Raw genomic sequence first — 66,854 nt, forward strand, 5'->3', positions numbered from 1 at the left:
AATGTGATTGACAAGCCATTGACATTATTGGCTTGTTAGGTGTATGAGGCAGCTGCTGAAAGAAGAACAGTTTGTCTCTGCTTTAAACCCTCTGCACATGTGCTGTCTGTCTGACGGGCAGTCTGTGATCTCAGCCCCAGATGAGTCTGTGCAACTGTCATGCTACAAAACTTTTATTTGCTCTTTGCTGCGTTTCTTCCTCTTCCAGACTAACCCTGTCTTTTTGTTGTCTTTTAAACGCAGGCCTTTTGGAGTAAATCCTCTTGACTTAAAGGTCAAGTGTGGGTAGCGATAAAGTTAAATGACTGCAGACCGTTTGCATGTAAACAAGAAATAAACGTTGAGTCATGCCACATAAGATATTCGATTCAAAATAATAGACCAGTTGTAATTAAAGGTCTTATATTATGCGAAATGGACTTTAACCCATGAACTTTAACCCATGCTATAATGTTGTTACCTCATCAAAGACGTATCTGGAGTTCTGTTTTGTTTCATTCACACATGTTTGAGTATTCCTGTATTCTTAGTCTGTCTACATCTCCAAAGCTCAAAATGCTCCATTCCACCTTGTGATGTCAACCTGCAGTTTTCAAGTTAACAGCTACCTTTTACCTTTAGTTCAGTAGAGAATCATCCAAATGATGTATGGAATTTAAAAACAGTGGAGCACTTCCTGCATAACCACATGACATCACAAAGTGGAACAGAGTGTTTTCTGTTAAAGAGAAGAACTCGGCTTAAATATGCAGGGTTAGTGGTTTAAACATGTGCGAATGAAACAAAACACAACTCCAAGTATGTTTGTCATGAGGAAACAATGTTAAAACTAACAATAATATGGGCCCTTTAAACAACTGTATACACACTGAAAACACACTGAAATACTCCTAAATGTTACTAATAGGACCCATCTCAAAGCAGCTATAATTCATACAGACACTGTGTTGTCAGGCCTCTCTTTTTCCGAGTCTAGCCCTCTCAATTTGTCTTGTCTACTCTTCAACATTAGTCCTCTGCCCCATTTGCCCTCCTTCTCCGCATCCATCCATCTTGTCCAACCACCCGGGTAGCCATTTTAAACCTCTTTGTGTCATTTTCTCTCTTCTTACCCTGCATGTCCCCTGTTTTCTTTCCGCTACAATCGAACCCTTTCACGCTTCCCTCCAATTCCCTGGGCCACCCCCGCGCTCCTCTTTTTCCATCTGTCTATCTCTGTCTCCCTCCCTTCTCCGTTCTGCTCACCTGCAGCACATAAAAATTCCTCTTTTCTTTCTCCAGAGGATTGTTCGGTCGCTCTGGGATTTACTGCATTCCTCCATGTGCTCCTCTTGTACTCTGTATCTGTCTGCCCCGTTTTAGCATCTTGGCAGTTCAACACAGCATTTGATTTAGGCCATCTTCCCCTCCTTTTGTCCTTTTAACACATTTGTATCCCTCCTTAACCCTTCTCTATTTTCTTTCCTCATCCCTCCCTGTCGTTTAAAAATAACAATCCCTAATCCCAAGTCAGTTTTTTTCCATGACCAAACCCTCATTACTGTTTTCCCTTTGCTGCTGCTATACTTGCCCCACCTGGCCTCTCCCTGCTGGGTTTCTGCCACAATATGGGATGTCCCGGCTCCGTTCACGTCGCTGCAAGGTGCAGGGTTGGGCCGCATCATCGGGGGGCGCTCCAACCCCCGAGGCCTGGGATGAGATTGATTTATGGGCTAATCAATGACTGGTCCGTGTGAGTAAAACCGCAGAGGAGTGTGAGCTCTTTCATGTCAGCTTTTCTCCAGGCTGTTGACTTTTGTCCCTGAAGAAAAACACCGTCAGCTGTCAACTCCTGTTGTTCAGCTTCTCAACAGGTTTTCTAAAGCAATTAGTGAAATAGAAACAAAATAGTGTTAGCTGATCTCATTTCAAGTCATTAGCTCGATCTTGTAGTTGTGTAATTCAACTTGTGAAATAAAGCCAAGCTTAGAAGAATGATTTCCTAAAAAAGTAAGTAAAGAAAAGCGTGTCAGATTGCATCATACCTGGAATAACACATCCCGATTGGACAGGATTTAATCTGTAAATGCAAATCTTTGAGTAGTAAATGGTACAGTGAATTAAATCTAAAACATATATTGTGTTAAACATCAAAATGATACACTTTGCAAAATGCTTCAAAATAAAAATCCTTTATATATATATATACATATATATACATACATACATATATATATATATATATACACATATATATACATACATATATATATATATATATATATATATATATATATATATATATATATATATATATATATATATATATATGTGTATATGTTTTATATTCTATAAAACATAGAAATATATATGAATGGGGGAAAAATAGCAGACAGTCTGTCAAGTATTTGTAGTATTTGGTGTCTGGAGTCCTAATGCATTGAACAGAAGTGAACAGTAGACTGTTTAGTTTTTATGTATTATATATTTGTCTCCCTGTTTCTTATTTTGTGTCTTGGTTGTGTGTTGTGAACAGTTTGGTGGACATAGAAAACAGGTGGTGTTGGCTACTTTAAAAAAGGAAAAGCAGAGCCAGATGACGGGCAGATGATAGAGGGATGTTTGACGGCATCTAATATATTGAATAAGTGACAGATATTGGCACGAGCACAAACAGATGAAAAACACAAGAGGGCTGTGTTACGCAGAACAGCAGGCAAGTGTATTCAAACGTAAGGTGATTCGCTGTACCTTTGTTCTCTGAGCCAAATCTTTCTAACACGGATCCAGCATCTAAGTATCTTCCAATATGCATTTACTGCTTATGACAGGCATGCTCCTGTGTTGCTTGTAAAATCACATATTTGATTAATAGGTGCACTGGAGTATAATTTTTTCTTTTATTTTCCCCGGGGCCTTGGGTGAGATTCAATGAGGCGTTTTACATGTTGCCGTGTCGCGCTCTACTCTACGTGTTTGACAAGTCATGGTTGGTTAAGAAACTTAAATAACTGTTTTGGAGCAGCTGTCCGGCCAAAACCTGGATGTCTTGCAGCGCTTGCTCCTTCACAGCAAACTCCGAATGGGAGAATGGTGTGAAACGTAAATAGAAAGCTTTTAAACTGTCTGGGAGCCAAGAGACAAAGATTATGGAGGAACTGAACGTCACAGATGAGTCTTAACACATCTCTCTGTGTCAATTAGAAGCAAATGTGAACATATGTGTATATTCCCACTTTAATCTTAATCTAAACAGCCTCTGGCTTCTGTCTCCTAAGTCTCTATATAATCTAGTGAGCATCAAGTCTTTTCAGGAAGACAATGTTTGCTTTGGCGGCAGTGGCTCAGTTGGTAGAGCACTCATACACCCATCCCGATTAACGGCTGCTGGAACCTCACCCGAACTAGTTGTGTCCTTAGGCAAGGCACTTCACTCAACTGTATATGAATGTGGTGAGTGAGTAAATAATGAAGGTCGGAGAGGCTGATGGCATGGATTGGCTGGCTTGCTTGAATGAGTGTTCCAGGGCATCTGTGGCTACAGTCGTACCTTACTATGAAGTGAATGAATAACGCACATAATGGTTGAAGGACCCATATTACTCGATTTTCTGATCTATCTTATAATGTTGTTTCCTCATTACAAACAGACCTGGAGTTGTGTTTTGTTTCAATCACATATTTTTAGCACAAAACCCATAAAAAACCCATGCATATTTAGGCTGTGCTCTTTCCTGTAACAAAAAACACACCACCTTGTGATAGAGGAAGTTCTCCACTGTGTTTTTAAACTTTATACACCTTTACTAGAATCATTTGGAACACATCAGTCCTGGAATTTCCAATTTCTATGAAGCAAAAGGTAAAAAGTAGCTGTTAACTTGAAAACTACGCTTCATGAGATCACACGGTGGAAAAGAGCATTTTGAGCTCTGGACATATGGACTGACTAACCATAAAGGGTTACTCAAATGTGTGAGAAATGAAACAAAAAAACAACTCCTGGTATGTATTTGAGGAGGTCACAACATATTAGCTCACAAGAGTCAATTTTGCGTAATATAGGAACTTTAAACGTCTTTGAGTGTCTGTATAAGTGCTAATACTAATGCATACATTTTTATATATATTTTTTAAAAACAACAACATGAGCAAACAGAAAGGTTAATGGACATTAAATATTCATACTGATAGCAAATTTCGAATTTAAGTAGGACTGCTTTTTACTAAAACAGTTTTGCTGTGTTGTCTTTGTCTAATCATCTAGTGTCCCCCATCCCACACTGCACTATACAGTAACAAACATGTTCTTTTGTGGTTTGGACCTGAAATCTGCATTGAGCGCACAGGGCATATCTACATACAGTTCTCCTATGAACCGTAAAGTAATGTGATCTCCTTTCTTCATACCGTCACGCTGTCTGATTTGTCTTTTTGGTTTGAGCACAATCAGACAAGACTGGACCGAAAAACAGACATGCTCGCATTTGTCTGGGTGGACACAAATGGTTGATCAACGAGAAAGAATGCTTAATGCAAGACAAGGACATCGGGTTTTTCTGTTTTCGGGCCAGACTCATGGATGGATCTGCATGAGCTGGAATCACATCCCATTTGTGGCAAAGAGTTTGATGCATGACAGATTTGAACTCTTAACTTTTAAACTGACTGAACAAGGGCCAAACATGCAAACATTTTAACTTGTTAGACTGGGAAAGTGTGGTTTTAAATGGGAGAGTTTTGTAAAGACATTATTCTCACCTCATAATCAATATCCTATGTGAAATTGCCTGTTAGCGTTGGCCATTCAAAAAGACTTAAAATCATGAATGTAAAACAGAGATGTATAGACGCAGCTGCCATGCAAACCCTGCCATGCAAGAATGTTCTGCTGGAAGCAAAAGAATATCAAAGCCAACCCGAACAAGTTGTTTTGAATAAGTTAGTGCTTTCATGTGCAGTTTGCCTCTGTAGACAGAACAAAGATCAGATGCGCTGGTCAGTTTCAGCCAGACTGCACCGCTCCGACAGTCAAAGCTAATCCCCCGGTACAAAAGGCTCAGTGGGAACTGAAATAACGAGTGACTAGAATTTGATTTTCTTCAACGTGCCACAACTTGATTGACATGTTGTACAATCAAATCAAAGTGCTGACAGCTGGGACTGATTTCTCACAAGTGTTGTGGTTTAGGGACGCAGAGTGAATGAATGGGAAAGCAAAATAAAGAGGAGCGCAGCAAAACAGAGTGGAGTCTTAAATTAGGCCAAAGAGCTATTTTCTCTTGACGTCACAGTAGAGTATTTCTTGGAGATTTGTTTTCCATTAGACTGACTATTGTCGTTTGTGTCTGTGGGCTGATCTAAGGAAATTGAAGGACCACAAAGATGCTGAGAAACACTTGTTACAGTGGCTTTTGTCTGGAGACTCATTGGTGTCTGTTTCCTCATATTGTTTTACATGTCACCTTCTGAATGTAAAGTCTCTTTTATCAGGCCATTCTAGAAGCTACTATTACTCTGTAGATTCTTAACACATGATAAAACTGATACTTTTAAAGCTGGGGATAGTTAACCTTGACCCCTTCAGTTTTAAACTATAAAGGTATTACTCTAGAGGCTTGAATAAATGTGAGAAGTACAGAAACGTATTGCTCGGCTCACTGACAATATTTTCCTAACCGGTGTGAGACCTGTGTGAGCCTCTGTAAAGCTCATGGTGGACTTTCATTAAAGTATGCTTTTAAGTTAATGCATGATCTTATCGTGCTCTGCTCTGAGCCTCTCTGGTCCTGCAGACTGTGTACATCCCTGTCTTAGTCGTTATCGCTGCTGATCTTTGTCCCACTGCCTCAGTCTATGGACTGGACGTGCACAACTCTCCTCAGAGTTACTCTCAGCTGTAGACTCTCATTATCTCCTTCAACCCATTGTGGGCTGTGGCCTTAAAAGGAAGAAATAGAAGAATGCACTAGAACAACTGCACTGAGGCCTTAGACCCTCTTCTCATCTTTTGTTTTGTCCTGACCTGAGGTTGGTGTTACAGCAGCTGCCAGTCTCTTACTCCTGTTGCCTTGTTCATGCTTTCTCTTCTCTCTACTCATCCATCATGTGCTGTCGCCTGCGGTCACAACACTGTCATGTAATTATTCCATATTCATGTAAATATGCTGGTTCTATACCAGCCAGAATGGGTTTTATGCACACTCAGGCTTCCTTTGACTCTGGCTTTAGAGCTTCATGTCATAATTCAAGCCAGAGGTAGACGTCTGATTGGCCCACAGGCCCAACGGCACAACAGGATCCCTTTGATTTTACACTGTTCTCAGCGGTGGCTGTCAGTTCTCAGACAGCAGGAGGCCCATGGAAGAAAAATGTTAAATGTGCTAATTACTTTTAGGCACCTACTTGGCTCAAAGGCCACAAATGCACCATTAACAATTTGAAGGATTCTTTCTATTATTGGCGTTGCTGTGTAGAGCGAACATCCAGTTCCAATTTGAGGAACCACAGTGGGAGTCTAACCCCTAACCACAGCACAGCTGGTGCCATGGCCTGCTTGTGGAGCTACAAAGCAGGAGTGTGCTCATAAACAGCATGAAGGCTAGTGGCGGCCAGTGCTTTCTGCCCTGAAGAAGATCCATGTGCCCCTCGAAAGCAGGTCAAGCTGAACCTGAACTTCTGTAGGAACAGCTTTCCTCACTTATGATGAACAGGCTGACTGATATGATTATAATATATCTTTGTACATCCGTCTGTTATACAGCTGTATGACTCAAAGGCAAGTAAAACACTGACACATTTATTAACTTCTATGCAAATTGCAAAAGACCAAACTGGTGTTAAGTGGTGCCAATCACTAGTTCTCCATATCATCCATCAGATCCTCCACATCAGAGTTATTTTTAAATTCAGTGTCTTCTAGGAGCTCACAGAGGGTCCTATCATGCACTGATCACAGTATAGGGCAAATACAAGTTCATATGGTCTGGAAAGCCTTGCAGTAAACTACTGTCTAGATAAAGTCTGCCCGTATTTGTGTCTGAGGGTCCCACAGGCTGCTCGTACCTTGACTGCTTTAGATCTCCATACATCATGTCCAGTCTGTGTTCTGAACACATTCCTGGAGTGCTTTTGGGTTTGATTTCCAGAGTCTATTAGCCTTAGAGTCTTGTCCAAAAATACCGCACCCACAAAAGTGAGATGTATGACGCAGTGAGGAACCGAGTTTAAGGGCAGAATTGGTGTAATTAAGACAAATGGTGAAAAAGTAGGACTGGGCAAAGATCTATCTTTAGGACCTGAGGAGGAAATGTTTTCATGTTAACTGCAGAGAGGATAAGGTTGGATCCAAGGAGATGTGTCAAAAAGACATATTCCTGCTTTGTTTTAGAGCTTGAGGAGAAAGCTGGATTAGATTAGGGGGAAAAGCGCCTGCTCTGAATCTTACGACGCTGGAAACAGTTTTGTTTTTACTCACAGTACAGTTTCCTAAATGATTGGCTAGTAATTAAAGAGGTTAAATGGAGCTTCCTTGTAAAGGAGCACCTTGCTGGGTTTATGGGCCTCTGTTGCCCCCCTGTGGTCAGCAATGAGAGCTACTATTATCCCGTCATGAGCTGTGAGCTAAGCTTCACCACCTGTGTGTCGTTTGGGAGCTGAGAAGAATGATGTGTTATGGCCTTGTGCTAATCAAATCATGGGATTAGATATGTTTTAAGTTTCAGGTGCCGTGAGACGCACCCGCTCCCCTGCCAACCAACCAATTGTTCTCACACAGTAATGAATATTAAAACCATATTGTTTCTGTGTGTTTGTGCTGTGCTGTCTGGACTTGATTTAAGTATTGAAGAATGATAATTAGGTCTAATCAATGTGTCCTTCACTATGTCAAAATGGTAGCAGTGTTAACTGTCACTCTATGGGCTTATTTGGCCTAATTACAGAAGTGTACTACTGTCCTAGATGCATGTCCAGAAGGATTAAATAATAACCATTCTCCATGAAAATATAACATCATATCTAAGTATTTACTGTATTTAAACTAGCAAAGCGCACAGCACCTTCACCATTTATTTAAGTTAATAAGATCTTTGTATAGAAAGTACACTGGCTTAAATAACATTAACACATTCAATGCACAGTGTTATTGTTTTGACATTTCAAATCTCAAAACTTGGCCATTGGTGGGAGAAAGATAAAAATTCAAATCTGGATTATATTCAATTCCCCAGCATCTCTCCTGTAAGATGATGTTGACGCCTGTCAGTCTGCAAATGTTTCCAAAGCTGTTCCAAAAACTCCAGGGATCTACTGTAATACTTGCCAAATATATGCAGTACAAAGTAGAAATAGATGGGAATGACAGCCAAACTTCCAAGGAGTGATGGGCCTGCCAAAATACATTCATGAACAAAACTCTCATACACGAAGTCAAAAAGTTAGAGGTCCTTTGGTCAGTATTGTTGAATCTCAAATGATTTGTGGCACTGTACCAAGAAGCAAATATTATCCTGTTGTGCCAAAGTCACCATGATAAGAATTTAAACTTAAACCATACTTGCATCTCATACATTTATTTTCAAAAAGATCAACAGACTTGATAATGTCACGTTTTAAACTTAGGGAGAACCCAAAATGCACTTGAAACATTCTTTAGTGAAAAACTTAACAAAGACCAGAAGTAAAACCAAACACAAAAACTCACAGGACATGACACTGACAACAGACCAACAAAGAGCAGAGGAGAACACAGGGTTTATATGCACACACAGAGGAACGAGACACAGGTGAGCGACATAAGGGTGGGGCAAACAATCAATACAACAGGAGGTAAAACTCAGAAACACCCAAAGCTACAGAAATTACAAAATAAAATTAGGTACTGAATGATGAAGTAACACAAGGAAAATCATGACCATGACAGACAATGCCAAAAATCAACGCATCTGATTTAATAGTGAACAAAAGGAGACTACTGTGGCTTCACAAACATGAACTGGAGTCATTATGTTTTATTGGATCTTTGTGTTGTCTTTATTGGAGTTTCGTGTTGTTCATGTGATCCCTGTGGTGAAGGTGTAATTGTTCATTCCTTGTCCTTTAGTGTGAAAGTAAGATAATAGTTTAGAAAGTCTACTGTGTGGCTGATTCAGGACTAGCATCCAACATAATTAGCCAAGTAAGTTATTTTGAAGTTATTTCATGAGAGGAGCCCAAGAAAGGCCTAATAAAATATATGTATAATACAGAAGCAAATGGAAATTCACTTCTGTCACTAGGCAAACGTTTAAGAGTGAAGATATTTGGCCGCTCATCCAAGCTGCTTCTTCAGCTTTGGTCAGATTACTGGTGGACACTGTTAGATCTGTCTGAAGGGAGGAGCTAACAACAATGAAACTGTTTGCCGTTTCTATTTGTTGGCTATAGGTTTGTTGAACTACACTAAGTGTGACCTGTGCCTGACTCATATTTTGTATAATCTTTCAGGCCCCTAATGGGTGCTCTCACACATTGGCTGTGACTATTGTTTTCCTTGTTTTGATTTGTGAAAGTCTGAAGATGGAGTTATATATAGGAGATAAATTATATCTATGCCCCCCATAACTGTTCAAAGATGGAATGTCTTTCTTTAAAAAAAAAAAAAGCCTTTTTAACTCCCCTCTCAAACAATTTCTTTTCTTTGGCTAAGATCTGAACTTCACTATCTTCAAAGGAATGGTTAGTGGTTTAGAGATGGAAATGGAGCTTTGGACTCTACCTGGACGGCTGAGGGATTACATAGACATATTACGGATGCTTCATTTACATGAAATTATAATGTTAGATGTTCAACTTTATTTTATCATTAGAACCAAATCCACATAAGAAAAGTGTGATATGGACAAAATTAATAACTATTTTTTTAATTCACCAAATAACAATAATCAGATTATATTTTTGTCAGAAATGTGCTAAATTTGAAAATATTATTAGCTGAAAGAATGACCATAACGCCCTGATACAAGTTCACCTTTGAGAAGAATTAATTCTTCAATGAGCCCAACAACCGAGAGAGCCTGTACTCCCCACACCAACAGAGGGCACTCTAGAGCCAGTGCTTGAAGAGGGGCTGCAAGAGGTGTTTGCTGCAGCTCCCCCGAAAACAGAGCCTTGTGGTCCAAGAGCTCTAAACGCAGTTGGAGAGAGTGAAAGGTCAACACAATGACCAAGCCCAGGTAACATGCCTTAAGAGCTCATGTTAAAGCGTTGAGTATCAAACTGACACTCAAAAAAGGAAGATAATTATAGAAGGATGTCAGGGCAATTAAGACCTTTTTTCTACCAATATAACACAGCTGGTGATGGAAAGAATACTTTGAAAATGTATTTAGGTACAGAATACCGAAAACCTGCATTAAATGTATTTTGTAACATATTCTGAAACATTGGTCCAGTCAGAGGACTACATTCTGAATACTTGAAATACTTTCACATTGAGTTGCATTATATTAAAGTGTCAAAACATGGCATAGGATTAAAAAAAACAAAGTTATGCTTGTTGAACTGTTTGTTCCGCATTTATTGATTAGAGAAAGAAAAATCGCACATGCACTTATCAAATGAGCTTTTTCTTTACTAAACTGTGCAATTTGAAGCCAAAATTGTGTGATCAAGTACCACAATGTTTTCCTTTAACGTTAAAAAAGTAACTGTATTCTGGATGAAAAAGTAACTGTACCAGAATACAGTTACTCAAAATATGTGAATATAATAATATATTTTCAGTACATGTATTCAGTTACTTCTCAACACTGAACACAGCCATAATAAACAGGGTCAACTTGAAACAGGAACTTGCCTCTTCCAATAGGTCAGGGTAATTTCATAATAAGGGTCAAGAGCCAACAGAGCTACAAAAAAGAGTCAAGTCTCCAAGATCTGTGCCACCAAATTAGAAGAGGTAGAGAAATGGGGCTCACCTCCAGCATGGGCACTGGAAAAGAATCCATTGATACAGTTTTAAAGGTAACAACCAAAGACAAAACAGAGTTGCCTGATCATATAAACAGAAGGTCTGGAGAGCGCTTTGAAGAGCGAGGAGCAGAGGGCACCAGTTTACATAGAGTTAAACCACCTCCAAAAAATAAACATTAGGCCCACATACAACAATGAGTAATGAGATGTTCTAAGGTCAGTGTTTTCAAGTACAATTACATTTTTTCTGTAATACTGAGAAAAATAAAAACTGTTTACTGTTTTGATAATGTGTACTAGTAATGGAGCAATTTAGGTTTTATCATTTTACATGTTTACAGTTCGGTAGCTCACTGTGAGTACTGAGAGGGAGTACACAAGCACTTTGGTCAGTCAGTGGTTATTGTGGAGGGCTGTGGTGAAGCTGGGGCAGAGGAGCATGCTGTAATATTTTTAAACATTGGTTAAGACTCAAGAGATGGCTGAGGAAAGACTAAAACAGTAGAGTAAAACAATGATCTGCAGTTAAAATCTAAATCTAAGCTTTACTTGCATAAAACTACATTAAATGCCAAGTACATATTTCAATAAGCGGCCCTAGATAAAAAAGTTAGGACATCCATGATTCAGAATACTACCAATTGAAAACAAGTTATTTAAATTGTACCTTTATTGTCCAGAAGATGGAGCTCTTTATCACGTCTGAAGGTGGGACCTCAAAACCTGTCACCATCATAGACCTGACCAGACAATAAAAGGCAGTTTTGTAAATAACATGAAATACACAATTACAATTTATTTATTTATTTGTTTATTTGATTGGGACAGTGCATGTTAATGAACATACATGACAAAAGCACAAATATAAACACGCCACATTGTAGCCATATGCCTAATTTCCATCCGTAGTCCCATGGGTCAGGGTCACAAGGATCAAAAATACAACAAGAATAAAATTTACATTAAACAATGATCAGGCCTTAAATAAAATTTTCCAACCATACAATCTTACAATCTTAGTCACTTTGCACAAAACTCTATTAACATTCACTCAGCTCATTATCCAGACTCACATGCAGCATACAATACTAAAACGGTCCATAAAGGATACACAATATATAATAAAGAGCCTGGCACCTAGTGTGTGCAAGTTTGGTTTGCCCAGAGCCAGTTTTTCAGTTGAGCCTTAAATAAATTATATGTTGGGCACTCCCTCAGAGTTAAAGGGAGGCTATTCCACAGGTTCCCACCTCGGACAGACAGGACCATCTGACCAAAGGTGGTACGTCTGTGGGGTATGACCATATCTCCTCTGGCGGAGGCTCGTGTGGTTCTTTGTGTGTTTTCTTTACTCTTGATAAATTCTTTTATTGGTGGAGGAGCGAGAGAGTGCAGAACTTTATAGATCAAACATTCTGATTTTAGATTGATCATGTTTTGAAAATGCAGTAATTTATATTTGTATAGAATATGGCAGTGGTGATGTGACAATGTTTTTTTGTCCAGTGTTTTTAAAGCTTTTTTGGAGAGGCCCTCTATGATTTTCAGAGATGTGGGGCATGCGAGCGACCATGTAGTGAGACAGTAATCAATATGTGAGATGATCATGGAGTAGAAATACATTTTAGCTGCTTGCGGTGTTAAGTTATTTAGAATATGGTGGAAATTTGGGAGATTAAATTTGACTACCTGTGCTACTTTTTTTATATGACTTTTAAAAGAAAATGTTGGATCCAGAACTACTCCAAGGTATTTAAACTCTGAAACAAGGTTGAGCTCCTCTCCATTCAGAAAAACATTTGACCTGGTTGATTCTATGCAACGTTTTGAGAAATACATACAAACTGTTTTTTTTTTTTGTGTTCAGCATAAGACACAAGTCCCTGAGCCAGTCCTGCACTGAGGATAGCGCAGCTGTGAGGTCTGTGGCAGCTTGTTGTATGTTTTTTCCGTGAGTGTAGATGACTGCATCATCAGCATAAGCAACATATTTGGAGAATGTTGGACAACATAATGAATTCAATTCTGTTTTACAGTCAAACATCAGCGTGCATGAAAAATGAACTAACTGCATATTTGAGCAATTGGTAACACAGTGTTGCCTTTCGATGGGTCCTTTCTGTGTTATATCCTTCTCTCACATTCAGTCAAGCGAATTAGTCACGGTCACTACATTAACATGCACCTGGAGGAAACTAAATTCCTGCCCCACTCTTAGGGGTTTAGGGTTGACACAGTGTACAGTAAATGGTCTTGACTTAGGGTAGCAGAGGTCAAAGGTGAAGTTTAGATGTCCACAGCTGGGGAGAAATTCCAACAGGATTATTCTGTTGAAAGAACTCAGGACCAGAGGTGTCGTCTGTACACTTTCTGTGGAACAAGATGTTCATGAGTGGCTATTGGAGATAGACCGATCTATATTGAAACTGATATTCGCACTTTTTGGCATATCAGCCATCAGCCTTCAATTTCAATCATGGGCTAATTCTTTGTTTGGGCTCACTACCTTAGTAAACGAAAGACATGAAGCCTTATTTGATCACTTTAATGGAAAAAAGCACTGTTCAAAATTTGACTACTCTGTTTTCTTACAGGCTTAAAGTGAAACAGGGCACTATTATAAGACTATTAGATAGAACAGTAGTAATTTCGAATCACATATTTTGGGGAAAATAATCAAAATTAGCTGTACATATCAGTCCAAAATAATCAGCAGAGCGTATCAGCCATTGGCTGCTCTGAATTCTCTGTATCGGCCATGAAAAAACCCCATATCAATAGATCTCCGGTGGCTATGAGGCATTTTGGGTCAAGGATGACCTGGCAAATTGAAAAGGAAAACTCATGTCGTTCTCCCTGTAGTGCCTGGTGGGGTGCGGATTTTCCTTTGTGGAGCAAACACAGGGGGTTATGCCTAAGTAAGATTAATCGGATCGGGATTAATTTGAGCTGAGCTGTCAGTTCTACACCACCTTTGAAAATAGGAGTCAAAGGTCTTTGGACCCATCTAATACCACACTGTATTTACTGTAAATGAAAATAGTGTGTTACAAGCCGTTGCTATATATGTTATTTGTTATGGAGTTGTGATCATGGGATCTGGATAGTAGGTGGGCTTAGTAACAGAGCTATTTATGTTGACAGAGAAACACAGCCATATATTGTTCCTCATGTTTCGCTCTGTTCTAGCTAGCATACTACTGTTGAGGCTTTTTAAATATATGTATGAACATAGCTGACAAAACCACAAATACAAATAAACCACACCCTGCATTTAAAAATTATCCATTAGAAATCTAAGAGACTGAGAGTCTGGAATTTAGGGGATGTTGTTAGATGTTGGCACCCAAATCTTGATAAGACATTTTAACTAGGCCACTGTAATAATACCAAAACACAATTGTGTATTTACTTTTAAAGGTGAGTTGTGCCACTGTTGTAGGCATGTAAACATCACGCTGAATGCATTACTGGAGTTATTTGCTTTGGCTTTCCCACGACATCATGTGCTTTTAATCTTAGCCTTGAACTCCACGCTTGTCCTCTGAACAGTGTAAGCAAACAGAACCTAGCTTTAAACATAGTTATTAATTCATTCATACACCACAAATACTACTCAAGGCTCATAAGCACAAGTTATCCTCACAAGACAGGCTAGACTAGTGAGTGAGAGTGAGTGAAGTTGTGAATGGCTGCGTGGTAGTAACTTGTCACTCTCCACCCCTAAACACTCAGAGGGAGGGCATTAGAAGTCAAATTAGGAAAAGAAGGGGGAGTTAGTAAAGCTGAGAGAGAAAACCAGCTCGAGTACCAGCCCAACTCCAGGAAACAACTAGTAATAGGAAGAAAACATCTCAGTTTTATCCATCTATCCTCATTTCTTAAACCCTATCAAACTGTGAGAAGGAAACAATACATTTACTGTTTAACACAAACTGAACAAAAATAAGCCTATTCAACAAGAGCTGCTTCACACCCTGTCTGTTTGAGAAGTCATAAAACTACAACACAAGTAAGTCAACTTTACTTCGTTTTAATGTGTCGTATAATTGTGTGAGTAAGTGTAGTATTACCGGAGTATTACCTGAATTAAATTCTTTTGGCGGCGGGAGGCAGAGGCTTGAAGAACCGGCTCACGGTATCACACACGTGGCATTAGGACATCGACAAAAGTACAATGTCTGTGGAAAATGGATTTAATGATGAATTAGATTATTTTTTAGCAAGGGTTTAGTTAAATTAAACAAGATGCTTTTACCATACTTTTATCACATGAACATCCGCAGTGGTAAAACATCAATTACAGTGATAAAGATAACGCCAAAAGAGCGGGCAGTTTTCGGAAATTATAGCTTACTACAGTTAGCAATAATCCTCAAATAATACTCAACTCATACTATCACTGTTCAGTTATATAAAAAAAAAAATATTATACACGCATGTTTCATTTTTTCACGTTTAAAATACAAACAGCTATTAATTGAAAAGTTTATACAAAATGTTAACTTTTTTAGCTAATCAATAATGAGCCGCGTGGTCACGTTTTTACGTTCGGTGCGTTCAGGAGCGTAGTGTGAATTTAGGACTGTATTCTTCCATAAACAGTTATATTGTGTGTCAAAAATGCTAAAATCTTAAAAGATGGAAATTACATCTCATGATCGTGCATTCTGTAATTAAATCTCATTAACTTGCTGGTTTTGTTAATTTATCCGTGTTTAAATGCAAGGCAGTTGTCAGTTTGTTTTCTCTGCCAACACCTGTTACTGTATGTCTATGTAATCTATGGACTGTCATATAGGAAGTTGTCTAGAAATGTAAATACTATGTGTAAATGCACGTGAACGCGGCTCTAAACTTGCTCCAGGACTCACGGGGATGTGGCCGTGAGAGGCCGCGCCCCGGTTCTGGTAATAGGACCCAAGACTGAGGTCATACCCGTGGAGAGACAGCTGCTTTAATACTGAGCACAGCATCGTCATCATGGGGCTGCGTTGTAGGACTCTTTAGAGAACAGAGGCTCCAACTGCGTGTGGTTTATTTTTATATAAAGTTGTGAGAGTAAAGAGTTTACCCTGGGACTCTTTATGGCCTGGTGAGGTTGATAAACACAGGTCTTATGGGCAGAAAAGCTGCTTAGAAGTGCGTGAGACACAGAGAAGTCACTCAACTTGATGTAGTTTGCATTTTCAATCTCAACACCCATTTCAGAGGTGGGTTGAGTAAAAACATTTGGGAAAAAATTCTGCGCAGTAAGAATTACTTAAAAAATTAAATTAAAGTTAGTGCAACTGGAAAATAAGGAGTAAACATTAAGAAATGCACAACATCTGATATTTTCAAGGATAGACACACACATTTGATAAACTTAATCATATCTGAAGGAGCAGTGCAACAAACAAAAATGCTCAAATCATTAAGTAATTCTATCCATATGAAGCAAAATCTCTTTTACTCTTTTACTCAATTAAGAGTACCTTTACTTCAATACAAAGATTACTCAACCAGGAGTAAAAGTATGCTGCTAGAAAAAATACTCCATTCCAAAAGTAAATTTAACTGAGTAAATGTAACAAACTACTACCAACGTCTGTACAGTAGGCCTATAATAAATAATATATTACCAGCTGCAGTGTTTAGGTATTTCTGTGATTTATTCAGTCCACACTTCACCTGCCCTTCACATTTACATGTTTAGCAGCTTTATGATGGGAACTCACAAGTCACAACTGCCTGCCAGCCATAAAAAGCAATAGCCCTTGATGTTTAAAGGTGTATTTTGTTAACCTTCATGCCCCACAACAGTGTTTTGGGTCTTGTTCTGAGTGCCAGGGCGAGGTTTGTGTCCTGGGCAAATAAATGACAAAGCAGAAGGAATTACCACGAGGAATGTGGGAGATAAGCAGGAGGAGGTGACGGCAGCAGCTTGGCTATTGTCTTGAATGTAAAAGGGCTCTGATTTTCTGGCTGGTCGTTCAGGGCTTGTGCAATACATCCATGGTGTGCCCTAGTTTGCACTACAGGTTTGTTTTGATTGTGACGTAATATGCTCTTGAATGTGATATAACATTGGCCCTTATTATGAATTACTCCTACTGCATGTCTGGATGTGTTGATGGTGGTGAAAATAACACAACAAACTTATCCGTATGACAGAACCTTTATGTACAAAATATTTTGAATGCGCTGTATATGGAATATGCTCCCGAATGGCCTAAAAATCATTTTATGATACCTGCTGGTCATCAACATAAGCATAACTACTAGATTGGAAAATATTAATATTTTATAAAGCCTGGCCTCTCTGTTACCTTGGCAAAAGGCAGCCATGAAACCAATACAGTGACATTTAAAATTTTAGTTTAAAATGCTGTCCTTAATACTCTATACACTACTATGCAAACAATGTGAAACAAACTTTATTTGCATTTGAAGGTGTTGTGTGAGAGAATGTTGTCATTTAGATGTAAAAAGGGTTTTCACTTTAAACTTTACCCCTTTGTGAACAGTGTAATTAACATTATTCGTCTTTTGAGGGAATGAGTGCTTTTCTTCCTGGGGCACATTCTGTTGGAGAGTCTTAAGTGGATTTTCAGAATGAGGTCTCAATTACAGACAAATCCCTCTTTTCAAACCCAGTTTCAGCTCAAAGGCTGCTCATTCGAGTATGTATAATTCTATTAGACACACGGCTCATGAGCACCTACAGAGCACACGCAGGCAAACCAGTCCTATTAGGTCATCACTGCTCTTCCAATAAAACTAACTAGGAGGTGACATCTTTGCCTCTGACTAACTTTTGGCCACAGAACCAAATGGGACGGATGTGACCTTTGAGGTGAGTGTCAGGGTCACTCTCACCGAGCTGCAGCGCCCTCTGCTCAATATGTTTGCTTTTCAAATGGTCGTAATAACCAAATATTGCGGGGTCACAGGAGTTTTAAATTACAACTTGGTTTGATGCACAGTTGCGGATAAAAGAATGACTGCTTCTTTTTTAATGTTCCTCATTTGTTCCCTCAGAGCAGCCATGGCTCCTTCTCTGGTTCAGGCCTACAGGAGGCGCTGGTGGATGGCAGTGACAGCGGTGCTGGAGAACCTGCTATGCTCAGCTGTGCTTCTGGGCTGGGGCTCCCTGCTCATCATGTTAAAAAAGGAAGGCTTCTACTCTCACCTCTGCACAGGTATTACATCAGTCAGTATTGGTGCGCCATGTTATGGATTTCCTCCATGAGAGTATCACAAAGCTTTTTGCTTCTGTACAGAAAATGAGTCAGTGATTGTGCATTTGGGTAATGATTCGGCTGGAGAGTCAGAAGAATGGCTCACATGTGTAGACCAGGAGGAGATGCTAAACCTGGGCTTCACAATAGGCTCTTTCCTGCTCAGTGCCACTACTCTGCCTCTTGGCATTCTCATGGATAGATTTGGCCCACGTCCCATTCGTCTTGTGGGCAGGTAAAGTTCTTGTGAAGCAAACTGTCTTCACAGTGTGCATTTTCTTCACCTATCACCAATACTGAAATGGTTTGCATGGCTGATTTGCATTTATTAAAAAATGAAAATAAGCAATATTCAGAACAGATTAATTAAGTACATTCTTGAAGAGGGTGTGCGTTGAATGAGTGAAGTTGCCGTGAAAGTGAGGTGTGGTTTTTACACTTGCCTGCAGGGATACGCCTGTACACACTGTGCGTACCTTGAATTCTCCATTGAATACAAATGTCTCCCCAAGTTACACAGAGCAGCACAACAGTGATTATTGACCAAATAGTTCACTTAATGCATGCAGATGCACTTGGCTATGCATAAAAAAATCCTGCAGACACCCCTGTTGGCTAAGCTCATACACAGTAGTAAGCAATTTAGAAGGCGTTATTTCTACATGTTGAGTTACATTCCAAAGATAGTAGTTCAGAAATTTTACTGCATAGTATAAACATAACACGTCATAAAACATGCAAAGATAACATGCAGTCCCGAAAACTATTAATGAACAAGTCGTCATAGGTCTCAACAGCTTTTATAAGAGGTTTTTTTTTTCACATGTTTTTTTGTTTTGCTTTTCAGCTCTTGTTTTGGTCTGTCATGTGTTATCATGGCTGTGTCCACCTATGACCCTGATAGTAAGTATAGCCTAAGCTCAATACACAGTTGAATGAATGATCTGTGATTCCTTAGAATTACATTGTGATCATGAAAATGAGGTAAAAATAGACTTTTGTATTTGTTTGCAGAGTTGTCAGCGCTTATCTTTTTGGCTCTCTCTCTAAACGGCTTTGGGGGCATCTGTCTGACCTTCACTTCTCTCACGGTGAGAAATTTACTTAATATTTCTAAAATATCAGTAAACTGCAGTATCTTGTACAGGCTTTTATTTGCTTGAGTCCGGATTTATCACACATTATTGGGAGAGTGTGACATGAACTAAAATGTAGTAAGTGTGCTATAAGGTTACATAACTTTCCATGCATTCCAAGAAACCTTTCCTGGAACAAGCCTGGAGGGTTTTGGTAGTTGAAATACTGAGGTTCTCAGCTGCACTCTGTTTACTTGCCTGTCAGACACACTGCTATGTGGCAGCTGGTCACAACATTATCAACTCAGGTTATTGGGTCCTTCTGCGCCCTGCCAAGTATTTCAATTGTAATTTCGGTTGGTACAGCATGTTTCCATATGCACATGACTGCACCCAGATGGAAAATCCTATTTGTGTTTCCACCAATGAAAGTTCAGGCTTGGACACACACCCTCAAGAAAGCCCTGCCTACTCACCTCTATCTAAAATATTGATGGTCACCTTCTCTTGTTTTTGCAATCACAGTTGTTTTTCTGTTTTGTTGATCCACAAGTCTTTGACGTACTCTCGTAATTATTCGTTTGGACCCTCCAAGGAAGGTTAGAGAAGGTCAGAGGGACCAAAACGTCATGTTAATAAAAGTAAATGACACAATGTTTTCAGAAGAAGAATGATAAAAATAAACAAACCATAAAAGTCCCAAAGCCACGTTTCCATGTATAATGTAAAAGGGAGTCAGGTCTCAGGTGCAGTGTGAGAGCGGGTTAGGGTTTCTGAAGTGAGCACTACAGACTGAATACAGCTTGAGTTTAAAGTAATAAAGCAAACAAAAACAAAACGTAATTACTTAATATACCATTCCATCAGCTGAGTTGAGTTCTTACTAGAGTTTATTATACAATCTGATCCGATTAATGATTAGTCTTAATTAAAGGCTTATATCACCCCAACTGAGTGAGCACAGCAGGCATAAAGCCCTGACAAATTCAAAGTGACCAAATGAAAACTTTCTGTATCTCAGTTTGGCTCTCACTCGACCCCGGTGTGACTGAGAAGTCACATGTTACCGTTCTCTTCTCTATGTTAATATTTGCATCCATAGCGTGTGCTGAATATCTATGTGTGAAATATGTATTTTAGGAGCGCTCTTAGAAACACATTCATGAGAATGACACCTTCTGTTGTAGACACAGGCACGTGCGCACTCCTCCCATACACACACTGGCTCTGACTGTTTGCCGTCTGAATGTAAACTTCAGATGACATTTCACTGTTCTGTCTTTAGCTTTAGATAGAGAAGGGCAAAACGTGCTCAGGGGAGGCTCTTGAGTCCTGTGACGACAACTTGTGAAATATTTCTTTCTTAGAAACTGTCTAAGAGCATTTTCCTTGAGGCTTTTCACTCCATAATCCACACATAATTTCTCCAAAACATTCCCAGGAAAGACTTATTTCCCTGTTTAACCCACAGCCCTGCTGTTTCAGCACATGGTGACCTTGAGTTTCTCTCTGGATTTTGTCAGCCACAAACTGTCATCACACTCTTATCTTCTTGGCCAGAGCACTTGCACGTCAATTTTTACTGGCTCCTTTAAAGTTACAGTATGTCACTTTTCTGGTGGGGGCTTAGGGTCTCCTCCTGCTTGTGCCCATGCATATGTAATTGCTTTAATTAGAGTGTTCCACAGTATGGCAATAAAATTATCTCTCTACATGGGACAAACAGACAAACCTACAGGTCAGATCTGTGGAGAGGAGATCTCGCTGACAGTAAGAATGGATGTTTTTCAGGGGATTTTTGAGATATTAGAAGCTAAATTGATACGTTTAGTGCCATTGCCATGTGGAATATTCTGTGTAAAGCAACATCTCCATGGAGTCAAGCAGGTTGTGGACACCCAATCAGAAAAGTTCCATAGTGCACCTTTTTTCATTTGACCTAAGTCAATGCATCTACAGTCAATTTTGATTGAAATAATATTGGAAGTAATTGTAATAGTTTGACAGCTCTTTAATGATCATCTTCACCTTCCTTTTCCAGTCACTGTAGCTTGATGACCGCTAAAGTGAAATTAGAGGGTCATTTTGTGAACCTAAAAGATTAGTTGGTTTAAGAGTTTGCAACTCATACAGACCCACCACAATCCCACACATGTGATTTTATATTGACCCATTTAAGATTCTTATTAAAAACACTAAGTGTGCTGACTACACAATTGGCCATTGTGTTAGTGCTAAGCTTCTTACTGCTGTAAATAGGTTAACCTAATATACAGTGTGTTAGTGCCTGGTGCGGTGCCCCTGCTTTGAGTAACGTATACAGTACTAGACAAAAATAATGACCGTGTGTTGTGTTTAAGTAAGGCATTGTTGTGCTCTATGAGGTCATGACACAGATTGGGTCATGACGTTGTTCCGTGAGTCTTCATGACATGGAAACTAATATTTGTTTAATGAGGCTGTGTTGTGTTGTGGCAGACATGGGTTAATGAGTGCAGACTCTGTGGGAAGGAACAGCTCAGGTTTTATTGGTTGACCTATGGTGCCGGCAGCAGGCTGCCCTCTGTCGGGCCAAAGCATAACACTATCATTGTTGTCATTATAAACTTTTTATTCTTTTGCAGCTTCCTAACATGTTTGGGGCTCTTAGCTCCACAGTTATGTCTTTGATGATTGGCTCTTATGCATCCTCCGCTGTAACCTTCCCTGGAGTAAAGGTAATGTACAAAAACACTACTGGTGGCACACTGGGCATTACATGATTTGAAAATTATAGCAGTAATAATATTTTGCCAATGTGGTTTGTGCTGTTTTTCAGCTGATATATGATGCACATGTGACCTTCCATGTTATTATGTGGGTGTGGGCAGGACTTGCTGCTTTTGTCTTTTTCAATTGTTTCTTGAACTGGCCCATAGAAGGATTTCCAACACCTGATGAAGTGGACTACAGGTGATATACTCTCTCCTTCTAAACTTGATTTATTAAAAAAAACAAAAAACTCACTGTATCAAACATGTGATTAACAGCACGATTCTCACAACAAAAGAGCTTCCACAATCAGACATAAAGGCAGATGAACAGAAACTACAGGAGAAGAACGGAGATGTGCACCATCATTCTGCAGAGAAAATAGCCACAAGTCCTGAACCTGCAGCCAGTGCGTTTACAAACCAAAATACATGAAAGAAATGTTTTATCTCCATACTTACACCCTAACATCTTCTGTCAGAAAATGTGCCCTTTCGCCGTTCTGTCTTCTCACCCATTTTCCTCTGGAGTCTTGTCACAATGGGGATGTCTCAGCTACGCATCATCTTCTTCATGGGCGCAATGAATAAGATGCTTGAGTTTATGGTAACTCATGGAGAGGAACATCGTAAGTGTCTAAAATATATTGTATAACGTATTAGTAACTAAACTAGTAGATATTTGTTATTTAGTGCATTTGTTTTTAATTTTATTTTTATAGCATCTGAAGATCTCATAACTGAGGCAGCACAAAAAGGTGAGCCTCATATTTGAAACTGTTGCCTATTTGATAATGTCCTCCTGTACAAACTGAAGTTATCCATTATTTTAGTGAGTTTCTACTCCTCCATCTTTGGCACTCTGCAGCTGCTTTGCCTTATTACTTGCCCATTAATTGGTTACATTATGGACTGGAAGATGAAAGAGTGTGTAGATGAGAAAGAGACCCCTGAAAAGAGGTACTTGAATTGAGTGAGAGATCACTTGAGCAGCATAGTGTGATTTACTACATCTTTATACTTATACATGTTATACTTTCAGTAAAAGCTGCGGGCCCAAGAGAGACCGTAAGATCCAGAAAGTTACCAATGCGATGAGAGCGTTCATCATCACCAACCTGCTCCTGATTGTTTTTGGATTCTGTTGTCTTATTGACAATCTCCCTCTCCAAGTAATACATACATACACATACACACACACACACACAACCACACATACATACACTCACCTGAGGGATTATTAGGAACACCAGACTAATACAGCATTTGACCTCCTTTCGCCTTCAGAACTGCCTTAATTCTACGTGGCATTGATTCAACAAGGTGCTGATTCATTCTTTAGAAATGTTGGCACATATTGATAGGAGCATCTTGCAGTTGATGGAGATTTGTGGGATGCACATCCAGGGCACGAAGCTCTCGTTCCACCACATCCCAAAGATGCTCTATCGGGTTGAGATCTGGTGATTGTGGGGGCCATTGTAGTACAGTGAACTCATTGTCATGTTTAAGAAACCAATTTGAAATGATTCGAGCTTTATGACATGGTGCATTATCCTGCTGGAAGTAGCCATCGGAGGATGGGTACATGGTGGTCATGAAGGGATGGGCATGGTCAGAAACAATGTTCAGGTAGCCCGTGGCATTTAAACGATGCCCAACTGGCACTAAGGGACCTAAAGTGTGCCAAGAAAACATCCCCCAGATCAGACCAGGCAACATTTTTCCAGTCTTCAATTTTGGTGAGCTCGTGCAAATTGTAGCCTCTTTTTCCTATTTGTAGTGGAGATGAGTGGTACAGTGATAAGTTGACAGTGTTTATTTACAGAATGGTGAATTTTAGTCTTAAGCAGTTCATTCAAACACACACGAGGGACCAGGGAGCGGGAGGCAGGCCAGGCGGGCGGAGTGCAGGTCGGGGACGGGAAAGCCAGGACCGGAGTGAAGACAGGAGCGAGACGAGACCGGGATAGGCAGGGCCGGCGTAGTCCAGAGAGCGGGACCCAAGGAAGGAGGCAAGCAGCAAGCCGGAGACCAAGACAGGACAGGTGGCAAGACGGAGGGATGACATTCCCGGAGCCGGAGCGCAGAGGCAGGAGCAGGAACGAGCGAGGACAGGAATCTGGAAGGTGGCAAAAAATCCAATACGAGCATGCAGACGGGCAACAAAGATGCAAAACTGAGCTCGAGCATTCACGTTTACACGCGGACGGTCTGGTTCCGAGTGTATTCTGCTGAGCCCTCATATACTCGGCAGCAGGTGACGGTAATTGTACTGATGCGCTCCAGGTGCTTGCGTGAGGAGTCAGGAACTCCGCCCAGCTCTGGACAGACAGGTAAGGGAGGGGGAGAGAGCACAGGAGGACAGGAAAAAACAGGCATCATGACAAATCATAATTATATATATATATATATATATATATATATATATATATATATATATATATATATATATATATATATATATATATATATATATATATATATATATATATATATATATATATATATATATTTTTTTTTTTTTTTTTTTTTTTTTTTTTTTTTTTTTTTTTTTTAATAACTTCCTCTTTTATAGATCCTGACATTCATTCTTCATACTATGGTTCGAGGATTTATTCACTCGTGCTGTGGAGGTCTCTATGCTGCCGTGTAAGTAAAATATCACTTAAAATTTATAATCTGTAATGCAAAATTATTTTTCATTAAATTAATTGAAAGGATATTAATAGTAAAGGTAGAATAGTAACAATTTAATTTCTTCTTACAAAACACAGTATAACAACCAACTATCGATATCCAATGAAATGGTGTAAATAAATACTTGTGTGCATCTCTTATAAGAATTTGTACATAGACTGTGAGTGGTGTTTTTTTTTTTTTTTTTTTTTGTTTCCCATAGTTACCCCTCCAACCATTTTGGGACCCTGACTGGTCTCCAGTCTATGATTAGTGCGGTGGTTGCTCTGCTGCAGCAGCCACTCTTTATTGCGATGGTTGGGCCACTGGAGGGAAATCCATACTGGGTATGTACACTGCAGAAACCTGTGATAACTCTACAGCACTTTGGTATACTTTAGGCCAAGGAAAGAAAAGACTATTTCTCATTTTTAATTGATTGATGCATTAGTTTGTAATGATTGTTCCTACTTTTTCAGATTAACCTCGGCCTGTTAATCTTCTCCCTGGCTGGGTTCCTGTTGCCGGGATACCTGTTTTATCACAGACGACATCTGTTGAAGGAAAAAGAAGCCAGAGACAAGCAGTTGAGCCAAGAGATGCAGGCACTAAACCAAACAATGGCCAACGGCCACAAGCCTCACACCAATGGCTTTGCTGCACTAGATGCATAAAGCTTCCAACAGTGAAGAAAACAGGATTCATCTTGTGTGCCTGGATGTATTTTTACAGCAGCGCATCAGTTTTATTTCATAGTTTTAAAGCCTTGCTGATGTTTTTGTCACTGTTGTGACTCATTTATTTATTTTATTTAGGTTCAGGAGCCAAATTAGACTGTTTTAAAGCCATATATTTCACTCATCCTAGTCTGACCTTTATGGCAAACTATGGATCTCCTGGTACTTGAATATACCCCCCAACATTACATGAAACCAAAGAACTATGAATATATTAGAATTATATAAATGGCCAACAGGCGAACAAGAGCAATAAAAGAAAAAGAAAATTTGAAATCAGCCAAATCTGACCATTACCAGAGACAAAACCATATCATGAACTGGAACAATGCCATGGTCATCCGAGCTGAAAGCAACAAATACCACTCCTGGATCAGAGAGGCCATCGAGGTTCACAAACGAGGTCCAAGGAGCATAAACCATGATGGGGGAGCATACACCTTATCACACAATTAAATTCAATTTATTTTTGTAAAGCCCAAAATCACAACAGCAGTTGCCTCTTAGGGCTGAACATAATGGATTTAACCAACAGAAAGTTAGAAAATCAACAATGAAAGAGAAACAGACAAGCAAATTAATCAACAGAAAACAAGTAAACGGATAACTGTCCCAGAACATCCCCTGTCAAAAAAACCCAATGGGAAAAAGAGAAACCTCGAGGAACACAGACATGGGATGCAGTCCTGGAGAAGGCATCAGAGAGTAGGGGCCGTAAGCTTCCCCTGCTCTTTCTCAAAACCAAGTAAAGCAGCGTACAAGACACATCAGGTGAGTCTTGTGAGGAAGGCACCAGAAAGTAGCCGAAACATATAAAGGTAAACAATCGCTAATTCTAAGTTTAAAACTGAAGACAGAATGAAACTTTACCAAAAAAGTATGAGAATATTAATTTAAATGTATTCAGTAATGTACTTTGTGCAAGTTAGTTACTTAGTTTTGAGTGTGCTATGGTTTATAATGTACAAGCCAGACTTTGCAAACCTAGACCATCTGTACAGGTAGAGATTTTTATGCCATAATCATGTTGAAATCTTTGGGGGCACGCATTGGCTGGTTGTGTAGACACCAGACAACATCTACCTCCTAAACATCTTTGTGTCATTTGTCCATCGAATGTTTCATGCTTGTAAATATCTCAAATTTATGGAGTAAGTATATTCTAATCATCTTCCAATAGTTATGTATTTACAGTGTCATATTGTTTGTCATTTTAACAGGCAAAACTGTAATGTATACATTTGACTTTGCAGCAGTTAATATTCAATACTTTCTACTGAACTACACACAGAAATGGGGGCATGTCCTTTGAATTTTTTTTATTTTTATTAAAAGGGAAGCATTTGTTTTGTTGACAGCAAACGTGACTTTGTAGTTTTAACCTTTTGATAAAGAACTATTGTCACCGATTTCTGCATGTGCCCTCTGTAAATAATATCAGTTGTTGCTTTTATATGATTACTCTTAGTACCTTTATGGTATTTATTTTTTGTAAATCAATTTAGTAGTGAAGCATTTTAGTTTTTCTGTGTATTTTAATATTTCAAGTCAGGATATGTTTTGCAGTAGGGTGTGGTGACTTTTATGGGTGGGCAAGCAGACAAACTACATTGCAAATTAGTTTTTTTTTTTTTACTGACATATTAAATGCATATATACTGAGCCATTTTGAGGTCACATTGGAGAAGCCTAAACCTACATAGCTTATTAATATGTGTATATATTGGATTTAACACCGTTTGTACAAACAAGGCTAGTCAGTGGTCTATTTGCACAAATCTGTCCTCATTTAGGCAACTGTGCCTTCAGTACTGTTATCTATGTGTTACCTATGAGTGACATATGACTTGCCTTACCAGCTTCTACATTCTGAACGAATCCATAACGATCTGGAACTGGACAATAGTGAGTAAGACAGTCCAACCAGTCACTCCTTTGTATCGCGTGTCTCTCAAAAATTGTCATGGCATTCACAAAAATATTTAATTATATTTTTACATGCAATATTTTAGCTTTTATAGGACAAGAACCGCACGCCACTGCTTTGTTTTTTCTTGTTATACTACACTATTACTTTGTGCCTACGTACTAAATGATTTCTTCTTCTACAATTGTTGTCACACAGCATTACGCAATGAAGGTCTGTAGGGTTCAGTAGAACATTTCTATAAAACCTTTAATTAAGCTCACTGTCCACTGTATTTTCAACATTAAAATAAACATCTGCCTAAAAAGTTGTATCAATTGGGTTGATATATTCAGTATTTAAGGAATAAGAAATAACCATCCTGAAGTTTATTTCGCCATTTCAGTGAAAATTTTAACAAAATTCTAGGGGACATATACATGGGACCTGTACACTTAGCACCATAGCAGATACTAAATACTTGGGATAGATACTCCATTCATACTCACACTTCATCCATGCAAACGTTGCTTTGTTACAATGCATCTCTTGTATTTATAATACATTTATTTGTAAAACACATACACTTTTCTCTTATAAAATGCAGTCACACTATACATATGTACATAGTAGTCGTTTTATCTGAGACTGCTGCTGTTTGGCTGTGAGCCGGTGAGGCCGGGGTGGTCAGGGCTGTGGCGATTCTGAAAACAGATATAAAAGAAAAATAAAACTGAATGAGTTTAATGCCTGAAGATACTGAAGAGAAAACATGCAGGGCCCCATTTTTGCATCAAAGCAACAGGTGTGATAAATATGAGTGTGGTGAGCAGACTCTTGCTCCCTGTACAAGTCCCTACTTTTTGTCACCTCTATGCTGCTATATGAAGAGCAGAATTTAGAGCCCAGTGACATTGTTCTGGTTTTGGCATATAAAAGTAACCTCCATCAAGATATGCACCATATATAACATATGGTGTTAAAAACAATGGATCTGATTACAAAGCATACCTTTTTCTTTTTCTTATCTTTCTTCTTTTTCTTGCGGTCAGGATCATCATCTCTTTTCTTTTTCTTCTTTTTGGGATCAGAGTCTGATGGAGTTTCTATAAAATCCAAAAGTAAGGCATGTTTAAGGACACTTGTTCCATGTACATATACTGCATCATTTTAACGCTTAAAAATGTTATGCCTTGTGGTAGTGGGTCCTGTAGTCTGTGGTGTTTGTGCTTGTGTTTACTCTTCTTCTTTGGTGGCTGTATGTGCATTAGGCGGTATTGTTCTGGAAGCTGCAAAGACAGAATAGTGTCAACATAAGAACACATGTTCCCCACATCATATGAAGAAGTTTTGCATTCTGATTGGTACCGGTCCTGTGTGGAGCCTGAAGCCTGTGAGAAGTGCACCAGTCAATGGGCTGAAAGAGTTTCCACACACTGGAGGTTTATCTATCAAAGACCTCAAAGAGCTGCCATCTTGTGTGCCTGGACAGTCAATCATACCTAAAAGACAACAAAAACGCAATAGTAAAAGCAATTATAATGAATAATTAGAAAACAAAAACAATGGCTTGTTCTATAAAGCATAAAATTATTAACATAAAATGTATACATGTTCCCAACAAGCCATGTTTTGAAAAACATTTGCAGCCTCTGGTGGTGACAGTGGAAATTGTAACAGATATATTTAAAGTGTTTATAAGTATAATCTAGTGGCGGATTGATTGTCCACTAGATACTTACAAACACTTTATACTTTACACTTTAAAAGTATAGGACAGAAATATGACAATTGTCTTTTGAGTAAAAGATTGTGACTGCAGCCTTGGCTGCAATTAACCCTTTGGGAGGATGCCAGAGTACTATCCCACATAACGTCCCTATACTCCAGGGGTGTCCAAACTTTTTGCAATGAGGGCCAGATTTGTTGAGGTGAAAAGCTGCGGGGGCTGAACATTCACCATGATTCTTTGAACCATTAATGTTAAATGCACTTGAACTATTTAATTTTTTTTTTTTACTTTTTATTGCAACTGGCTTTCACCTTTCAAAAACAAAATGAATTATACACAGATTATAAATATGAAAAAGTGAACATTTAATCTGTGGTTTTGATTATCACAATAAAATTTATTCACTGAGATTTTCAAATTTAACAAACATTCAACAAACTGAGACTGGACTGAAACTGAGATTTGGACTGTAGTAAATAGGCCTGGTCTGGCTCAAAGACGGTGGTTTGGATGCGCAAAACGTCACGCAGGTGAGTCAGGCTTGTCCTCGCATGGTTCTTTTTAAAGTTCATAAACGAGAACTAAACAAACTCAATGTTTTCTTAGCAAATGTTCGAATTTCTTTAAACTTGTCTTTATCCAATTGCTGTTAAAAGTCAGCAAGAGCGCGACCTCGGAGCACGGCCCGGATCTGCTGCCATCCTCGGTGAAATATAATATTGCTTGTAAATGTGTATTTTACGTTGGTCAACAGTGCAACGGGCTAGGTGGAAATTTGTACACGGGCCACAATTGGCCCCTGGGCCGGACTTTGGGTATGCCTGCTATACTCCAAGCGTGTAGGGGACATACAAAACTGTGCCGTGTACAGAATGACTAGAATACAGCTCAAAAGTAATACATAGGAGTAAAAGATCACCTGGTAACTCTGGAAGAAAGTTGCTGAGTTTCTCCTTCACCTTTTTCCCACAGAATTTGTTGTAGGCGTGCTCCAGGTTGTAGTGCGTTATGAGATTAGAGTTTCCAGTTAATTCGTTTCCAACTAAAGGAAAACAGAAATACTTAAATGTTTTTAAATTGACAACAAAATTAAATATGCACACTCAACTGTTGTCCATCCAGATGTTACATAACAGAATATAATGCGATGAAAAAAATAAGAAAAATACAACTGAAGCACACAGGCGCTTTATACTATTGGAATAAATGTTTAGATATTTCCGTATGAACCTGTTGAAGTACACTAGTTCTACTGTATCTGATGAGGACTTCCTAATGCTATCCTCTGCTATGCTAGCAAGCTAACATTTGTTTACAAACTGCTCGGCAAGATGTGATTAAGTTTCATCAATCAAACAACAGTAATGCTTTGTCAAATGAGTTATTCAGTGACTAAGAGTCAAACGTTACCGGGTAGATCCCGCAACAGATAGAAAGGCTCATTCGAGGCTCCGGGCTTTCGTAAAATAGGCCCCTCATCCCCGAGCTGTTGTGGCATCTGACCCGGCATAGACACTTGGCTTTGCGGCAGAGGCGGCGGAGGCTTCCCCGGTCCAAATCCCAAAGCCGCGGATCCCGGAGGTCCCTGAGCTTCACTTTGGCCGAATAGAGTTGAAAACATTTCTGTCATATCTAAAGGAATGCGTTTACTATGAAAACAACACTCACAGACGGCGTATGATGTAGAAAAAAGCACGCCGCTGTTTTCGCTGTCGCCTCTTTGTGGCACTGTTTTATCGCCGTAATGCTGCGAGTAAAGACGCACGACGTTACCGTAATAATGGCAATAATATGAAATCCAGTCTCTATTAATGTTGCAGCATGAGGATTATTTATTAGCATGAAAGCAAAAGTAAAATAAACAAAGCCAGATTTATTTAAAACAAATACACGACAATAGGTGATGGATGGATTGCACTTCACACATCAACAACATTGGTACTGAGGGCAGATGCCAGTTTTTCAAATTCTGTCACAGATACCTGGGGAAAAGAAACATTATGTTATCACCAAGAAATAACTGCAGTATACAATTTTACTTTTAAGAATAAGATCTTTAAAAACAATCACGTATCAAGCACATAATAGGCTATCTATGCACAGAAAAACCTTTCTGAGAAAAGCCTATTTGAAATGAACAAAGGAACATGGGGGCATTTTTGTTTGAAACTTAGCGGTGGGAATCCTTTGGGATATTTATGGTGTGGTGTACTTCAGAGTAATATATTTGTATAATTTGCTTTTTTCAATTAAGACTGTGTTAAGTGTTTTCTTGCTCTCAGTACCAATTTTGATTCATGCATTTTTGGCAAATCCGGTATTGTCCTGCATTTGAGACTTGAGTCATGCGTTCCCATTTTCATGTACCTCCCTGTCCAAGCAATATTTGATTTACAATAAACAAAACATACCGGTAATTCTGTTATCATGATGTAATGATCTATTATCTTGTTATGATTTCAGATGAATACCAGAAAAAAGCATAGCTTGAAATAACTTATGCATTGAAAAAAAAGTGTAGATTTTCTTGAAGCTACTTCTATGATCCAACCAACAAGCCCTCTCTCATTATACGGACTTACCTTCCAGTCTTCCACAGTTGCTGAAATGCGGTGCTCAGTCTGAGAAAGCAGCTCTCTCCCTGCCAGTACTTTTTCTGCGAGGGAAGCATTTTCAGCTTGGATTTTTTTAAGCTCTAGTCGCATGTAGGCCTCCTGTTTTTGATAGTATGGCATTAGAAAACTGCAAAGGTCCTGTTCAGGTACTCCAGAGGGACGCCTAAAGAACATCCATTTAACTTAACAAAGTAAAATAAAAAAAAAATACATGTTCACATAATGTCAAACAATTCACCATGCAGGATCCGTTTTATCCTTGGCAGCATCCTCTAGTTTATCCAGTTCATTGAGTTTACTCTCCAAGCGTCCTTCTTCTAATAATCTGGTAATGTCATTCTTTGAAACACAATACAAACCATATTTAACAACAAGACAAAACAGGTAGTGTAGCTGTGTATGTTATTACACGGCTTATATTGTTTTGTTGACATGCCTGAATAGCTCTCTGCAGTTCTTCTATAAACTGCTTATAAATGTTTTCCATACGCTGTGGGTTTCTCTTGTAAAGAGGCCGAAAGGTGCTGGTGAATCTGTTGAAACTGGAGAAGAAAACAAACAGACAATTATTCTTTAAACAATGAAACCTCCACCTAGTGTTATTGGAAAGGAAAAGTTCACTGGTTAAAGGCTAAATTAAAATGTCCCCCATGTGTTTTCATGAAGATGTTAATGCTTTGCTTCTAATGTTCCATACTAAGGCATTCAAATTTTTATCCTGCATTTATTCAATCTAGGGATGCACTGATACTGTACTGGTATAAGATATTGGCGCCAATATTGAAAATGTTGATGGATCGGATATCAGTTCCAAGATAAAGGTTCAGTTGAGGTCTCATTTTGGTCTATAAATTGGTGTAGTTATACGATATACAGGCCAATCTTGGCCCAAAATACCTTGTAATATTGAACTTATATTTTTTCAAAGCTGTTCTATAGTTACTTTAAATGATAAGTAATAGCTACAAAACAAATTTGGGTGATATTAATCCATATACCGTTTGTCTTTAAAGGAAAAAAATCATATTTTCAGTCTCAGCCGTAGTATCGGTTGGTATCGGGGATCTCCGAGTATTGACATTGGTATCTGAAAGTAAAAAGCTGGATCGGTGCATCCCTAATCCAGTCATACGTGTTTTTTATTGCGAAGGGTCACCTCTCCACAGATCTGATCTGCAACTGGCCTGGTGGCGTCACCTACGTGTCTCCATGGTGATAACGTTTAAAGAATAAGCCCTTCACCAGAAAAGTTGCATAGTGCACCTTTAATCTGTAATTAAACTGAATACTGGATGATAAACACGACAAACTAAAGATAATCCCAAATCATACAATGCACAGATGTTACACATTACCTGGCAAGCTCAATAAAATTCTCTAAACTTTTCTTCATCACTTTTTCGAAGAGTTTGATTCGGCTAAATCGAGCCTGTGCTCCTTCGTCCGGTGTCGTGTTACTCTCGGTTTTAGATTTAGACTTTTTACTTGACGTTTTTTGCGCTTTACTTGATTTCTGATTCATTGAAGCTTCATTCTCAGTCTCTTTGCTGAAATCGTCTTCTTTTTGCTCCATTCTCGCCACACGTTTCTGTTGTTTATGTTTTGCTTTGCGCGCCAGAAGTACGGGTAGCACATTGGCCCAATAAACGCCCTCTGTAATAACGGCGCGTGCGCAGTGTCCACACGCACTGACCAGCCCCTCGTTACTTCAGCTGTCACTTCTCAGTCTCGCTTTGACCGGTGTTGTCCTGTGGTGTCTTCAAGCATGGGCCTAATCACGGGAATTTTTGCTTTTCTTTACCATTTTCCACAGATTTACAAATGGCTCCTCAAACCGTATTATATCATCTCGTTTCTTATGACCGTTGCATTTCTTGCTGTGCGAAAAGCGCCTGGACTTTGCGAACACTTGGCTTCACAACGAGAAGACGGCAACTCCTGCGACTTTGACTGGGTAAGCATGGTGGGATAGAGTTCCCTACATGTGGAGTTACAGCCATATATGGTGTGCCTTTTGTTGCGTTCATTTATACACCAGTTTCTGTAACTTTCTGTCTTTGCAATTGTATCTGGTTGTAGAGAGAATGGGAGATTCTAATGTTCCTTTGTGCCATTGTGATGATGAAAAACAGGAGAGCCAGTAAGTGAACCCCTGCACTCATACATTTGTCTATGTGTAAACTTTAGTTCTTGCATGACTAAACATCCTAGGTGTTTGTTTTGACTTTAAACAATGAAGAAAGCCTCAGAGCGCTACACATGGTGTTATGGGATTGTCTATGAGTTTAACAATCTCAGTTTAAGCGACAAGGGTTAATTCCTGTATTTTTAGTTTATAGCAAAGATGTAACAATTAATGATAAATTGCAGGGCTCCAGAGTGTGACCACTTTTGGCGCACATGACCAAACATTTTGCGCCTGACAGATCCTCTTCGCGTCCCTTTTCCCGTGTCCTCCCTCATCATTAGAAACGCGAATAGTTTGGAAATATTCATTAGTATAGAGCACATTTAAACGATTGTTGTAATTGACAACTAAACGTTAATTCACTCGTTTTCACCTCTGACCAGACGCTAAAGCCAGTCATGCGGTCAGAACTCGCACGTTTGGTTTTTTTCATCTATTTGTGAATGAGAAGCAGTATTTACATTTAAAGATAAGCATCAGACCTGCAGATCCTCCTGTGTTTAGTTGAAAATAAATCTAAACAGCAAAAGACGTCACAGATCAGCTATTGAAATTGAAGAGGTCTCACTCTGCACTTACTATAGGGAACTGTAAGGATCCTTTAAAATACAGACCTCTCACTCTGACTAGTCTTTGAAGCCAGTGTTAATTTAATAGCTTTTTATTATTTTGACTTATAGGCTTCAACTCATTTGGTTTTAACTTAAAGAAAAAAATCTTAATGTTATCTGATCAAATAAATAACTTTCAAAAGATAAAACGTATTACTGAAACATGATTTTCTTCCTTTTCTTTAATAAGCATGTACATGTATGAACTCTATACCTGGGTAAAAGTAACTTACCAAGTTATTTATTCATCCCTTATTTTTGGAGCAATTTAAGGACAATATATGACGATGTCTTAAATAAGTGGCAGATTCTGGTGCACCCAACTCAAACTGTTAGTGTGGAGCTCTGTATTATGTGTTTTTGTTCTTTAGATTGTAAAGTATATCTGATGATAGAGACAATGCATATTGTTGAAAATCTGTAACATAAGATAAGATAACTTTTGTTTGTCCCACAATGGGGGTCAGTTACAGTGTAAAATGCCAGATTACAACAAAATGCAAATGTATCTGTTGAATACCAAAATAGGTAAGTTAAATTTTCGAAAGATAATAGTTGAGTAGAAAAAACTACTAGAGAAACTACTGTGAACTACTAGAAAAACTACTGTGACCTGACCCTGACCAAATGTTACCAGCCCTGTTCCTTTTCTTTTGTCAGTTACTCTGGAGCAGCACATTGGAAACATTTTCCTCTTCAGCAAAGTGGCAAATGTGATTTTATTCTTCAGACTCGACATTCGACTCGGGATCCTTTACGTCGTACTCTGTCTTGGTCAGTCACATTACATTACATCTTAGTTATCTGTCTCTTCCAACGGTAAATTAAAGCCGTTGTTCCCACTAAACATCATTTGAAAACATATTTAATTCCCATAATAGAACTATGCAAGTCTTAACTAGGCCAAATCAGCTCTAAAATTACATTAAACCATTATTTTAAGTGGTGACCCAGAAAAATATTAAGATTGTAAATAAAAAACTAAAACTACACTAGAAGAGGCCTGAAGCTTTCAACTTAAAATATATAAAATGTATTGTATACTTTGTAACTAGCACTAATCGAGGGAGATTAAGACCAATTTTACCAATTCTATCTGTGGGTATAAATGAAGAACCTGAAACTGAAGACACACAAACACAGTTAATCAATTCTAATAGAAACATAAGAATTCTCATGTTGTATTGTCTTCATTTCAATCCCACAGTGTTTGTGATGACCTGTAAGCCACCTCTCTACATGGGACCAGAATATATTAAATACTTCAGTGACAAGACCATAGATGTAAGTGAAATAACTCATTAAAAGCACCGTTTTGGTGTTAAAAGAAACTCACTGTGTTTGGATGTGTTTTGTAGGAGGAGCTTCAGCACGATGGTCGTGTCACATGGATTATTGAATTCTATGCAAACTGGTCATCCGACTGCCAGTCATTTGCTCCTGTTTTTGCCGATCTTTCCCTCAAGTAGGAAATGACTTCTTTCTATTACAATATTAGTCTTTTAATACTAATCAAAGGCCTTTATATCTTCATCAATTTTGCAGATACAACTGTGCTGGACTTCGGTTTGGCAAAGTGGACATTGGACGCTATGGAGAAGTTTCTCAAAAGTTAGTTTTCTGCTATTTGCAGTTTTGTTGTTTAGCTAATAAGGTGATAATATATTGAGAGTGGTTTTATATTGAACAGGTACAGGGTTAGCACATCACCGCTGGCAAAGCAGCTTCCAACACTGGTGCTTTACCAAGGAGGTCGGGAGATCATGAGACGCCCAATGGTTGACAACAAAGGAAGAGCTGTATCTTGGACTTTTAATGAGGTGAAAAAAAAAAAGATATATATATATATATATATATATATATATATATATATATATATATATATATATATATATATATATATATATGTGTGTGTGTGTGTATATATATATATATATGTGTATATGTTTACTTTATTTACTAATGTTAATCCAATGTTTTAATTTCCCAGGAAAACATTATCAGGGAATTTAACCTAAATGAGATCTTCCAAAAATCCAAAAAGCTTAACAAAAGTCGTGGGTTGAAAGAAGATGGACCAAACGGTTTTGAGCCAGAAGAGGACAGTAATGAGTTTGAAACAGAAAACCAAACTGAGAGTTCAGAGAGCAAGAAGGACAAGTGATGGAGATGTGGGGTTAAGTCTAAGATGTCTGTGTAATCCCTCAGACGTCCAAGTATGAGCCATAGTGAAAGAAAAATATAAAATCTATCAGCTGGACAAAAAGTTGTAGTGAAGACGTTTTGCAGCTCATCCAAGCCGCTTCTTCAGTTCTGGTCAGATTACTGGTGGACACTGCCTTATATCTATCTGAAGGGAGGAGCTAACAGCACTGAAACAAAAACACCAATTGTTTACAGTTTACAGTTTACAGTAAACAGATCAAACTGAACTGAAGAAGCGGTTTCGATGAGCAGCAAAATGTCTTGACTCCTACTGCTTTTTGTTCAGTTGAGATTCTCTTTTTTTTTTTTTAAACTTCAAATCTAAGATGTTGTCAATCATCAGCATTATTTATAAATGTGCCATTGGGCCTTATATTATGATATCAAAAGTTGAAGGTCATTAGACAGCTGTAACACATGTATGCTTGAGTAACTGTGCTGCTAAGACAGTGTGGTCTATTTACATGTAATTGTATGGGTTGGACTTTAAACCCAGCAGTCAACTTGAATATTTACATATCAAAATGATTGTGTTGCCTGAAAAGATGTATTTATTGGTAGTTTGTCATCAATCGTTTACTGAAGCTTTTTTCATATGTTTGATTATCCAAATGCCAGAATTAAATGTTTTACTGGAACACCAAAGACTCATCATCATCATTGTGACCTTTTTATTTTGAGACATCATTTTAAAAAATTCATAAGGCCATTTTGGAAATGTATTTGTTACACATTTGTGGAACACAGTCATCACAGCGTACAATTGCAATATCAATGTTTTTTTCATACAAGAATAACACAGGTTTTGTTTTATTTCCACACAATGGCTTCTTGTGCCTTTAGTGAAGGGTCCACCCATACAAGGACAAATGGGCATCTGACAGTATTCTTACCACTATGCATTCAGAACAAAGAAAAGTTACATGCTCATAAAACCTACAGCCAGGGGAGAGCCAAGACCTGAACACACACTAAATTGGCTTAAATGAAACGTAGGTGCTTCCAGGTTTTCCCTCTCCCCAGAGTTGTGCTGCTAATCGCTTTTACATTCTACTGCGAACACTGTAGTGGGCAAATAAAATAATAAATAATGCCCAGCTCTAAGCCTCACCAACCCATTTTCATTTTAAAGCATTGCCAATGTAGAAAATAACTGTACCTATTCGAACATGACAACAACAAAGGCAAACAATTCTTAATAGGAAAATGGTACATCAAAAAGCATAAGAAAACATAAAAAATACAGAATTCCTTAACTATGCAAAGCAAAATGGCCAGTTCCAAATTGGAAAAAAAGTGACTTGATTTAGGTTTTATAAATTGAAAACATCTTCTTGAAATATTATTCAAACAAAAATAAAATTAGGTCTAGTATTATAAAAGTTTTAATTATTTTCCAAAATAAATAAGACGTTACCCTTACGACCCTTTTTGGCTGGCCTTACAAAAACTGCAGCTAGTGTTGGGATCAACAAATGACATGATTTTAAAGCTTCAATTTCATTTTGCATAATGTCTCTAGCATCAGCGTCGCAAACATACATTCCATAAGTTGCTTGTGCCAAAATTTAAATTTCTTTGTGGCTATAAAAACTAGTCTCTATTTCCACAATAAAAATTCAAAAGCTCACCATAACAAGGATACCAGCAAAACTGGGCTGATGCAGCCATCAATATTTTACAGGCAACTGATTATAAATCTCTTTCTATCTTACACGAGAGGTCATTCTCTAAACATCCTAACACACTTTGTCCCAAGAAGCAGATGTAATACATGTATAAAATACTATTAAAAATAATTATAAAACTAAATAATGATGATGTCATAGCTGGACTCCTTGATCCTTTACAGAAATAAATGCTTTGTGGTCCATTCATTCACACAGAAAAAATAACAGTTATTGGAAAAGATGGTGGTGGTGATTGGTCAACAGTCATTATCTGATGTTTTTTGTTTTTCATCCACTCATTAAAGGCCATCCTCATCTCAGCCATTACTGATGATATGTGCTAATGTACTGCATAAACTCCAATGTTGATCAAACCGCTGTGAGGATCAGTCAATTGTTCCAGAACATCTTGCTGTGATAAAGGTCCTTTGTTCAAATTGGAACAACTGGCATCATGACAAGTGATATCACAAATACTGCATTACAGTCAGTACCAGGAGCACCAACAGTCCTTCTGAGGCACTCACCAAATGAATAATATCCAGCTCAGTACAAAGCAACAGTGTCTGAATTAAACCGATATCTCATAGGTGGTCCCTCCAACGCCTGTGACCTTCTTCACTCCAGGCTTAGATGATGTGTGATTGGTCATGACCGAACGGGAGCTGGATCTAATTAGAGAACATCAAGAGAAGAGGAATGAGAGTTTTAACTCTTAGAAAATCTTAGACAAAAACAAAATCACACCAGTGTGTAAGAAAAATAAGTTCATGCTATTGACCAAAAGTGACAAAAAGCATGCTGTTAGACAACTGCAACGCAGCCTGACATTGTTGAGGTACAAAGCAAAGACTCACAAATCAAGGAGGAAGAGGAGGGCTGACTCAGACAAAGGAAGAAGAAGAGAGATATTAGAGACAGGAGAGGCAGGCTGTAGAAGTAGAAACAAGTCAAAACTCACAGTGGAGCCTGATGTCCTCCTGCAGTGCCCCCAGTGGGACGAGGCTTGGGCTGATGCCCTGACTCGCCACTATAGGGCTGGGACTTGGCGAGGGAGAGGCTGCGCGGCGGTGGAGACACAGGAGGATCTAATGAACGAACCCCCGGCGAAGAGGAAGAGGTGGAAGGCGTACGGTGACGATGGATTAGTGGGTGGGCTTCTGGAGGCCCAGAGGAAGAGGGAGGGGTGGGGCTGACTGCACGCAGGTAAGCCCTGTGGGGGGAGGAGAAAGTGGCAGAGCCCTGGAGCAGCTGGCCTTCCCTCTGCTGGGCTATTTGAGCCGAGAGGAAAGGTGATGTGTATCCCTGTAGGGGACTCCCAGGGGACATCATCTCAGACTGGCCTCTGAGTGTGACCCCAGTCAAATGAAATGGAGCATGAGGTTTCTGTGGCGACAGCTCATGGGCAGCAGACTCAAACTCCGGGCTCTCAGAAGGGGTCAGCAGGCTGTCGTAGGATAGGCTGCCATTCCGAGGAGTCTGATTTGCCAGGCTTTTGTAGCTGGTGTCTGTGGTGCCTTCTGACTGAAGTGTGGCAAGAGGGTTGTGCGCTGTGTGAGCGGAGCGTATACTGGAGGAGTGAGAACCGGTGGACAGGACCAGAGATGATGGGTAGGAGGTGTAGGAGCGCCCAGTCAGAGAGTAGCCAGACACCCCACCAGCAGGGATGCCAGAGCCCCCAGGACCCTCACCTCTGTCCCCTCCCCCTCTGCGCACACCTGCACCTCCCCCCACCACTGTGGCCCCATCCAGGCTGCTGGGCTCAGAGCGGTAGCTTGGATGACGACTGGACTGGAGGATAGTTGGAGAAGGAGAGTCCAAACTTTCACCACGAATTATCTGAAAGCAATAATCCATAATGAAAAGTATGAAGAGAAAAGGTAAACATTACTTACTTAAGATTTGAAATTAAAATGTCCTTTGATTAGGTCGTAACATAGAATGTGGTGGTGGGGAAACTGGATGTGTGACTGATCATTCATAAGGTTATTGCACTTGTTTCATTGACTGGTTTTTAACATGTACTGGCACTGCATGCCAAAAGACTGAGTAGGGAGACATACATGGGAGTACAACTACTGTCCAAATCTACATAAGTTTCACATTCCAGTCAATGCAGTCTTGGTGGGAAAGGACAGATCAACTCCAACAGACAGTCAAAGGGGTCAACACACAGATGACACTGGCTGTAACTTACTGATCAATCGATGGCCACTGAATGATTTATTTAAATAAAAGCAAAAAGAGGAGGCAGTATGTTAACCACAATTTAAAAAAAAAAAGTCAACAAGCTTGTAAGAAAATCACACATTTGAAAATCAGTTTTAAGAGGAAAATTTGTTTTGGTTGAATTTGTATTTGTGGGAACACGTACAATTTATCTTCAACTTTTTATGTAATTCCGGAGTTTGGAGCATACCTTGTTTTGCTGAGTATTGTGATTCCTCCCTGGGCTGTTGCATGCAGGTCTATACTTGAACATTGAAGGAGTGGGAGGTGCGTCAGTCAACAAACTACTCTCTGCAAAGAAAAGTTAGCAAAACATGCAAAATTTAAGGCAAATTCAATTCAACGCTGGAAACACTAGGTATACACTAAGTCATCTCACCCTCGGTGTCTGCACGAGGAAGGCCAGGATACCGAAAATCAGGTTTTGGAGGAGGCGGAGGTTCGGCATCTGCTGATTGACTTTCATTGGGACCTAAACTACTTTTCGACTAAAACACACAGAGACAAATTACAAATCACTTAAACAGTACATGCAAATGGCTACATTGGCTGCCCATTAACAACACATACCCGGGAGCTGTGCCTGTCATTCTGTATGCCATTGTCCAGGACTTTAGCTTCTAGTTGGGCTTCAGTAAGAGATGGCCTAAGAAAAGGAGGTTGTATTTCCAATTCTTGAGGACTATGCCAACGACCCAAATATCTATGATGAACAAAACATTGAAGACAGCAGATATAAACCAAATTCCATACATCGGAATGAGTAGTTTTCATTCAAATCAAAATCATAATTCCAGGAGGCCAGTGGCAAACTTTCTGCTTTATTTTCCAGCGCTTTCTTTAAAAAATACTGGATACGTACCTCGGGGCTTGAGATCTGCACAGGACATATGTAATGTTTCTCAAACAGCCATTAGTAAAAGGATTGACGCCTCCTCGAAATTTCCCTGTCACCTAAAAAAAATAATAATAATAATTAAGTATATAGTAAAATTTGTTTAAACAATTTAAGTGGAGGATGTTGTTTACCTGTTCGTTTGTAGTTCTCCCACGAGCCACCAGAACAATGTGGAATCCAGTCAAACCTGCGACTGGCACAAAAAATAATCCAGCTACACACATCACAGCCATACTGAAGAAAAGTGTTTAGGAAAAGCTTCACCAAAAATATGTTACTACAAAATAACATTTGTACGATGTTAAATGAAAGGATACGTGACAACTGAATGTGGTGTATCCAGCTCATGGCGATGATGTAAAACGTAAACCAATCCGAAGCAAAAAACATCTATGATATGTGTAGTAAGTGACAGCAAAAATAGAAAAAAATATCTATAGTTTCGTCGTCCAATGCAGTTGTTAACCCAAGGGCAGTGGTGATCAAAATCCTGGTACATAAACAAAGAATTATGATACATTTCACAATTACAGACTACTACTGTTTTATTTTAATTGAGAAAGTGTACCTCAACACAGTTGTCACACACTGAACAATGTGAGCATCTTGGAGGACGATAAAAGCGGCATGTTGAACACCATTTCATGCGAACCTGAATGCCCTTTACCTCAACAGTCTTATAGAGTGGTGCTCTGAAGTCGTCCTCTTTGTCCTCATCTTCCTCCGCTATAACACATAAACGCATGAGAGACAAATACAATAGAATACACAACAGCATAATTTCATCACAACTATTATGTAGATAAAACTCATTAAAGTCTTCATGTATTACAATTTACCTCTGGGGAAAATGCCAGGATCCATAAAAGTGGCCATGCAGAAGTTGGAAAGAGTAAAAAGAAACATTACAGCAACATAGATGGGAACAACAGAAGATACGTGTTCCGATAACCATGGACACCTGCAGATCGAATGAAACAGATCACAATCAAAAACAAATAAAAGTACAAAACAGGACAAGAAAAGTGAGCACTTACGTAAAACAGAAGAAGAGAGTGGTGGACCCAACAAGGAATAAAGTGGCAGCTGAAACGGGGACATATCGGCTGGGACGAAATGGACGGGGAGGAGCTGAAGCAGGACCTCCGACCCCTCCCCCAATACCCCCACCACTGAAGCCTGGCATCAGAGATGGAGGCAAAGATAGGAAAAGTAAAGGTAGAACTCTAATGTCTACCTGAAGTGAAGGTGAACTTCACTGTTCAAAATGACAAATACAGTCTTTGTGATGACAAGTCATCATGGCAAAACAATGCAAACAAAACAATTCTATCCACATGTACAAGACAGTTTTACAAAAAGGAAACAAATATATATTTTAAAAACATAATTATATAATTTGCATCAATTATGGGACAAAGGATCATATTTTTTTTACAGGGATGACACAAAAATATGTGTCTGTAGTATATTTTTGTTGTATGGCTTAATGTAACTATTTGGTGCAGCAATAAATTCAACTAAAATGGCTGTTTACTGGCATCAAGTGCAACCATCAAACTACTGCGCTAGAACACAAAAGAACAGATAACTGTACTCTATCCATGGAGAAACCTGTGCTCATGTTATAAATGAAAATCAAACAAACATTTAGGGAGGTAGTGAATAAACAGCCAGCAGGAGCAGAAGCACAACAACAAGGAGGCAAAAAAGTGCAGCAGCTGATGATGAACTTCTGTGATTGTCCCAAGAATAACGTATCTAGGCACTGGGTGGGAGGAAGAGACTGTGAAGGGTGGAAAGAAGAGAGTTCCCAAATTCAAATACGGGCGGGTCCGGGAAAAGTAAATCAAAATAAAAAATGTAATCCAGTTAAAAAATAAGAATAAAACTGTATTTACATCAAAAAAAGATAAAATTGTGAAACTGGGCCACTGTGGATCATCCACAGGATTAGAGTCTCTGTTAGAACAGAATCAACTCATTCCGAAACAGCAACTGAAAGGGGCCACGGGAATGACACTGGCCACATCAAGACAAGGCGATGTTTTACACAGCCACACTGTATGTAGACACATGTCCTCTCCTATTGTGGATTCTTCTTTGGAAGCCATGGAGCAGTAGATCATATTATCTGTTGCATATTTCTCTCCTATTTTCCAGCAGATTTCATTCCACAGTGTTTGGATTTATACAAGATCCCCCTGTAAAAAAAAAAAAAAAAAAAGAATAAAACAATAAGTATTTGTTTTCTCTGTTTTCTTTGTAATATTATGAAGAAACTGCCCTAGAATCAAGTGGAAACTAAATTCATATGCAATGACAATTCTTCACAATTCATTTTGTGTGGTTCTAGTATTCCATTCACTGGATCTGCTGCCGAAAGACAGCTGTTATATGAATGACCCAGGTGGTCATATGTAACACACCTCTTTCTTATATTAGAAACTGAAGATACCCAAGGGACCTGGATCAGTGACATGACTAGACTTTCGTGACTAATTTTACAGTCTCTGTTTGAAAGGTGTCGAGAGAGCACTGGAAGCTGATCCTAACAGCGTAATATGAGATCTGCGACACACCCCAACCCTCAACAATCACCAACAAATATTGAAGCGTGGCCGTGGCAAAATGTCACTTGTTAATCATCTCATGTGCCTCACGACAATCTGTCCCAATGGATCATAATCCTCTCCATGTCGAGTCTTGTCTGTCCTGCCAAAGTCTGCAGACACCGCTACTGATAAACCCTGATTATGCAACTCAAATTTTAACTCAATCAAGTTGTGGGGATCCTTGAAAGCAGTTTGAACTTTGGTTTCGCGATGACATTGTGCAGTAGAGCCAACGCTATGGTTAAATGTAGTGCTGACATCTGCCACAGTCCGATCATACCACAACGAACCTCTGCAAATAATGTAACTACAACAGCCACTAGCAGAGTTTAGAATTTAATATTAGCTATGAAAAGGGGCCATCAATACACACTTTTCTCGACAATCAATTCAAACTTACCTTGCTTGAAAAGTTTTTTGCGACGCTTATCAGTCTTCCACCACTGAAGTTAGCTAAACTGACTAGCATGGAAGATTGAAGCTTAATAGACAGCCTCACTGTGGCAAATCACTCCTCGGGTGAAATTATAATCCGCTTTCCGTACATCACTGAGAACAGACGAAAAAACTTTGGTGTACATAATTTCGCTCAAACTGCTTGCTTTTGGTGCAGGGTGTTGGTCGTTTCGGTCATCCTTGAGTTAGCAGCAAACAAACTCGTTAGCTCGGTTAGCTAGGCCGACATCGGAATCCAGGAAGTAGTGCGTCATCACTCAGGTGGGCCAGCAGCCAATCAGAGAGCGCCATGGGTGAGCGCGAGGCTTACAGCAGAAAAGACCATAACAATAATAATTTATCATCACATCTTTATTTGTCATTTACAAACATCAGTAAATCTACTCAAGATGTTTTTTTTTGTTATGTATTTTACTAGTTATATACAAAAAATCTAAAATTCAATGAGTGAAGTCAGATGTTCTGCATTTCAGTTTTTCTGTTGGTAGTACAAACAGAAAAAATGTTTAACTAGAAAACAGTCTTGCTAAACTACTTTTAACTATAACTCACGGTTTTCCTTTGTACATATGCAAAATGTTATGTATAGGCATTGAAGTAAAATCATACTCTAGTATTAAGAAGGATTTTAACATTGATAATTATTTGCAGTGTACCATGTAATAAAAGCTGACAAAATATATTTGAAAACAACAAAAAAAAGTTTTAAATTTAAATACCAAAATTTTACGACCAAATTCAAAACATATGAGTAAGTTATAATCACCAAAAATCAAAAGATTAAACCTTTTCACCCAGATAACAGTTATTACTTCATGTCCATAAATCGAATGTCCATTATCAGCAGTGTGTGTCTTGGTAGAGGACGTGGAGCTGGGGAGAGCACTTTCATCACCTGAGCTTGGGTGTCCACATTTGTCACAACAATAAAACCGCACACAGGGGTCTCAACAATACCCTTCCTTACCCCGTCCTCTCCATCGTCTGCACTGCTTACACTTAACACGTGATACGTAAGATCTCTGCCTGGAGTTACAGGCACCAACTTTAACTGTGTATCATCTTGAGACATTCCTAAGGGCAAGCATGAGTCCGGGATTGACGGTGCTCCAATTTTGTAGATTCGGACATCAGAGAAGCGCACTTCATAAGAGAATGGATAGAAGGTAACACCACAGAAGCCATAAAAGTATTCACGGATCTTCTCATCACGAGCTTCGCGTCGGCACTCTTTGGATCGCTCCACAACTCCCCCAGATTTGGGAAGGAGCACAACTCTGACGAAGTGGGGAAGGTCTCTCTTCAGCTCATTGTAAAGTCTCTCATGGTCAAGTACCAACACCACATCAACTTCAAAGGCCGATGCACAGTGGACGAGAGCCTGGTACCCAGAGCCCTTAACCCATCCACAGGTGTTTATTATGCATCCTCCCACACTTGCCTTTCTGTTCACCTCACAGCGTTGCGAAAAAACCTCAGCTAGGCAAGATGTTAGCTGCAATGTTCAATGAAAAATAAAATGTTATGTTTCATATTTCAGACACAAAAATTATATAAACCTATTATTATCTTGCCTTGTTGTAAAGTTTGATGTTTGTTCCAGGCGTAGTTGAGCCAAAGTGGTACACCAGTGGAGCCTGAACTGAAAAACCCTCTTCTACATCAGCTGGTCTTTCAATGCATAGTGCGGAAACTGTTCCAGGGACAGAGACCTGAGGAAAATTCCATTTAAAAATATCCAAATACATTTTGCTGCTTTGAAATACATTTCTATGATTTAAAAATGTATTTAAAACATATTTACCCCACTTTGACCGACATCCAGCTCCACAAATGTTGGCCTTCTTCCCACTCTCACAGCGTAGCTGAGGAGCAAGCGGCAGACTGTTGACTTGCCCACATCTGTAGGGCCTACAACCATTACCTGAAAAAGAGAAACAAATCAATCAATACTCAAAAACATCCCCCCTTTTATTCCATTAAAATATACAAAATTACCCTTGGCCCCCTCTCATTTTCCTTCTCGGCTTGTTTTCTCATCTGTTCCAGTGCAGCGTGGGTGTTTAGGTAAAGCAACATTGGGGTATCCTTAGAGACATAAGCCACCTGTATAATTGAGAGCTGGTTAGTGCCCAGATTAAATAAAAATTCATGTAATGGCTTACTCACCTCGGGTTTCCCATACAGATTTATACTACAGCCTTGCCAGGTAAACACCGCGATCTTAGCCCCCGGACCAAATGTGTATTTCTTGTTCCGATTCAGCTCTGATCCAAAAACCTCTGCCATTCCGGACAGTAGCTCCAGCTCAACTTGTTCAGCTCCATCACCAGCCTCTACCTCGAATCTGAGTTCAGTCTCCTTCTCCAGGTCAAATCTGGTGCCGACCTTTCCAGGCGAGGCGTCCTCAATTGGCTTTTCTAAAACCTCCGTCGCCATCACTGTAGCTTGTGAATATTACAGGTTTAATATAGACACCATTAACACAAAGCTGATTTCATACAGAACAAAAACACATTGTGAGTTTATTCGCACAACAACCTAAGACAAGATAAGTTCTGCCTCCAGTTAATCAATACAAAGTTATTATTCAACCATTATACCATTATTTATGGGGAAAAAGACTTAACTTACAACTTTATAAGTACAAATTTCTGAAATCTTCCTAAGTCGTGCTATATTTGAAGAAATACTGGCGCTGTACGGTCGCGTGATGATGACGCAATACTTCGACAACCAATAGAATTCCGCCCGTGCAGTTGTAGCATGGTAATAGAAGTTATAAACGTTAAAATGTTATATAACCAGGTGAATGGATGAAATAAGACGGAGATAGTAGAAAACCTGTTTTATTAGCAGTTTAATGAATCAGTGAAAACACCCAAAATAAGAAAAAAAAGTTGTGTCAAAAAGGCAAACAGATGATGCACTTCCTCAGATACCCCACAAGGTGACACTCTTGGTCCATGTACTCAGCAGGTGAAGCGTGTTTCATCAGAAGAAAGGCTGAGAGGATCTCTTTGGTCTGTCTTCATCATGCTGCTTCAACTGCTACAGCTCTTGAAAACCAAGCTGCAAAAAAGATTTGGTATAGCGAGTTTTAAAAAGTATGGATTAAATGTAATCAATGAATTTATATACATCTTAATGTAATCTAATATAATAATGAATTAGTAGTGCCTTAATGTGTGATTCTTTGAAATTTGAAAGCAAATTTACATAAAACAAATGTCCAAGGTTATTGGTAGATAGATGACAAACCTTCACTTTGCATTTACTCAGACTTCAGGGCCTCCTCTAAAGCAGCAACCACAACACTTGGTTCAGGAAATTTCAGCTTTCGAGGTGGTCCCTTCTTTATTCCGGTCCATAAGATTTTTTCTAGTAAAAGAAAACATATTAACATATATTAAGTCCACACAAGCACACACAAGCAAAATAATTAAACTAGAATTTTTTTGGTGCACATTTTTAATAATGTATGACACAAAAAACAGAAAACCAACTTACCTTTGTCTCCATCCATCCAAGTAATCTCAAAGCTATTCCTGCGAGGTTTTTGTGGGTTGAGGACCACAGTGAGATCAGGGCGTGCGTCGAGAAGTGCAGACTTCACCTCCTGTGCATTTCGCCCATACACTCGTCAGCTTTTGCTGCAACAAAAAACAAAGATGTTTGGTTTTTTTCCAAAGCATTATTGCTTATTCTCTGTAGAATTACTATTTTGGTTTCACAGAAGTGGGGATTTGGGGTATTCCTGCAGTGATTGAAAATATCTGGATACATTATGGTCAGTCATCTGGGCATTCAGAACTCATGCTTTTCTTGCCTTTAATGCTTGGCAATGATGGTGAAGGAGAAAAAATACACAGCAGCCCAGAGGTAAAAATGGTAAGAATGGCATAAGTGGAGTTGTTCATCTATTGGATTTGGAGATTGTAAAACAACCACTATGACCTCATCTGCAGAACTATGCACTATGAGTCACTGCAGAAATTGGCCGCAGGGAACCTGAAATGGTAGTTATGTCTTGTATCTCAGCAGTAGATTTAAAAACACTGACGACAAATGCTGTTAAACTACACAGTGCCAAAGTGTCAAAAGGTGCAACAGTCAACAGCCTGAATCCTCACACACTCACTCCTATGGACTGGTCTATCACACCACATCTAATAATTGTGGGCACTTCACAGAGAAAAGTCACATAGTATGACACAACCAAAGTGGACCTGAACGAAAGCCTGGTTAGTCATATTTAGCCTCACGACAGTTTCTGGTGTTTTGATCCATTGTTGTGTTTAATTGGAAGTCAAAGCAAATAGTTCACCTAGACTCCACAAAAATGCTAAATCTTTCATGAGGACCACTTAAAGCTGCACTATGTAACTTTTCTGCATGCCTCCATGGAGACGTTTTTGCTTTGCCTAAAATGTCCCACAATATGACATTAAAATGAATCATTTTTCATGCATTTAATTACCATTGTTTATTGCTGAAAAACTTTAGAGCTGAATTATTAATGTGGCAGATATAAGGGTACAGGCACGCGATTTTCAGCTCAGGATCATCAGGTTTACAGTGTGTCTGATAATAAAGTGAAAGTATCTGCTCTCTCCATCACGTTGTCCAAACAGGAATTGTCCTTGAGGAAGACTCCATTTCTCAACGGAGCTATAGCTGCAAGTGCCGTTAACGCACGCACACACACACACACACACACACACACACACACACACACACACCCCACTATGGCCATAAAACAAAAACATTCTTACAATTACGGGGCAATGGGCTCATCTCCCATACAGCTCCGTAAAGACAAGCAGGTGGAGGACCTTGCACCAGAAAGATTCCATTGCATGTGCACCTTTCATTTGTGAATGGAGACCCCTCACATTTTACATTTAAAGGAAGATTTAAAGGCAGGTGGGACTGTGCTCACCAGTGCTCTATCTCCTCTCTTTGTGCTCACCAGTGCTCTATCAACACTCTTTGTGCTCACCAGTGCTCTATCAACACTCTTTGTGCTCACAGGTGCTCTATCTCAACTCTTTGTGCTCACAGGTGCTCTATCTCCCGTTTGTGCTCACCAGTGCTCCATCTCCTCTGTTTGTGCTCACCAGTGCTCTATGACCACTCTTTGTGCTCACCAGTGCTCTATCTCCTCTGTTTGTGCTCACCAGTGCTCCATCTCCTGTTTGTGCTCACCAGTGCTCCATCTCCTCTGTTTGTGCTCACCAGTGCTCTATCACCACTCTTTGTGCTCACCAGTGCTTCATCTCCACTCTTTATGCTCACCAGTGCTCTATCACCTCTCTTTGTGCTCACCAGTGCTCTATCACCTCTCTTTGTGCTCACCAGTGCTCTATCACCACTCTTTCTCCCTCTGGCTGCAGGGCACTCTCTCCTTCTTCGCCCACAGATGCCTCCTCTGCCTGGACTTCTGCAGCTTTACGTTTCACTCCTCGACGACCTATTTACACACCACAAAGAGATAAAAAGAAACAACAACTTTTATTTGATCAAACTCATGGAATTATAACAGATTCGTGATCAAAGCAGGCACACATGTAACAAACCTGTTTTTGGAGCCATTTTCGTTACAAAACTTTGGCGCTGACTTCTTCTGTAGATTGCAGTACTGCGCATTACTGCCCCCTAGCGCCGGAACTAAAAATCGTCTTGAAATTAGAACTGCATTTTGGATCAATCATACATAGGCCCTGTAACACAAAGGCAGCTCATTTAACTCTAGGCTTAAGAGTTATGTCAAGGTTAGAGGAATAAACCCTACTCTGGGTCTGGTTTGGTTCACAGAGCTGAGATGACCATGATGACTGAGGTTTTGGGTTAAGTCAAACAAAAAACTCTGAGTTCAGTCTGAGTTTGGCCTAAACCTGGTTCTTGAATCTGTGCCATTGACTATAACACCGTTTATTAATTCTGGTATTTATGTTTCTTTGTCAAAAATCTTTTCCACTGGTTCCATAACACAGGAAGGGAAATTAGGACACATAAGGGGCAATAACACAGCGGGTGGCTGTGGCTCAGTTGGTAGGGGTTAAGTGTCTGGCGAGGGTTAAGTGTCTTGTCAGTTGTCTGTGCCTTGCCTTATGCTTTTTAGCGTGTGAGTGTGTATATGTGTGTTTCTGTGTGTGTCTGTGTGTATGTGCGTGTGTCTGTGTGTATGTGTGTGTCTGTGTGTTTGTGCGTGTGTCTGTGTGTGTGTGTCTGTGTGTATGTGCGTGTGTCTGTGTGTATGTGTGTGTCTGTGTGTTTGTGCGTGTGTCTGTGTGCACATGTGGGTGAGACTGTGCCTATGACTGTGTCTGTGTGTGGGCTGTATGATTGTGTCGTGCAGCTGTGGGAGTAGTTAGGGTGGTTGGGTGGATGTCGGATAGTTTTAAATGAGTGTAAATCACTTTGTTACGTTTTAGACAACCATTTTTGTGACCATGTATTTAGAGCAGATGTTGGACAATGGGCCAAACCTGGAGACACACATGAGACATATTCAAATATAATAAATAGGAAAAAAGATTTCCTAAGTGAAATTGAGACAGAATATACACCAGTATCCACCCGGGGAAAGGAAATACATTTAGACACTTTGACTTTTGAGTAATGTGAATTTGCTAAAACCTCCCCAAAAGTTTAGCCCTATTTAAACACACAGGTTCTAATAGACCTAATGCTGGTAACATTTAACACCCAAACATCCATTTGGACCACGGGAAAAAACCAAAAACAAAACACTGGGAGCCGCAAATACTTTTTGACATCTAAAATGAATATAACACTATATATACTGTTTTTTTTTCCTTTATGCTTTGTATAAACAATTAGTGTGTTGCTTATGAAATCCATGAAGTGCTACAGAGACTTCTGCTCCTGAACCTCTTTGCACAGCATCTGCAGACTGAAGAAATCAAAGTCACTTTCATCTTTACGCAGGACTGTAAGCTGTCGTCCATGAGGGTGTTTGTTTTTAACATAGTTCATGGTGGAGAATAGCTGCTCACATATGTATATGGAGCCGAAGATCAGGACTCCAAATGCATATTTCTCGATAAATGCGCGGAGTTTATTGAGGATGAAAGAAATGTGCTAGCTTATTGTCTTTCCCAAAACAACCGTTTGTCCAGCCTTGCCTCGTTGTGTCATAGGGTTGCATAGATAAGCTACTAGCAGATGGGCTACGAAATTAGCACTGAATCTTTTACAGTGATTGTAAAATATGGATTTGGAATCTGCTGAAGCATATTTTTAGTTGTGTCTAATTTGCTGCAGTTTACTGATGACGCAGATGATACGTGCACATCAATCTTCAGCCCATCCCTCTTAATAACCCAGGACCGAAGCTAATTCTGTAGTTTCTTGTGGGATTAAAAAAAAAACAACAAAAAAAACAGCTACATAACACATTTTGACTAGTTTTGTTTTATTTTAGTTTAAAGGAATTAAAAGCTCTGCACTTTTTTTGCATGGCCACCCTGTTTAGAATACAATACAAGCAGAAAAAAACATGTATACACGTCCGTATAAAACATTAAAAACAGGAGCAAGTGCTCCTGTTTTTAATGTTTTACCAGATTATTAAATTGCGACTGTGTCACCACTGAATCCAGTTTTGCTTTGCCTTGGCGTGTGTTCCATTTTTGTGAAGCAAAACCGCTGAAAGCCTCTTTCCCGTCTTGGTTTTGGTGTGGCCAGTCCTTAGCCTCATGCAGTCATGTGATCTGGGATTAAATGTTTCAGTATTAATGATTAACAGGCAGGTGAGATATTCTGGCAGTTTTTGAGTTAGTCTCTTATAGACACATTTCATACAGTGCTGTTCTCTTCTAATTGACAGTGATGGCCAGCCCACTTTTTCACAGAGAATATAGTGATGAGTTTAAATCCATCACCTGTAATGAAATGAAGGGCAGAGTAAAAGAATGATCCCACAGTTTCAAAGCAGAGGCTGAAGTCTGCACGTACCACATCCAGTACAGAGAGGAAGGTTGCTTGCACTATTTCTTTTCTGTAATTCATTGGGTGTTTGTTTCTGTAAAAAAAATATATAATTTTGACTTTAAACTGTTACATAATGTTTTTTTTTAAACAATAAGTTTTTGTCAAGCCAAAACCCAAGCTATTTGTAAGTGGTAACTCTTTCAATTGATGTACCATTTAGTGTATACATTATCTGTAGTTTGCACATCATGTAAATGTTTTTTTGTTTTTTTTCTGATATATTTTGCATTCAATGACAGTGTAAAATTTATAAGGGAATTTTGGATTTCAATAAATTCTTGCTGCAGTTTTAAAAGTGCCTGGTCAGCAGAGGGAGCACTTGCATACAAAACAGCATCATTTGCATATACATTTCTTTCTTTTAAATTGTAACCAATGGAGTTAATAAAAATAGTAAAAAGTGGGGGACCTAAAATTGAACCTTGGGGAACTCCTTAACTTAATGTTAGAAAATTTGATGCAAACCCATCAGCTGCTACTGCCTGGGTTCTGTTTGAAAGATAATTTTGGAACCAGTCACAAGTAGCACTGTCAAATCCATTCTGCTTCAGACGCTTCAAGACGACTCCATGATCCACTGAAGCTTTAGTTAAATCAATAAACAGAGCTACACAATTTTGTTTGTCATCAAGGGCTGTGAAAATGTCATTTAAAACTTTTGTGATTGCGATGACACCACTATGCCCTTTTCTGAAACCCAACTGATAAGACTTCAAAATAGATCATTTATTTAGACCAGTTGTAACTTTTCTAAATTATTTTACTTGTCCCATCTACATATAAAGGCAAAACATGAAGGATATTTAAAGCCATAGTATCAAAACTGATATCAGAATTGAAAAAGCCACATCAGTGCATCCCTAGTTTTAGTCATAGATTGTATACAGTCTGTGGTTTGAATATATATCTTAAAAATAGAATGGCACATGCAAGAACACATTTTCAATTAGACCAATACATAGTTAACACAGTATTCTCAACTATATGGCTGGCCTAAATATTTTTACTAAATATTTACAAATCAAAACATGTAGTTGGATTAACAGCACAATTCATTATTTATAAAGGTGCAGCTGAGCCCATAATAAACATAACCATCAGATAACTTAATGTGATGTTTTTACTCCAGATTATCCCCTATTCTTTTTGTTTGTTGTGTGTTACAGGTTCACTGCTCCAGAGGCTCAGATTTCGAATTCACGCTGGACAATGGGAGACCAGTTTATGCACCAGTGATGCAAATGCTGACCATTAATTATAGATTCGTTTGGTCAGCTGTAACTGTTGAATAGTCATTTTACTAAAAGGTTCATTTTGGGTTCATATTTCTATAAAACGACTTCATCCGGCTGTCGCCTGTCACTACCATGTGTGAAATAGACGTCACCAAACGCACAATAGACGACGCTGTGCTAAGACGAGCCTAAAAAGGTACACAAGAGAAAACTGAATGACGCATTTATGGACAAAAGAGTGACACCCACATCTGAGGCACCCAAAAAGTGACACAAAACAACAAAGAAAATACAAGATGGAGTTGGGAATGAGTGGGTGCAGTATGTCATAGCTGACATCTCTGGAGTAAGTCTGTGTACATGTTCAGAGGATTTCTAAAAATAACAGCCGGAAACCCATCACAAACATCCAAGTCATAAAAGGAAAAAAATGAGTATAAAATTTAAATAAAAAGTTATATGCAAAAATATGTTTACTATCTACTTATCTGCCTATACCTTTATGATTAAAAAGTAAAACTCCAGAAATATCAATACACAAGATTTGGACATGCTAAAAAAAAGGTTGGCATTTATATAAAATTTGAATTATATTTTTGTATTTATATTTAATTGTATTTTATATATTTCATTTGTATTTTTATTTTGCCAATTTTTGTGTGACAGTGGCTTAGTGGTTAGAACAGTGGTCCCCCAAACCAAAGGACGGATCATTGATTCTTGCACAGACCAAGTGCTGTCGTTAAGCAAGACACTTCACCTTGCCTAGTATGAAAGTAGTGTGCATGAGTGAATGGTCAGAGAGGCCGATGGCACAGATTGACAGCATCACCTCCGTCAGTCTGCCCCAGGGCAGCTGTGGCTACAATAGCAGTGGAGCGAAGGAGTAATGTCTGCAGTGTAGGGCTTTGAGAGGCTTTTTTGAGTCTGCAAAATGCAGTATAAGTGACATTACTATTAACCCTGAACTCTAAGTATCAAAACTGCTTTATATTTAGTGTGTATCATTGGCCCAAGTCAATAAGCATATTGCATGTTCCATATTGCAACCACACAAATCTGCCTCTTCATCATCCTGATCACCACACACTGTTAATCTGTTGAGGGGGTGTTGGATTCTGGTCACGGTTTCTCCCTGGCTTCTACCCCGTTCCGCCCCATCCCTGAATCATATCAGCTTGTGTTTGTCAGCTTTTAATTTAAACAACACATTTGTAACCCCACAGCACCACATTTACACATGTCTCACAATAATGAGACTGGATAAATGTTGTGGTGTGACATAAAAACAAACCCTGCATGTTCAAAGACCTGGGGCCTGTGTTTGATATTCATGGGCTTCAGGCAGTGGAGAACAAAATGGGTTCCCAGGTGCTACACCTCAATCTTCCTGACATGTTTCCCTGGTTACCTGAAGAATCGTGTGATGAGGACTTATTATGGTAGTGTAGGCCTATATCTTACTTATTATATTACAGCTCATATACAAAGGCTTTACACTGCAGGCTATTGTGACTAATAAAAACATATTTGGCTCCTAACAGAGGCCAGTTTGGAAAAAGAAATGCTGCTAATAGACTTGACTGTTACCGTTCTGTTTCCTTATATTAGCCCATTTAATAAATAAATACATACATAAATAGATAATCATGTTTATTGAGTTTAAAGTATCATCATAAGAACTCAAAAATAATTAATTTTAGAAGTAAAATGGAGCCTTTTTAAATTCAATGTATGCAGTCCAAAAAGTACACGTAAATGTAAAGTACTTTTTATTTACTAAAGTACTTTTTTATTCCTTCTCTTCATGTCACATTAACTTTTACTCACACTGAACATTTGATTTCATAGAGCTGGTCACATACTTGACAAATAGTAAAGTCACTTTTTTATATAACGCTTTTCCACCTTCAAGGCTCAAAGTGCTTTATATCAAGGAACCACTCACCCATTCACACACACACACACACTCATGCACCAGTGTACACAGACGCTGGGGACAAGGTGTCTGGCCCAAGGACACAACAACACAACAGCATTCATCTGTGGGAGGTGGAATTACAGTCAACCTGTGCGTCAGTGGATCTGACCACTCAACCAGCGGTGTTTACGTCAAGAGCTGGATTCAAACCGCCAACCTTCAGATCAGTGGACAAACATTCTAACTGAGCTACTTGATGTTCCTTCTCACAATATACCTAACACTAAAACTGGAAACTATATATACATATTATATATAGTATTAAAATCTAGCACCTCATAAAAAATCAGAACACATAATGTAATTTATTTATCTTTTTATTAATAAAAACACTTCAAATTAAACAGAACACAGTCACAGTATTTCTGACATATGGGTCGTACAAAGGACTTAATGCATATACAATCAAAGGAGATTGGCTATAGGTATAACACCCTACTGAATCATTAAAATAACAATTTAAAGGCAAAATCAGAACTTTACAAAAAATACAACAAGGACTAACATCACACTAACACATGTTAAATTAGTTTGGGTTCATATTCGTTCACTCATCACACACACACTCACTACAGGTCCAAAGGCTGCTGAGGGTTTTGGAGCTTTGGTATTGTTGATTCTTGGTGATAAACGGTGACAATTCAATATATGAGGAGTTAAACCCTGATGAGGATTTGTCATGTGTGGTTCCTTCCACCAAGCTCTTGATTATTGAACAATACCATTACTTTCTGTTCATTTTTAGAAGGGAACATGAGTGAGGACTGGTTTACATCATTATGGAGTGCAGTGAAAAGTCAAAAACATGAGGATAAAAAGAGATTGTTCAACACACTTATCTTGTTCCACCTTAACAAGTTACCTTCTAGTCTAAAATGCATAAGCTGCTTTATTTATGTACATGCATGTTATCTCTAAATAATGAGATTACAACAAATAAATACTTTTCAAATATTCAAATGTATTAAAATGCTGGTATATCAACAATGCCTGCATTGTTTCATGTCTGCCTCAGATACTAACGTTCATCTTGGCCGACTGTTTCTGCTCTTGTATACTGTCATTTTGGTTCAAAATGCCTTTTTAGCACCTGCCTGTGGTTTGTACGGCAGTGACCGCAAATCTTGCCTCACATTTTGTATATTTACTCTCACCTATTGCTTATCATAGTTGATCATCTGCATCAACTTTCACAGGTGAGAGAGCAGTGACACATCAGAGTGGAGGGAGAAAGAGAGTTTCAGCCAAACACTAAATGCAGTGAAATGGCCACTACAGACAAAGTAAGTAGGTGGAGGAAGGACGGGACCCGGGTTAGAGTGGAGGATGAATAGAAGGCAGACTCATCAAAACCCGGAGGACACTCAAGTTCAAAACAGCGGATAGAGGCATCTTCATTGCCATAATTCGCCCAGTATTCCTCTGGGTCGAGCTTAGGCAGCGCCGCCTCGTCCTCTGACATCTCATACTTAGCTGGGACAGACTCAATGGCGGTTTTGGCAGGGGACTGGGCTTTAGGTGCAGTAAAGGGGAATGTTTTCACTGTTTCAGAGTTTTTCTGATACAGTGATTTTGAAGAAGATGCAGGCTTGTTTTTGGAGAACCACCAGCGTGTCTTGGTGCTGAATGTGGTAGTGGTGGTCCCTGCCATAGAGCCTGGATCAGGTACAGGACAAAGGGCAAAGTCCAGCTCGCGGAGGAACCTGAGGTCCTGGCCACGGCGCTGGGAGGGTGAGGTGCACACAACCTCAGAGGATGAGATTCGGGATTTCCGAAACCACTCCCACAAAGGCTGGGCCTCACAGCCACATGACCAGGGGTTACCGTTGAGACGGAGGAACTGGATGTCCTGAACATCCCTCATGGTCTGTCCTGGCAGCTCAGCCAGGGAGTTATTGAACAGGTACAAGATGGTCAGGCGGCCCAGGTCCCTGAAGGACTTGCGGTGCACCTGACGGATACGGTTGTCATGGAGAAGGAGGCGATCAAGATTCACCAAACCTCTGAAGACATTTTCAGACAAAGCACGAATGCGGTTCCCATGAAGAAAGAGATGAGTGAGGTTAACCAGGTCTGAGAACAGATCATCCTGAAGGAAGTGGAGCTGATTGTCCTGGAGGTAGAACACAACAAGGTTTACATAACATAATGCATTCTCCTCTTAGTTTTCATAATCATAGTGTTAGTGTTATATGACCATATGTAAAAACTTAAAGTCACTTCTACAGTTTTATGCATTATTCATTCACTCCCCACATTCTGGTGTAAGCTGAGCTGCCATGGGGCTGACTGATGGAAACATGTTTGCCAATCTGTGGCTGAGGCAAATCACTCACACACTACATCCATATGGGCAAGGTAGCTTCAAATTTTTACCCCAGTTAAGTTTTGTATGTATTTGGAATATTGCAACATTTTATACTCATAGTGCCTGAAAAATAAACATGTTAGAACTGTATAGAACATTTGTATCATTTATAAAGATATGGATCTATTTTATGGTTGTGAAGTGAACTTGTGGTGTACCTGTAGATAAAGGAACTGGAGACTATACAACTTGTGGAAGAGGTCATGGGGGAGAGTGGCCAGCTTGCAGCGATGCATGTGCAGGCTCTGCAACTTCTCCAGCCCTCTGAAGGCACCCCCCTCCAAATGCCGCAGAGAGGGGTTATCTCCCAGGTCCAGCTCCTCCAGAACCCGCAGGTTACTGAAAGCCCCAGCCTCAATCCACGTAATGTTGTTGCCGTACAACCAAAGCACCTGAATACAGAGAGATTCATGTGTAGTGTCTACTATAGTAATTTACAGATTTAGAAGTTACTTATTGAGAAACCTTTAAGGATATCCCAAAATATATTCAAATATACTGTAAATTTGAACAGCATTCTCACCTGTGTTTCAAAGCCAAAGGAGTCAGCACGAAGTTCAGTGATGCGGTTGTTTTGCAGGAAAACACGTTGAGAGTCATAGGGGACATCTGATGGGACTACACTGAGATTCTGGGATTGGCAGCTGACCGTCATGGGCGAGGGGTAACAGACACAGAGCCTGGGGCACGCTGCAACCCTGCCCGGCTTCACCACCACCAGCCACAGTATCAGCCATAGCGTCAGTCCACCTGAGGTTACACAGGAGAGGCCACAGTTTAAGTGAGGTCAGCAAAACCACATCAGGCTCATATAACAGCATTACTTCAATTATGTAATATTGAATTGTTAAAACAATAAGACCACGTCTTTATAGAAATAACCCCGGACTTGTTAATGTCCACTGAACTTCATGGCTCTTTTATTATTAATACCTGACATTCCCCCATTGATATCTGCATGATCAGCTTACAATGAAAGGGCATTATATAACTTAGAATATCAGTTTAGGAACTACAAAAAAAAAAAAACCAAACCTTTTTTTAAAGAAGTAGTTTTAGGGGCACACGTGCAGTAATGCATTAAATTAACCTTGAGTTCCAATTCTCACGCAAACTACACCAAAAGGATGTTTGCCATTCAAGCAGCGTAAAACAGGTAAACAGAGCCTCATCAGTTTCAGGTTGTCATCAATAATTCTTGAGCTTCTTGGCAAAGCTCGAATAGCTACACACAGAAAGGACCACCGGAGGAAAGTACAGGCTTTAAATAATAATGAACTTCCCATTCATCTACTGTGCGCAAGATTTTCCAACGGCCTCACCCTCTGACCCCAAAACAAGCTCAGCTATTAGCAGCGCGGGACAACCAGAGGTAAGTGCAACGAGACACCCAAGGTAAATCTTATTTAAGGATAGGACGATGTGAGAAAAATACTTTCATTACTTATTACGCTTTGCAGCGACTGTGCGTAAAAGCCAACGAAGTAAGTTATAAGAGGACACACGGTAAAAGTACACTGGGCACGCTGTTCAACTGCAGACTAGTAACCACGGTCCACATTTTCTTGTCAATTTAACTAAATATAAATAAATAATAAATAATAAATATTTTTTCTTTATGTGCTACATTCAACAATACACTTTGTGCGTAATGGCACCACAATAAAGACACACATACAAACTGCAGACAACCAAAAACAGTGGCATGACACCAGTTCAACTTACCTTTAAAGTTGGTCCATGTGCGTCTTTTGGTCCAGCGTGTCTCCATCTCGAGCCAAAGTCAAAAGCGAGTTAGCCTGCGCAGCGTGGGGATGCCTGCTTGCTGCTATCTCTGCTCTGCTTTGGTGATCGAGGTACTGCGGCGGCTCGCAGTGACTCCCATCAGCCCGGGACACGCTTTTATAGGCTGTGAAGTGCGCCCACAGACGTGGGCAGCGGAGGATCCGAGATACGTCACTGGAGAAAGGAGGAGAGGCATCTCGGAAGAACGGTCCAGAAAGGCAGTTGTCATTACCATATGAATCTGTGGTCACTGTCGCATTCAGACACATTATGTCCTTATATGTCACAGACTTTGTGGAGTGACACGCTGTTTCAAACTTAATATGAAAAACAAAACAAAAAAATAAAGAACATGGCAAAACTTCAGAAGAACTGGCACCTCAAGCAGCGACAGTTAAAGATACAGCGGTGGACTAACTAACTAACTAACTAACTAACTAACTAACTAACTAACTAACTAACTAACTAACTAACTAACTAACTAAATAAATAAATAAATAAATAAATAAATAAATAAATAAATACAAACTAAGATCAAATGAAATAAAATAAAATAAAAATACACCTGATTTTATTTTATTTTATAAGTCTTTTTGTCTTGTCTCTCATTATTTTGCAGCACAAAAGCCAAAATTGTATAAGCTGATTGGGTCTGAGCAGCTCAGGCCGGTCCATTCTGTCCATCGCTGAGCACAGTCTGCTGGAGGAGTTTGTGACACTGCCCTCAAAGATATTTATGCTTCTCAGAACCAAAGCAAATTTAAACATCCTTTTATTCCTTGTGCAATTAATGCTCTAAATAATGTCTGACTGTTCTCATTTATAGTTTTTATATCATGTTTTTATATATTCTGGGCTTCTTAAATGAGCTGTGTCCACTTCACCTGTTGATCTTATTGTCTCATGTGTTTGCTGTTTGTGTTGCCACTGCAGACTGACTTTCCCTGTCATGGGGCAATAAAGGCTTTTTGAACGATTTGATTTTTGATTCCATCTTAATCAGTCATGCCTCCTTGTCACACTATAATTAACAACTCCAGTGTGGTCTTGTTTTGAATTGTCCAGTGTCATATGCCATCAGATTACGCATCAGAGGAAGAAGCCAAATTAGTCTGTAACGTGGGCTGTGAGGAGAACTGAACCCAGAATAATGCACATGATCTTGGAACACACATTTGGCCTTTGAAAAGAGAACATGATGTGTCAAGTTCACTGTGACATAATCCACATACACATAGAGAAAGGAGCTCAGCTGACTGAACGTGTCTGATGTGACCAAAACCTGCAAACAAAAAGTGTAAAAGTGATTTTTGCATCAGTACAAACATGTGCCTATATAGTTTTTTGTTTTGTTTTGTTTTTTTACACAATTGCAGGATCCCTAAATATTTACTAGCCTTGTGACAATACTCAAAACATACTGTTTCCATAGTTTTGTTATAATTCTAGTCATGTTCAAGTCTTATGACTGTGACCTCTGTGATAAACATATGGGCCTGAGTGGGTTAGAAAGGAGGGTGAGCTCATCAGTGGGTACCAAAAGCTCCTCAGGTCAATGCCAGCCACAACGAAACCCGCTTCATCTGTTCATCAGAAACAAGAATCATTTGGAGCTGTCTGCTGCAGGGTCATCTGCCTCCTCAAGCTGTGAACAGGGCAGACCACAGTGTCCTGTGTGTGAGGGCGAGGGAGGCGTTACAAACCTCTATAGGGATCTGCAGTAAAGTTGTGTGATTATTCACACTTTTTGCCTTTCAGAAACTGGAGGCAGACGGCTCGCGTTCATAGTTATTGATTGATGAGTTGTAGAGAAAGTGGGCTATTCGAACAAATTAAAACTAATGAAAATAATAAATAATACTGAGACTGTATGAAATGAGAGCGTTGACTCAGTTAACATTATCCTGGTGTCAGTGTGAATCAACTCCGCACACAAAAGTCACAGTGAGAGGCAGGTTCATCAAACACTGACATTTTATGGGATGTTTGGTGGGTTTTTGAATATTTATCATCTTCATTAAGTGTAATCCACATGTGTAACAGACATCCTCTAAATACACACTGTTTTATATTGTCTGTTGTACATGGTACAATATACAATACTGTTAAAGAAAACAGGACTCTGACAAAAACAGCTCTTTTGTCTAAAATAAAAGTGTCTTTATGTGTCTCTAACCAGAATAGATTAAAAAAAAAAAAAAAAGCTCTGAACCTAACAATTATTGTAATGTTCTGATTAACTGATCAGTACTTTTTTATTTTTTGTTCAGTAAAGATTTATAAAATAAACTTTCAACCAGAGAATGTACAAAAATGTGACTGAAGGCTTCTAGATATACAGTGTTCTTTTTAATTCCACTTAGTGACCTAATAACATTGAGTCTGTCCAGATAACAACTAATATATTAAAATAATGATAATTACTATAATGCCTATATAATTATAATCAATAATAATAATAATAATTAAAGTGGCCAACCATTATTTTAATAGTCGACTAATCACAATTATTCTGATTAATCATAAAAACCGCATATTGTAACTGTCTAAAATAAGAAGCTGTACAAAGTGTTAAACATATGTGTGTATAAAGTGACAGGATCACAGGACACACACAGTCCACAGCCCCTCTAGATGCGCCTCTCCTTCTGGCCATAATGATGCTTATATTTTTAAATGAGTGACAGGCAGAGCTGTGATTCTCATGACGCAAATGCAAAAGCTGTCACCGCGCATGCACACACAGCAAACACACACACAGCAAACACACACAACAAACACACACTGCAAACACACACACACAGATCCTTCAGCACCATAAGGATCAAAGTATGGAAGCTGCAACAGGTTTTCAGGGCTCACAGTGAAGTAGGTCGAGAGCAGGGCTGTTGTGGGGGAGTGTCTGCTATTTACACAAGTGGATATCTATGTTAGGCTATAGAACTTGTGATATTGTGAAAAATAAATAAAACCCTCAGACATGTTTTCCTTCAAGCTGCATGTGATAAACAGAGAAGTTTCAAAGTGTCTGTATGGAGGAAATGTGTAATATACAGCCTGCTCCTATTAACTCTAGCTCCACTGACTCCACGAAGGGTTTTAAACAAAGATATAATAATCATCTAAACAAATTTAAAATGTAAGGGTATAGATTAAGGCTATTGTGCACACAAATATAATGTGGTTACAGCTCTACCAGAAGTGCCTGGTTTGAGTTATTTACTGGTCACATACAGTTGTGTTAAAAAGTGCCAGTCTGTACTGACCTCTTGTGTCAGAAAAGTGAACAGCACATTAATCCTGAGAGCTTAAACACTGAAGTGAACGTAACATGACCAGTAAATACAGAAGCACAGAACTGACAAACGTGGATGGCACATTTTTAGTGGCTTTTTCGTTATTATGAGAAAGAATTAAATTAAAACTAGAAAATGTTTTCGTTAAAGCGTAAATATGACAGATTATAACAACTTCAGTCTCACATTTTAATCAGAATCAGAAGACTTTTATTGCCATTGTCAGTGAACAGAGCTCACAAACTAGAAACTTACTTCGGTGATAAAGTGCAACATAAAAACACACTGAATAAATACAAATAAGGGCATGCACAAAGGTAAAAAAGATATGCTTAAAAATAAAATAAAATACTTAGAGGTAGAAAATATATACAACAGCAGCATCAGAAGAACAGTGCAAAAAGTGACCGGTATTATAAAGTGTCCACTTTAGTGCAGATATTATAAAGTGGTTTTGAACAACATCAGTTTCTCGTTTTAACTTGAACATTACGCTCATATCCAATGCACTGACTAGGGGCCACATTTCTTTTCTGTGGAGCGTGCCTCTGTGCCTGGACAGTCCCATCTCAGGATGTCCCATACTGCGACTGATTTCCCACCTGTATCCCAAGAGCGCACGTGCCTTCACCCTCATGATGATGTTTGTTTAGACGTGGCATCTGTCAGATTGGCTGTGATCATAAGATGCCACTGCGTAAAGAACCTGCTGTGTCCAGACTCCAGAGAATGTTCAGTATCAGAAACATGCTGCTTTTACACTCAAGCAGAGCAAAACACTCACATGTCCCAAGTCTATGGCTTGTTTTGGATCTCCATCTGAAGACTCGTGTGCGTTTTGGTGGCACAAGAAAAGAAGCCGTGAGGGAATCAGTGGCTATAAACTGCAGCTCTGGATCTACACAGCAAATGATTTTGGGAGCAGCTTTTCTTGAAGCCCAAAATATAAAGCAGAATTATGGGACATATTGGAACAAGTGAGAATGTGATCAGGCACACAGATGTGCTCCAATTGTGCCAAAAGCAGCACTACTGGATAAACACAGATGAGTGCATGGACATCCTTTCAATTTTATATGTTATGATCAGTGCCACCAACCATTGGGTAAAAGATGAACATGCAACAACAGCCAAGAACCTGCAAAGATGTGCATGTGCCTTTGGTTACACAGGCAGATGCTCTTTGAGTGCATGCTCTGGATGTGCTCCAGCCGCATTGGCGTGTCTAAAAGGCTGGCCTCGATGGAGTCAGAGCCAGTCTATACTGTCAAAATGATAAGCTCTTGTCTCTTCTCCTATGCACTGCAGTGCATTGGATATGAGCTTAATATGTTCATGTTAAAAAAAAAAAGTTGTTATAACCAATAATGATTAAGTTTTAATGAAAACATTTTGTAGTTTTAATGTAATACTTTCTCGTAATAACAAAATAGTCAGTAAAAATGTTTAATCCACATGTGTCAGTTCTACGTTGCCGTAGATAAATGTTTCATGTACAGTATTCACTTTTTATGATCTCCAAAACAAATTGCTGAAAATGCAACATTGTCATTATATAAAAAAATAGAACATGCCCACATTTTTTGGACAGATTTTCCTCTCCAAGTTTACTTCATATAATAAGTAGCACATTATAATCTACAAAGGCGACTTTGTAACTAATCCCATTGAGTGGGAGGGTCACACACAGGCCACTCTTGTATAAATTGGGACTTTAAAAGTTTGACGAAGGAAAACAGCAGGATATTTGTGGTTCACTCTGCGACTCCAGCCACAGAGTGCATCACGTCTCCAGATAAGGTAAGGCATTTCAGGTGTGGAGTTTAGGCATTTCAGGTGTGGAGTTTAGGCATTTCAGGTGGTGAGTTTAGCTGTGGCTTAGTGATGCTGACAAAATGTATCATATGTAAGCTTTTGAAAGGGCATAGCAGCTGTTTGTGGCTGAAACGTGGGCAAAAAAACACTATTTATGTAAAATATAGGAAAACATTGAAGAATGGCTCAGTTAAACAATATATCAACATTGAGGAATTATTACATTAAAGGGCCATATTACACTAGTGTCTGATTTATGTTATAATGTTGTTTTCTCGTCACAAACAGACCTGGAGTTGTGTTTTGTTTCATTTACACATGTTTAACACACAAACCATGCATATTTCAAGGTGGAACAGAGAATTTTGAGATTTGGAGATGTAGACAGACAAATAATAGTTTTTCAAACATGTGTGAATGAAATAAAGCACAACTCTAAGTCTGTTTTTGAGGAGGTAACAACAATATAAGGATTTTGTGTAATATAGGACCTTTAAATTATGCAAGCCAGTGTCCAGCATCCCTTTAGAGTAAAAATGTGTATTTATAAGTATTTAGAGAACAAGATAAAGGCAAATGTCAGTGATAAAACGAAGTTGCAAGACGGAGGCCAGTTGCTCAGGTGGATGCCAGGAGGGATTAGGTGGTCTCAAATCCCCCAGTAGCACATGAGAAGGTGAACACTACCTGTGGAGGTGAGCACCAGTCATGAAAGATGCTTTGTCCTGGCTGTTTCATGGGGGCCTTGTCCGGAAACACTCCCAGGTAGAAAGGGGCTGCATGAGGAAACACAGGCCAAGAGTTTAAAAAAGAGGTTAACAGAGAGTGGTGAGTGCTAAAGTTAATCTTATATGTAACATGGTCAAACAGGAATGCAATGAAGTTTGACAAGTCGACTTTTAAAGTAATCTTTGTTGTACTGTATTGTAATTGTAAACTTGACTCTACTCGTTGTAAAACACATGGCAAAGCAAGGCAAGTTTATTTGTATAGCACAATTCGCACACAAAGTAATTCAAAGTGCTTTATAGAATAAGAAAGGCATTAAAATCCCAATATATCAAATCAAACCATAAATAATCATCATAAATTAACATTAAGAAAGAAGAGTGCAGAATAAAACCCTTTCAGTCATATGCACAGATAAACAGAACGGTTTGGAACCTGGATTTAAATATTGTCAAATTTAGTCCTGGTTTAGTCCTGGTTTAATCCTAGTTTAGTCCTGATTTAATCCTGGTTTAGTCCTGCAGAGGACTTTTATTGCCATTGTCAGGGAACACAGCTCACAAACTAGGAACTTTCTTTGCTGATAAAGTGTAACATAAAAACACTGAATAAGTACAAATAAGAGCATGCATAAAGTTAAAAAAAGATATGCTTAAAAATAAAATAATAAGAACTAATAAATTAGTCCTGGCTTTGTCCTAGTTTAGTCCTGATTTAGTCCTGGTTTAGTCCTGGTTTAATTCCTGCATTAAATTAAATGTCGAAATAGAATAAACTATTTTGGATTTCATCAGTAATGCTCTTTATTCATATAGATTCTGTGTTCTCTCAAAGCCTCCAATCACCATCAATTGCTTAGTTTATCTTATCTGCTGATGAAACCAATGCAGAACCCACTTAAGAAGGATAAAGAACTAAAAAGGGGTTTGGTTTGGATATATGTCAGTAAATGTTTTTTCATATTACTTTACAATATTTTGGCTGTAACTAACATCTGGGGAAATATAAAGAGCATTACACCTATTGTTATAACTAAATAAAATGGTAATTATTCTTAATCTTGGTAAAATAACTATTAAAGTACAATTAAAGTGTGAGTAATCC

The 66,854-nt window shown here is 39.1% G+C and overlaps 8 protein-coding genes across 9 annotated transcripts; 2 read left to right on the forward strand and 6 right to left on the reverse strand.

Moving 5' to 3' along the window:
- Positions 1-14,515: 14,515 nt before the first annotated feature.
- Positions 14,516-25,607, forward strand: slc43a1a (solute carrier family 43 member 1a). Its single transcript, XM_033974197.2, has 15 exons — positions 14,516-14,944; positions 17,956-18,116; positions 18,198-18,390; positions 19,003-19,058; positions 19,170-19,246; positions 21,856-21,948; positions 22,050-22,183; positions 22,261-22,391; positions 22,464-22,610; positions 22,704-22,739; positions 22,815-22,941; positions 23,024-23,153; positions 24,560-24,633; positions 24,884-25,007; positions 25,140-25,607. Exons 2-15 carry the CDS (start codon positions 17,963-17,965, stop codon positions 25,332-25,334), a joined length of 1,671 nt encoding a protein of 556 aa, XP_033830088.1. The 5' UTR covers positions 14,516-14,944; positions 17,956-17,962; the 3' UTR covers positions 25,335-25,607.
- A 2,054-nt stretch (positions 25,608-27,661) lies between these two features.
- Positions 27,662-30,794, reverse strand: med19a (mediator complex subunit 19a). Its single transcript, XM_033974613.2, has 6 exons — positions 30,446-30,794; positions 29,955-30,077; positions 28,672-28,805; positions 28,496-28,592; positions 28,315-28,409; positions 27,662-28,007 (listed from the first exon to the last, which is right to left on the reverse strand). The coding sequence occupies exons 1-6, from the start codon at positions 30,663-30,665 to the stop codon at positions 27,942-27,944; spliced, it is 735 nt and encodes a 244-aa protein (XP_033830504.1). The 5' UTR covers positions 30,666-30,794; the 3' UTR covers positions 27,662-27,941.
- Positions 30,795-30,858: 64 nt separating this feature from the next.
- Positions 30,859-33,234, reverse strand: si:dkey-6i22.5 (polyamine-modulated factor 1). Its single transcript, XM_033974304.2, has 5 exons — positions 33,006-33,234; positions 32,087-32,192; positions 31,889-31,989; positions 31,618-31,813; positions 30,859-31,017 (listed from the first exon to the last, which is right to left on the reverse strand). The coding sequence occupies exons 1-5, from the start codon at positions 33,221-33,223 to the stop codon at positions 30,955-30,957; spliced, it is 684 nt and encodes a 227-aa protein (XP_033830195.1). The 5' UTR covers positions 33,224-33,234; the 3' UTR covers positions 30,859-30,954.
- Positions 33,235-33,331: 97 nt separating this feature from the next.
- Positions 33,332-37,296, forward strand: tmx2a (thioredoxin-related transmembrane protein 2a). The gene is made up of 8 exons (XM_033974161.2): positions 33,332-33,604; positions 33,730-33,790; positions 35,110-35,223; positions 35,657-35,733; positions 35,808-35,914; positions 35,995-36,060; positions 36,140-36,269; positions 36,440-37,296. The coding sequence occupies exons 1-8, from the start codon at positions 33,416-33,418 to the stop codon at positions 36,611-36,613; spliced, it is 918 nt and encodes a 305-aa protein (XP_033830052.1). The 5' UTR covers positions 33,332-33,415; the 3' UTR covers positions 36,614-37,296.
- Positions 37,297-37,300: 4 nt separating this feature from the next.
- Positions 37,301-44,751, reverse strand: zdhhc5b (zinc finger DHHC-type palmitoyltransferase 5b). Of its 2 annotated transcripts, XM_033973567.2 has the most exons (12): positions 44,467-44,751; positions 42,489-43,655; positions 42,291-42,412; positions 42,020-42,177; positions 41,769-41,941; positions 41,583-41,685; positions 41,416-41,507; positions 41,124-41,256; positions 40,933-41,041; positions 40,744-40,844; positions 39,286-40,163; positions 37,301-38,995 (listed from the first exon to the last, which is right to left on the reverse strand). In XM_033973567.2, exons 2-12 carry the CDS (start codon positions 42,635-42,637, stop codon positions 38,896-38,898), a joined length of 2,118 nt encoding a protein of 705 aa, XP_033829458.1. In that variant the 5' UTR covers positions 42,638-43,655; positions 44,467-44,751; the 3' UTR covers positions 37,301-38,895. The 2 variants fall into 2 exon arrangements, with proteins under 2 accessions (XP_033829458.1, XP_033829459.1); XM_033973568.2 differs by lacking the exon at positions 44,467-44,751 and having other exon boundaries at positions 37,301-38,989; positions 42,489-42,811.
- A 110-nt stretch (positions 44,752-44,861) lies between these two features.
- Positions 44,862-47,263, reverse strand: clp1 (cleavage factor polyribonucleotide kinase subunit 1). Its single transcript, XM_033973569.2, has 6 exons — positions 47,157-47,263; positions 46,692-46,969; positions 46,521-46,628; positions 46,327-46,446; positions 46,097-46,234; positions 44,862-46,017 (listed from the first exon to the last, which is right to left on the reverse strand). Exons 2-6 carry the CDS (start codon positions 46,959-46,961, stop codon positions 45,331-45,333), a joined length of 1,323 nt encoding a protein of 440 aa, XP_033829460.1. The 5' UTR covers positions 46,962-46,969; positions 47,157-47,263; the 3' UTR covers positions 44,862-45,330.
- Positions 47,264-47,424: 161 nt separating this feature from the next.
- On the reverse strand, positions 47,425-50,178 carry selenoh (selenoprotein H). Its single transcript, XM_033973570.2, has 5 exons — positions 50,102-50,178; positions 49,881-49,995; positions 48,033-48,175; positions 47,784-47,903; positions 47,425-47,594 (listed from the first exon to the last, which is right to left on the reverse strand). Exons 1-4 carry the CDS (start codon positions 50,169-50,171, stop codon positions 47,797-47,799), a joined length of 435 nt encoding a protein of 144 aa, XP_033829461.2. The 5' UTR covers positions 50,172-50,178; the 3' UTR covers positions 47,425-47,594; positions 47,784-47,796.
- A 5,898-nt stretch (positions 50,179-56,076) lies between these two features.
- LOC117377732 (reticulon-4 receptor-like 2) lies at positions 56,077-60,001 on the reverse strand. The gene is made up of 4 exons (XM_033974212.2): positions 59,851-60,001; positions 58,649-58,875; positions 58,284-58,517; positions 56,077-57,870 (listed from the first exon to the last, which is right to left on the reverse strand). The coding sequence occupies exons 1-4, from the start codon at positions 59,894-59,896 to the stop codon at positions 56,998-57,000; spliced, it is 1,380 nt and encodes a 459-aa protein (XP_033830103.1). The 5' UTR covers positions 59,897-60,001; the 3' UTR covers positions 56,077-56,997.
- Positions 60,002-66,854: the final 6,853 nt, after the last annotated feature.

Source organism: Periophthalmus magnuspinnatus, chromosome 10 (genome assembly GCF_009829125.3).
Source record: "Periophthalmus magnuspinnatus isolate fPerMag1 chromosome 10, fPerMag1.2.pri, whole genome shotgun sequence".
Classification (NCBI taxonomy): domain Eukaryota; kingdom Metazoa; phylum Chordata; class Actinopteri; order Gobiiformes; family Gobiidae; genus Periophthalmus; species Periophthalmus magnuspinnatus.

Coding starts and splice junctions, on each gene's coding strand:
- slc43a1a (XM_033974197.2), top strand. CDS start 17,963: ATGGCTCCTTCTCTGGTTCAGGCCTACAGGAGGCGCTGGTGGATGGCA. Junction 22,611..22,703: donor AACTCATGGAGAGGAACATC/GTAAGTGTCTAA, acceptor TTATTTTTATAG/CATCTGAAGATCTCATAACT. Junction 23,154..24,559: donor TTGACAATCTCCCTCTCCAA/GTAATACATACA, acceptor CCTCTTTTATAG/ATCCTGACATTCATTCTTCA.
- med19a (XM_033974613.2), bottom strand. CDS start 30,665: ATGACAGAAATGTTTTCAACTCTATTCGGCCAAAGTGAAGCTCAGGGA. Junction 28,806..29,954: donor CTTTCTTCCAGAGTTACCAG/GTGATCTTTTAC, acceptor GTTGTCTTTTAG/GTATGATTGACTGTCCAGGC. Junction 28,593..28,671: donor TCAGGCTCCACACAGGACCG/GTACCAATCAGA, acceptor CTGTCTTTGCAG/CTTCCAGAACAATACCGCCT.
- si:dkey-6i22.5 (XM_033974304.2), bottom strand. CDS start 33,223: ATGGAGCAAAAAGAAGACGATTTCAGCAAAGAGACTGAGAATGAAGCT. Junction 31,990..32,086: donor AACTGCAGAGAGCTATTCAG/GCATGTCAACAA, acceptor TGTGTTTCAAAG/AATGACATTACCAGATTATT. Junction 31,814..31,888: donor GATAAAACGGATCCTGCATG/GTGAATTGTTTG, acceptor GATGTTCTTTAG/GCGTCCCTCTGGAGTACCTG.
- tmx2a (XM_033974161.2), top strand. CDS start 33,416: ATGGGCCTAATCACGGGAATTTTTGCTTTTCTTTACCATTTTCCACAG. Junction 35,224..35,656: donor TTACGTCGTACTCTGTCTTG/GTCAGTCACATT, acceptor TCAATCCCACAG/TGTTTGTGATGACCTGTAAG. Junction 35,734..35,807: donor TCAGTGACAAGACCATAGAT/GTAAGTGAAATA, acceptor TGTGTTTTGTAG/GAGGAGCTTCAGCACGATGG.
- zdhhc5b (XM_033973567.2), bottom strand. CDS start 42,637: ATGCCAGGCTTCAGTGGTGGGGGTATTGGGGGAGGGGTCGGAGGTCCT. Junction 41,942..42,019: donor TGTGTGACAACTGTGTTGAG/GTACACTTTCTC, acceptor TTTATGTACCAG/GATTTTGATCACCACTGCCC. Junction 41,042..41,123: donor ATGACAGGCACAGCTCCCGG/GTATGTGTTGTT, acceptor TGTGTGTTTTAG/TCGAAAAGTAGTTTAGGTCC.
- clp1 (XM_033973569.2), bottom strand. CDS start 46,961: ATGGCGACGGAGGTTTTAGAAAAGCCAATTGAGGACGCCTCGCCTGGA. Junction 46,629..46,691: donor ATCTGTATGGGAAACCCGAG/GTGAGTAAGCCA, acceptor TCAATTATACAG/GTGGCTTATGTCTCTAAGGA. Junction 46,018..46,096: donor ACATCAAACTTTACAACAAG/GCAAGATAATAA, acceptor TGAACATTGCAG/CTAACATCTTGCCTAGCTGA.
- LOC117377732 (XM_033974212.2), bottom strand. CDS start 59,896: ATGGAGACACGCTGGACCAAAAGACGCACATGGACCAACTTTAAAG. Junction 58,876..59,850: donor CACATGGACCAACTTTAAAG/GTAAGTTGAACT, acceptor GTGTAACCTCAG/GTGGACTGACGCTATGGCTG. Junction 57,871..58,283: donor TCCAGTTCCTTTATCTACAG/GTACACCACAAG, acceptor TTCTACCTCCAG/GACAATCAGCTCCACTTCCT.